Source organism: Ixodes scapularis, unplaced genomic scaffold (genome assembly GCF_016920785.2).
Source record: "Ixodes scapularis isolate PalLabHiFi unplaced genomic scaffold, ASM1692078v2 PGA_scaffold12__126_contigs__length_90152505, whole genome shotgun sequence".
NCBI classification, from domain to species: Eukaryota; Metazoa; Arthropoda; class Arachnida; order Ixodida; family Ixodidae; genus Ixodes; species Ixodes scapularis.
In genome coordinates this window covers 44,832,606-44,904,694 of record NW_024609838.1, presented here as the reverse complement: position 1 = coordinate 44,904,694, position 72,089 = coordinate 44,832,606, and the positions used below count along the sequence as shown (strand labels likewise).

Genomic DNA, 72,089 nt, shown 5'->3' with positions numbered 1-72,089 from the left:
GAGGTTTGCTACCAGGAATGGAACTGAATCATCGGCGAAAAGTTTCACAGATGAACTTATTAGTGACGGAAGATACTTTATGCAGACGAGAAACAAAAGTGCTCCCAAAACGCTGATCTGGGAGCTCCGGATTTCATTGCAATGAGGCTTGGTTAAGATGTCATTGGTGGGAACAAACTGCTTGCAATTAGTAAGAAATTATGAAATCCTAATAGTAACATGGCTCATTGCTTATTTGAGAAATTTTCAGCAGTAAACGTTGGTGGGGGACAGAAACAAATGCTCTAGCGAAATCAAAAAAAAAAAGCCGTTTACAACTCCCTGTAACGCCGAATTAGAGCGCAGCTCTTGAGGAGGAGGGAAGGGTACTGAGGTTCACGTGTTTTCGGGGTGGGGGGGGAGGTCAAGTGACCTCGGGGGGGGGGGGGGGGGGGTGTCACGTAACCTTGGTGTGGTCACATGACCCCCTCCCCAAGGTCACGTGACCTCAGGGTGTCACGTGACCCCCATAGAAATTTTTACGCTAGATTTAGCGTGGAAATTTTTCCGCTAGATTTAGCGTGGAAATTTTTCCGCTAGATTTAGCAGGGAAATTTTTCCGCCAGATCTAGCGGGCAAATTTTTTCGCTAAATTTAGCGGGGAAAATTTTCCGCTAGATTTAGCGGGCCAATTTTTCCGCTAGATTTTGTGGGGAAATTTTTCCGATAGATCTAGCGGGCAAATTTTTCAGCCAGATTTAGCGGGGAAATTCTTCCCCTAAATTTAGCGGGGAAGTTTACCCATAATGCGCCGCGCGGTTACGCCGACGGCGACGCCGACGCCGCTCAAGCCGGAAACGGGCGCCTAAGAGCTGCGCTCTAAAATGAAATCCACAGTACTATAGTCACTAATTCACTGTTCACATCTGTTACAAATTCAAGCAAAGTTTCACGAGAAAGGGTTTTAGAAAAGCCGCGTCGTTAATGGTGAAGAGAGCTGAATGTATTAGGGTAGTTCAAGATTTGCGAGTAGAATCATGGGATGATTCTAAGAGACGGGAAATTAATTATATATATGATTGCGGTCTCCAGATTGATACACGTTGACGACTTAAGTGAATTTCGAATTGTGGGATAAATTAGATGAATCGAATTATTCGTTGAAAAAGCGGCAGAAAGGAATATATATTACTGCGATAGCTGTTAGTGGGACACTTCGCAGTTTCCCGCCGTCAACCGCGCTTTCTATCGACGTGGGTATATTCGGCACTCCGCCAAAACATTCGAACTGCCTGCTGATAACAGTATAACAAGCAACCAAGATGGCATGCATGGTCATAGGTAGTAGCAACATAACATGCACAGTCAGTAACACCGTCCCCGCCGAGCAACCTGGCCGTGCCCCTGGATTGGTGCCCATGTGACCCAAAATAAGCACAAACAACGATTCTCGGAAGATACGCAGATATAACTGCCTTAAAATTTTACGATGCATTGTGTATCACGAATGAAAGGGGAAAGGAAGTGCACTAGTGCCCCCCGTCTATGTACATGACAGAGGCAGATTTTTATGTTTTAAACGAATAGCCAGAAAGATGCTATTAATAGTTGGTGTGTATTTCAATGAACCTTGGTTTGAGAGTGTATTTCGTCTTGTCTACAGGCTCGTTCCTCTTTATTCGGCGCTTTTAGATTAACACGTGCGACTATTTGTGCCGAAGTGAGGTACGAAAACTCGCTCCCCACCGCAGACAGCTGAAATGCTAATACACCTTCATGGGTTCCAAAACGCTATGGAATTTTGTTCCGGTGTGCTTCTCGATCCAAATACGAAACCCGTATGCGGTCTTTACGGTGCGCGCTCGCACCCGTACCATTCAGTCAGTCCAGCTGCTCCGAAATGACAACATAGCGGCTCCGACGTCCCACCCCAGTTGTCGCGGTGTTTCCGGCTTCGGGTTGCGTAAGCCTTTAAAATAAAATAGGTCAAAATTTTTCCTCTTCGTTTAACGTTAGGCACGATCGATGCCGAGTCTACGACTACATGTAGCCAGTAAAGCGGCAACGAGAGCGCATCGCAATGGCGATCGTCTTTATGGACTTGCTATTGGCGGCGAGGTATTTTGGTGGCGCCCGCCTATGGTTACCTCTCGCGACATCACTACCTAGCGAACAACAAGTTCGATGGCGTTTGTAATGAGCACGGTGGAAGATTGAAATCATTGCGCTCTGAAATCAACACTGCCAACAGCGTCAAAACTGAAGTTCTCTCATTACTCTTATTTCCGTCGATGAGAAATCCTTTGCTAAGGTCATGTCACCATTCAACCAATGATGACTGTCTGATCGCAGCGACGCTTTCAATCTCGCATGACCCCGATAGACCTTTGATTCTTTGAATAAATCGTCGTTCTTGCGCAGCCATCTTTTTCTGCCGGGCTGTGGAACGCCTCCTGAGCATCCGCTGTTGCCCTGCTTCGCGGTATGTCAGACGCTGCGCATACGTCCACAGCTCAATGACTCAGCATTTTTTGCACGGGTGATGAACATTTTATAGCGTTTTTTGAAGCGGAGAGGGTGTAAAGGAAGCATTTTGTCAACCTGTTGAAACAATTTTAGTGTATGCGAACAAGGACTGCCTTGCGGTAATTGAAGAACACTTCGAAAATCGCGCGACCAAGTTTGAAATCCAGGGAACGACGAAACTACACGTATTTCTGGGTAAGCGTTGTGAAAGTAGAAAAAGGGGGGAGGAGAGGACCAATAGTGTTCACGCACAGGGCGCATTGGTCGTCGATGGTGCTGTCTGTCGGTGCTCCTGCCTGAACATTTTATGCAATTTTAACGGAACTACATACATACATACATACATACATGAATACATACATACATACATACATACATATATACATGCATGCATGCATGCATACATACATGCATACATACATACATACGTTTATTGAAAATAAACTAGTACACAATTATCCAGACCCGTAAAACAAGCGTGCGCGTGTGGGTGAAAAACTGCTGCATTGGGTAGGGAAATTTTGTTACGACTCATACAAAGCACATCGCACCGGAATTGTTGCCAAACATGAAATTCAAACTTATAAATGTTAACCAAAATCCAAGTCACATGTTACAAAGCCCGACAAGTTACAAACCCAGTAATTTTGAACTTGAACACACCAAGTTGCAAAACGTACAGAAAACGAAGTACCAACTTAATTCCGCGGAAAAAAAAAAAGAACTAGAACAAAGAGATGTTACACATTTGGCTATGCATCAAGGTTATTGCACCGCTCTCGCAACTCTCTCGTAACAATCCTAAGTGACTGCACATTCAAAAAGGTATCTGGCAACACGTGTTAATATAGCGGAACATAAAATAGCTGTACCCTTTTGCCGTAGTTTGTAAAAACTCTAGGCAAAGCGAAACGTTCTAATTTCCTCAAGACCCCTTGCTTCTTTAGTGGCTGCTTAAGCGCGTAATTGTTGTAAATGTGCCCTAGTGTAATAGAGATATACAACTTGACATTTGGCAAGATCCGTAGCGACCGCACCTTAAGGTCAGTTTCGAGTTCAGGAAATTAATTTTCATGAGCAAAGTTTCTTGCGTTGTTTCGCAGAGTAATCTTTTTTATGCTACCAGAAAGGACGATAAACCGTTACCCCGTATTCTAGTATATACACCCCCAGTGCCTGATACATCTTACGTCTAGTACGCGCATCGGTCACAAAATGAAGGCGGTAGAAATAAGCAGATACCATTCGAAGGCCCCTCGCCAGGTAGCCAACATGTGCTCCCCATGAAAGATGTTCATCGACAAGCACGTCTCGATACCTTGTAGATGGTACGTTCTCAAGGGTTGCGCCCAGCAGTTTTCACACGTGGGTATGTGAAAGGCTAAGGAGGCCGAAAATTTAATAATTTTGTGCGGGTTGTTAACGCACTTTAGTTTTGTGTTATTGACGTTTAAAAAGAAGTTTGGCTGCTAGTGAAGGACGCTATGGTCGTTCATTGACTTTGAGATATTTTTATGGTCGTCCATAGCGAGAATGTTTTGTTTGTTTTTCCTGTCTGAAACCCCGAGCAATGCTGCACGGGCAAAAAAAAATATATTTCTCTCGTGTCTTCTTCGCAGTACGAGCTCAGCACAAGCCTTGAGCGGAACTTCATCGATCCACTGGAACGCGAGCTGCTCCGGGTCCAGCAACACGAGTGCGTTGACGGGTTCCTGCTCCAGTCCAAGCAGTGGCGGATCCTGGCGCGGCAGATGGACAGCGAACGAGGCTTGAATGGCGCCGCCACCCATGTGACTGCATCTTGATCCACATATAGGAGCCGTGCCAACTGCGACTAATGTGTTTTGCCTCCTATTCCCCCCGTGCATTGAAAGTGGTCTCGAAGTGGTCACAAATAACGTCACCAAAGCCAGAAGATTACGCTGTCGGATGTCGCGATCCTGGCGGTTGGTGTACAATTGCTGGAAACAAAAGCAGGAGAGAATGCGAGCGTCGCTGTCGTTGAAGCATCCCAACACTTGACTGCCGAAGTTTACATGGACTGCCAAGCTCGAGAGCAACCTGCAGCAGAACAGGAGTCTGCCACATTTACCACTGCTGTTCTAGCCTCGTTCCACTAGAGCGACAAACACCGATTTTTGTTCGGCGACACCACAAAGTTCCGTGTGGCTGATGCAGTCCCACTGTAACGACAAACACCCCCGAGAAACGCCACCAAGTGCCGACAAACCATTGACGACGGAGAAGTTTTTGTTTGTCATTATACATGAAGCGCCACAAGCATCTCTCGGAGACGAACGTATCCTCCTCACTCGCTTGTACCCACTGTTTCCTCTCTTCTCACCCTTCTAACCTTCCTCCCGTTTCTCCCGTGGCTCGCTCCGCCGCTCGACCTTCAGAGAAGGACTTGGCGGCCATTGATCGTTTCTTCATTTCCCGTTCCTCGACTGCTCGGAGTGGTCGTGGCTTGCTTGCTGGCGGTCTTGTTGCGAAGGAGAATTCGCTCTGGCTGATTTTTCTCGCAAAAATCTCATGCGGGAGGTGATGCTTCAAGTCGCCGAGGTCTATGACCCTGCATCAGGATGGATAGGCCGACGTTAAAGGACTGACCAAAGCAAGACCGCTCACCATGAAGTAGGACAGAACTTTTCGGCAAGCCATTCCGGCAGACGAAGATTCTAATCACGTTCTGTCGTAATCGGGGTGCCGTAAGTCCCCCAAAAAAGGTCAATCCTCGATCATTTGGATATAAAGTAATACACATCCTCAAAATAGGCATGAAATTCTCTGGCACTCACCTAGAATACCTCGAACGACCCAAAAAAGGAACGATTCGGCAATTCTAGTTCGGAGAAAAGTTTGGTGTCGATTACTACGACTGTTCGTAGAACGTCGCCAGCAGTTAATGAAGACTAGCGGACGTTTTAATCAAGAAATAATGTAATCGTCTCCAGTTTCACCGTGTTTGTCGGCGCGTTTTACGACCAAAGAGAACACCACAAATACCACGTCGCCAGACTCTGTCTGTGTATTTTGAAGCGTTTTGTTTACATCTCCACTTTCTCTAGGAAACACGTTTTCTTGTTCCCGTGTACTGCGTCTTCTCCGCCCTGGCGGGACGGCGGACTCCAACAAACAGGCTATCTGTCCATATCGTTTGTCGCTCATTGCCGTGTGTCGCTGTCGTTTGGGGCTGCTTGTCGCTCTAGTAGTACGCGGCTCTTTTGACTTCCCAACTAGCTTGTTTGCCTTCCCGGGTGTCTCGCACACAGGAAGGGAAAAGTAGGGATTTTTGATTGTCGCCAGTGGAGAATCGACTCCTAGAACTCTCGCGGCCGCGTAATTTAAAAATTTTATAGCTCCACGGAAGCATTTAATTCTTATAAACTATGTTAAGGGAATTATTTACATACATATATATGCAGACATACGTTTATTGCACAATAAAATAGTACAAAATTATCAAGGCCCGTAAAACAAGTGTGCGCTTGTGGGCGGGAAACTGCTGCATTGGGTAGGAATATTGTTACGACTCATACATAGCACATAACACCGGAATTGCTGCCCAAAAAAAAAGTTTCAAACATTTAAATGTTAACGGAAGTCCAGTTACATGTCACAAAACCCGACAAGTTACAGACTGTAAATTTAAACTTGAAAACCCCAAGATGCAAAAACTTCTACAGAACGACTTAACAACTCAATCCCGCGTAAAAAAAAAAGATTAGAACAAACACATGTTTAAAATTGGCTATGCATTAAGGTTATTGCACCGTTCTCGCAACTCTCTCTTAACACTCCTAAGTGACTGCATATCCAATAAGGTATCTGGCAACACGTTATTATATAGCGGAACATAAAATAGCCCTACGCTTTTGCCGTTGTTTGTAAAAACTCTGGGCAAAGCGAAACGTTCTATTTTCCTCAAGACCCTTTGCTTCTTTAGTGGCTGTTTAAGAGCGTATTTGTTGTAAATGTGCCCTAATATAATAGAGATATACAACTTGACACCTGGCAAGATCCGTAGCAACCGCACCTTAAGGTTATTTTCGAGTTGAGCAAATTTATTTCCGTGCGCAAAGTTTCTTGCGTTGTTACGCAGAGTAATCTTTTTTTTATGACACCAGAAGCGAGGATAAACTGATAGGCCGTATCGTAGTATATACACACCCAGTGCCGGATATGTCTTACATCTAGTACGTAGGTCGGTCAGAAAATGAAGGCGGTACATGCAAGCACATAGCGTTCGTAGGCGCCTCGCCAGGTAGCAAACATGCTCTCCCTATGAAAGATGTTCCTCGACAAGCACGCCCAGATACCTTGTAGATGGCAGGTATTCAAGTGATGCGCCCCTGCAGTTTTCACAAGTCTGTAAATGAAAGTCTAAAAGGGCCGAAATTTTAAAATTTTGTGTGGGTTGTAAATGCACATTAGTTTCGTTTTATTGACGTTTACAAAACACGTTTGGTTGCTAGTGAACTACGCCATTAGGCGAAATATGCCATCTTGATAAAAAGATGTAGCTTCGAATTTCTCATTACCAGATAAAACCATAGCGGTATCATTCGCCTTCTGTAATAGCGGCGAGCAAAAGTAAAGCTTCCCAATTTCATTAACTTATAGGTTGAAAAGGAGAAGTCCCAAAATGGATATCTGCGAAACACCGTACCTAAGTCTCACAAACTTACTCTTAGCATCACGAATATTTACCAGCTGTTGACGCCATGAAAAGTATTGAGTCGGTGAGTCAATAAACGGGACTCTAAAACCCATGTGCTCTACTTTATGTACAAGACACCCGTGGCCAATTGTATCAAAGCCTGTTTGAGGTCTAAAAAAAGCGTTATCACAGCATTGTTACGCTCAATATATACGTGGATTTGATCGAACAGGTCTTCGAGTAGTGAGTGTGTGCCTGTGGTTCGGTGAAAGCCGTACTGGGATCTATGCAGTGAAGAATACTTCTCACAGTAAAACGTCATTGGTTTAAAGACAAACTTAGCCACGATTATAGATACCACGGATAAAATAGAAATGGGCCTGTAGTTCAACATGCACTTTTTAATTCCTGTTTTAAAGATGTGCCTTACAACGGCAGCTTCTAGGCCACTGGGGGTTTCAGTCGTTGAAAAACCTATAGTTAATGATTTTCAGCAGCTCGTATTTAAGTTTGTTAAAGTGAGCCAAGATATCTCTTAAGCGAATACCGTCAATCCCAGGGGCCTTGGCCGCAGACATATTATTTACAATCATTCTTAGATCCCCTTCCGTCATCTGCTCCGAATAGGCTGATTTGACGCAAACCCCCCCAGGACCGGTGGAAATATTGATGGAACTAAACGCCGTCCACGAAGATCCGCAACACTTCGAACTAATATTTCACTTAACTTCGCGCATAAATACCGTATATCCCGGTCTCCGAAAAGCTTCTTGATTGATTGTTCAATATTTTTTCACTATCTTACCACCTAGTTCACGCATAATATCCATGTTTTCCAGGGGTTTCTACTGTGACGCTCCAAACGTTTTTTTTTTTTTTTTTTCTTCACAAGTTTTAGCTTGGCGGTAACCTTGTTCCGTAGGCTTCTGGACACCTCTTTTTTAAGTGCACTATCCTCAACATTGCTTGCATCTATTACAAAGTGCACCTTTTTCATGACGCAACTTCATTATTTTAGTCAAAGAACACTTGAAAAATAGCGCATACATGTTTTAAGCGTGTAGCTCCACATAATATCACGCCCACGGTTTTGCCGGCGTAACACCCATTTAGCTTTATTGCCTTTACCACCCAAACTCCTTTCCGACATAAATAGCGAAAACTTATTTGTAGTTTCCATTATCGTCACGTGACGTCTGCATTTCACCATAACGTCACGTGCTCACATTACGTGACTCACGGCGTCACTTGACGTCATTAAGATGAACGGAGTATAGAACCCGTGTATCAGTCTGTCCTATACTCCGTTTCTTTGGTCTTGCCTAGGGTGACCACCCGTCCCGCGACTCACGGGACTCTTCCGCATTGAGGACTCGTGTCCCGCGTCCCGCAAGAAATTCCCAAATCTTCAAAATGTCCCGCATTTCACATTGTCATAGCATTCACTACGCAAATTATGGCGCTTCCAAAGAACAGGCCACGGGGTAGCGCGAAGGTCACTGATAAACGTGTAACTCTCGATGGTATGCCATTTTCTATACAAGCACTGCGGGAAGCGACCGTCGTTCTTGCAGGAAACACGACGCGCATGCGCCGTTGTGCCTCTCCCCTTGGGGGCAAAATATTGTAAGAGAAAATCGCTCGCCAGAAGTTTAAACATAAATTAATGTAATTATTTCCTATGGCTGTGTCAATGCGAAAAGGTTGCTGTGGATTTTGTTTTAATTTTTTTTAGCGAAGTCCAGCCACACAAGGCAAAAAGACTGCAACTCACAATGTTCACGAAAGAGCATAATGTTAAAAAGGTGTGTAGGACTATGTTGATAAAAGTAATCGTTGACAGGAAACCATAACCCGTAAAAGATTTACTGTTTCTTAATTTCATTTGATGCATAGTCGTCTGCTTCAGTTGATTTTTATGCTTTCAACTTCGACAGGTTAACGTATTTGGCATAAAAATATATCAGTGGGAGTGAAAATCATTCGAGCTTAATTGCTGCAATACAATTGGCAGGGGTATAAAGAGCACAGGATAAAATGTGTTAAGAGAGGCTGGGTTCGTGCTGTGCGTGTTCATAAATTTACCCCCCCCCCCCCCCCCTTGCCCCGCGTGTCCCGCATTTCGCTAGTTGGTAGGTGGTCACCCTATTCTTGCCCCACCTCTACCATCCACGCAACCGTATCACGGGGCAATTGTTTGAGCAATACACACAAAACGGAAGTTGGCCGCGTACCCGACTGAGCCGTTTAATGGCAACGCCAAGCGCAGCCGCATGTGTTCAGCGGACTATTTTGGTAACTTCCGGATCCAGTGAAATGCGCACGAAGCAGGTGTGCTGTTTTCCAGTTGCATGCTCGTGAATTGAATATCAGGTGCTTCGCTGGTAGAGTGCTGTACTTGCGCGTAGTCCCTGACGCTCGGAGTGTTTTCAGGTCTGCGTCGGTTTTGTGAAGCCAAATATCTCACTGAAATCAGTGCGGTGTTCATGCCACTGGTTCACTTGGTGAGTGTGAGTTCCACGTACTCTCCGATTATCGCGGATACCTAAAAGGAACCGAGCAGCTTCAAGCGTCGCGCTACGTTTTCGCACAACTTATGCGCATGTGCAGTAAGATGTCCCAAGCTGCCCGGGGAGCCCAAAGCTTTGGGGCCCTTATTCCGAAACTTTATATCGAGTTAGAATGTTTCTCACTTTGCAGAAGCTTACTGGCATTTCGAGTTACTTTATTTTACGCCAAAATAATGTCTTTTCTTTTTACTTGCCCTACACGTGCCCAAGTATACGGCGAGCAAGTGTTTTCTAAAATGCGTCTTTGGCGGATTGGAAGGCCAAGAGGGACCCGTTCATCAAAAGGCAACGCAGAAAACGCGTAGAGAACGCGCCATGACGAAGCAGCCGAGCTTACGCCGTCGGTGATCGAGGTCGGGGGTAAACAAACGCACGAGGCACGCGAAAAACAGACAAACTTGCACGCCGGTATACACCACCTCCCTTCTCTGACATCAAGCTACTGCCGTGCCGCTGCTATCGGCACTGAGCATGTGCAGACGCTTTACCTCGTGTGAATCTCGTTTGTGCGCTTCGCGGTGCCCACACTTTCCGTGGGAAAACGCTGGCTTGTCTGTGAACAGCGGGTTGGCGCATATTTTCACGAAACGCCAATGACCAAAACACGATTGTGTCGCGGAGTAATTTTATGATGAAATCTGTCCTTTTCTTTCAGTTTCAATCGCGAAACCTGACGGCGTATCATAGTGGTCGCAGTGATCACGCGTAGTGATCGAGGGGATTAACTGGATTCACGCAGAGCGACGCTATTTGAATAGAGCTCATAGATTGAAGACGGGAGCTCCGTGAGCTGTTCATTTGTGCATGACATAATCAATGCCACAACGAGCCTTCGCGTAGTGGCTAGTGTCCAATCTGTGCAATTACCGAAATCGACCCTTATGCATATGTACTTCAGCACGTGCTCTGCTCTTTGGCAGCTCTGCAGCACCAGCGCGTGGCTACAATATACATTGCCGGCGCCAACTCATGTGGCCGCTTGTTCTGGCTGTGGCTTGAGGGAGTGGATTCTGCTCGTTTGTGGCAAATTTTTTTTGCAGCTATACTCTGTTTCATACTTAGCGTACAACGCTGTCAAAGCTACTGGCGCTAGCGCGTGGCTTCATCTGTGGTTTTGTTTGTGCGAGAACGCGTGCAAATGAGCAACGACATAAAGCCCCACGCTCACGCCAGTAGCTTTGACAGCGTTGCACGCTAAATATGAAACAGAGTAATTGTCCTAGATATAAAAAAAAAAACTTATAATGCAGCAGATGACGCGCACTTGCGCCATCTTTTGAAAAGTGATTGAAATTCGAGGTTGAGATGTTCAGGAAAAGTGGCGCTTATTCTGTCGCTGACGCAGTGGATTCTTCTCTCAAATATTTGCTCGCGCTTCTTCTTTGTTTCTTCAATGAGTCAGAGTGAGTCTTGCAATAAATAACCAGCCAAAGGCGCGTCACACGGGCCACGAGCAAGTTCTCGAAAACACCTTGTGCCTATAAATAAGCTACTGAATTCTGCCCGCCATGTTCCGACACCACGTAAAGAGAAAAAACTGAACTGTATCTGATAGCGACAACGCAGCAGAATTCATTCTTCTTTACTCTAAGATAAACAAACATAAGTTTTCTTTAAGGTTCCAGCTTTCCAACCTTGCCGATTCTGTTTTTTTTTTTTTTTTTTTTTTTTCACCATCGTGTAGAGATCTGGGATTTTTACTTTTAACTTTACACGTAGACAACTTACGGAGAGTGTTATGTCCAAAGCGCACTGACTGGGCCTCATGGTAAAGAAGAGCAACATATTTGTAAGAGATCTGGGGAAATAAGCATGAGTGGTAAGCTTATTCCATTTACACTGCCAAATATGTTCATATCGGACGAAGAACGCTTTCAGTACGATGATGTTTCATAGCGATGCTTGGTGCCACTGCTTTAAATGACCCTTTCAGAGCTTCGAACCTTTCAAAGGGTTCAGAATGGCGATCACCATGGGAACCGACAGCTATGAGCATCACCTTGAGAGATTTCGCCGTTTGTGTGTTGGTGTTTGTTTGCGTCCGGCTAGCAGGCGGAAAGGCATAAGGAAGGCAATCTCCCCACTTGCCCAAATCCATTGACTTTAGTTCACACACTTGCGACCCCTTAAGGCCCGTTCACATTCTTGCGACCTCTTAGAACTGAGTGCCGTGAAACCTCTCACAACGAGAAAACCCACTGGCGTCAGCTATTGGGTTGCAGTGTAAACTTGGCGGTCCGGCATATTTTTTATTTCTCTCAAACATTATCATTTTTTTCCTCGCTCGAAAACTTTTGTCAACGTTATAAACGAGCCTTTCCTACAGGTATTACCCACAATTGACCTCGCAAATCCCGTAAACCTTTTTGCTTTTTTGAAATGGAGTTCCAGGGTCACCGCATAGGTGGCGCCAGAGTGACAGTGTATTCCCTCGTCCTAAGAAATTGTAAGAGGTCTCAATAGGTATCGTCTCCCTCGGTCGTACTTGGCTGCAAGAGTGTGAACGGGCCTTTAGAACAGAGTGCCTTAAAAACTCTTCAAATCTCTTACTACCAGAGAACACTTCACATGCTGGCGCTATATCTGTGGTGAGTCTGGATTTTCATTTCACTAGAGTGAAGTTTCGGTGGAATTTTGGAGGTAAGATGGGCGTACAACTTTATGAGAAATGGTCGTTCATACTATTGACAAAAGTTTGTTTGAGCCAAGAAAGAAGAGATGATAATCGAACGAGCTAGGAAATGTACGGCACTTCCAAGTGTTCCACTTCTTCTTGATAGGTGGCGCCTTCTCTCGTCGTAAGGAGTTTAAGAAGTTTCAAGGCACTCGGTCCGAAAAACGTTGCAAGTGTGTGAACAGGCCTTTACGTGTCATCAGAAACAAGAATGTAATGATTCGAAATCGTTGGACATGTTTCTTCTCATTTCTGCAGCTTCTTCACAAGACAAGAGTTGGATGCTGGTGTCTCGATGACGCACGATGCAATGAGCTTAGACAGCAAGTGAGGTACGAGTTCCCCTGCGTAACTTAAGGAGACATGCGTGCTGCACGATTCTGGCTTCGACGCTCCTTGGCCGCACTCCTCTTCTTCTGGAGTCTGGTTCTACTCGCAAGTCTGTGGTACAACGAGGTGCCTGGTACCGGATGCAGGTGCTCTCACGACAAGAGTCCAACCGCTCTACCTCAGGGTGATGGCTCAACAGACAAAAGGTAGGAGCAACCGTTAGAAATTAAAACCCGTAAATGAGCGTGTACAGAAAATGTGTATGCCGCATCAGTTTGGTGGATCCACACTGTTAAACACACGCACGTACCCACTTCGACATCGACGCAGGGTATCCCCGACGATAGTGGCGGTGACCTGTGCGAGCGGCTTGGAACTCACCATGGCCAGTCTCAAGTCAGCCGTAGCATTTTCAAGGGTTCCACTGAGGCTGATTCTGTACGCCGATGTTGAAAACATCAAGCGTCTTCAAGACAGGGTAACTACGGCGTCGCACAGTGTGGTTTTCTGCATCATAAATCCGCAATTCACTGCTAATTCAACTCAGGGAAGACACTAAAGAATTTTAGGAAACTGTTTCTGCACATCCGATAGGGTACGATGGGTCCTTTGGTACGCACTGCGCATGTGCGAGTCTCCTGCGGCAGCACATGCGCAGTTTGTACCGGAGGGTCCATTGTACCGTATTGGATGCGCAAACACGGTTCCCTTAAACTCTCTACTGTCACGGTATTTGTGGAGAATAACATAGAGGACGAAAACCGGACGACCCGTTTCTCCAACTGACAGCATACATTCATTTTGACACCCGTCACCAAACACGACAGTCACCGCGCAGAGTTGGAAGGTTAGGAGGACAGGGAAGGAAGGGAGGGTGGGGGTGGAGAGAAAGTGGAGATGGAGGGAAAGAGAAACGTGTTTTTTAGCCGGCTACGCGCGCCGAAGTCAAAGAGGGGGAGATAATAAGGGGAGTGACCTTGAGGAGGGAAGGGCGAGCCTACTTCAAAGGCGCCTACGTTGGTCGCATTTTCGGACGCAGAAAGGAAACGTCGGCGTCGGAGAGACAAAGCAATGGGGACCCGATGTTTCGCGGTGAATGGCCCATAGCGAAGGCTTCGATTATCTGGCGGCCGTATCTTGACCTATGTGTTCCCACAGTCGTGGTGGCCGAGAACTCTGGTTCGCAGGAGGGGCAGGAGCCGACGTGCTGGGCAATTGGATGAAGGGAGTGGAGGGATGGGTTGGAAGCCGCCTGTTTTACCTCGTTGGCGTGCTCCCTCAGGCGGTCGTTTAGACATCGGCCTGTCTGGCCGATGTATTGCGAGCCGCACTTGAGCGGGATCGAGTAGACGCTGGCCTGTCTACAAGGAACGAACTTGGTAGCGTGTTTTTTGGGGCACGGCTTTGGGGCACTTGGTTTGTTAACTTTCCTGCAGAGCGAGGAGAGCCGGAGGCGACAAGGAAAGAACACCTGCGTGTCATGTCGGAGTGCTAACGATTTGATTCTGTGGCAGACGTTGTGCACGTATGGAATGCACGCGAAGCGGGAATGCACGCGAAGCGGGATGCGCGTGGCCTGCCCTTAGGTTGTGTGCTGGTGGCCTGGGCTGTTATAATACGTTTTTTATCGGGTCTCGAGTAAATCTTTTGGGTAGCCCGCTTTGATGAGGCGGGTGTGCTGTAGGGAGCAGCTCGTCGAGATTAGGTGAGGGCATGACTTGGATTGGGATGAGGTCAGGAGGTTTTGAACGATTCCGCTTTTGACGTTTTTTGAATGGTTGCTGTGGAAGGGAAGCACTGGTTTGCATGATCTTTGCTGGTAGGACCAGCAAATACCGGAATCCGAGGGGTGAAGGCGAAGATCCAAGAACGGTAGTCCGTTCTGTGTGGGGGCTTCGCTGGTATATTTTAGACCGAACGAATTATCTGAGAATATCTGCTCAATATTTTTAGGGTCAGAGGTGGCTTGGTGAACGATAAGGTAGTCATCTACATATCGCAATACGGATGTGCCCTGGGCGAGAGTTGTGAGGGCTTCGGAAACCTGCCTATCCACAAAGAACAGGGAGATCTCACTCAAGACGGGGGCGAGGCACAAGCCGATGCAAACCCCCGTCTTCTGGTCGAAGACCTTTCCCTCGTGCTCCACTAGGGTTGAACGTAGGTAAAGGTCGATTAGGTTCAGAAACCTCGACACAGAGATCCCCGCTGAGTTCTGGAACCTGACCGCGCCGTGGAGGTGTATAGCCACGCTGATGAAACTCTGCGCGGTGACTGTCGAGTTTGGTTACGGGTGTCAAAATAAATGTATGCTGCCAGTTGGAGAAACGTGTCGTCCGGTTTTTGTCCTCTATGTTATTCTCCACAAACACCGTAACTTAACCAGCACGATTCATTTCCACGAGTCTCTACTCTCGGAGGCGTGTTTGTTCTTTGCACGAGGGCCCTGATACCTTGGTCACAAAAGACTGCCTAAAGACATGTTCGAAGTATATATGCGTATGAAACAAACATGTCTCCAGCGAACACCATGTCTTTTGGATTGCCATGACATATCTGCGGTTAAAAAAAAAGGAAAAAAAGAACACCGGCTGCCTTTGTTGCTGCAAATTACCCATAACCCGAATCTGGAGTAGTTATCAGGCTAACGTGTGACCAGATTTAAATGATACTTAGATTAAACACGTCAATTTTCAGTGGAGAAACGACTCTTGTGACTGTTTAATTTCAGCATTTTTGTGAGTGTGCTTCTAGTAGAAAATGCGGAGAACGAATATTTCAAAAGTCATACTTTATCGTTGTCAATAAAGAGTTGGAGAGAAACTTCAGGTTCATATAGATACATATTTTGTGTGTGGTCAGAATATTTGGATAATTATCTGGTTATTTGTAAACCAGGGTAAAGGCTGAACTCCATGGAGTGAATTATGCGACGAATAACTGACGAACGCCATCCGATGACACGCACGCTTTGCGCGCGACGTAGCAGCCACTGTGGTGATTCCACGCGCAGACCAAAAACCGCCGCGCAAAATTCGTCCCATACAATTCAGCCTTTAGGCTTTCGTTTCCCGTATCAAGATGACTGCGTTAATTCTTCAATCAATAAATGTACAAAATATTTCTTTTCTTTTTTGACACTCAACAGCTGCAATACTGTCATTCAAACAAATATATTGAAATAGTTCTTCTACATGACTTTTTCGTTCATATATCGGCTGTGGACAGTCTGTATCACGGTAGAAGAAAGTTGTTTATAAACGGCGGCACCTCGCCACGAAGCAGGTGCGGCAAAGGTTTGCTCCCAATTATGGCAAACGCCGTGAGATGGCGCGGCGTGACAGGAGCTCGAGAAACCATCCTTATTTACGCACACGCTTTGAAAGCAAGCAGCGTGCGAGGGCGCCTGCGTGCGGAGCCCCAACCCGACAGCGCACCTGCCGGGAGATGCGCGAAGTCCGAGTAGAATTTCGGCCCTCTTTTACTCTTTGTTCCAACACCGCTTCCTTTTTTTTTTTTTTCCACCGTGGTCTCCATATAGGTCAACACGCCGCTCTGACGTCGTGTAACTGCGGTGGTGCTGCTGCTGATGTGACGCCTGCGGAGACGCTTTACTTCAATTTATTGCACACAGACAGCGCTTCTACTCTGGGCACTTCTTTATTTTCCCTGTGTTTTTGCGCGCTGTTTCCGCTTTACTTCACACACACCTGTTTTCTGCGCACGCGCGATGCCCACACCTAGTGTAGGGAATGCATGGGTTTGTTTGTAAACAACGCTTTGTCCTATACATGTCGTAATCTTGCGTCAATATAATCGTCCAGATCATGCAGTGGCCAGCGAGTGCCTTGAACCGGATTACCTACGATCTACGCTTGGTGATGTTCCCGAAGGAGAACTTTGAAACGTGGAAGAAACAGTTCAAGCCCTGCTCTTCGCAGCGACTCTTCCTCCCAGTGGGTGTTTCCTTTGTATCCCAGGACATTACCGTGACGAGGTTCCGATGCACCATACCTCAAAGGACGGTGTTCTTCTTTACGCGGCTATATCCCTTAGGGGCAGTCTAATATCAGACATCATCATCTTCACCGTTTTTTGTTTTTGGTGGGTGGGTGGGTCAGCGGAAATATAAGCTGACCCACTTTAGGGCTAACTGAAAGGGGCAAATGCCGCATCGGGTTCCCCCGGCATGCCGTCATGAAACCGAGGAAAGGGGGCAGTCCCTTACTTGGGCTTCCCCGCCTGACCTTTAAGCCGAACCGTCATGAACGCCCAGCTCATATTGCCGGACTCTGTATCAGTGTCTGAGGAAAGTATATTTTTTTCTGTCACATTGGTAAGGCAACGACTGTCCGCCGTATGTTCAGAAACAAAAAACAAAAAAAAACATGCGTAATACTTTTGTCACTACTGATGTATGATGACATGAATGGATTTTCTCCCTCTCGTGAAAGTCAGAGTGGAGAATACTTTCCACTATCTTGACCATAATGCGCAGAGCAACATCAGTTTATACCTACAAGCGCTTTAGGTTTGAAGGCTCAAGTGCTCAAGTAGACTTCCCAGTCACAAAGTGTAAATATAATGAATATTACTCAGCAGATCTCCTGCACTTTTTTTCATTTCTTCGCCTGGACGACTTTTTCGTTATTTTCGCAGCAATCAACCGACGCATAGTATCACGTCGTTGAGGAAGCTTAATTATTATGCGTGCAGCGCGTTTTCAAATGCCGTGTTTACCGCATTCTCGGAAGTGGCCCCCCGAATCCCGACTGATGACGTCATAGAAGTGTTTGGTTGTTGCGTGTCGCGATCCTGGCGGTGGCAGAGCAGTGGAGCTGGATGTGGCAGACGCCTGGTCGTCTGCAGGTCACTCTACAGCCAGACAGTCGACAGAAACCAAACCGAACACGAGATGGGACGTCGCGACGATAGCGATCCTTGCTTCCCCTCCTCGTTTTCGCCAGCATTTTTACGACCATCTGACAGCAGGGTTCGTCTCAGACCGCGGCGAGCGTTTCCAATTTAATGCGGAGGCCTCCTGCATAAATTGGTAGGAACTACGCGCGCGGTGCATTTTCGCGTGCCCAGAAGGAAAGCACCGAGAAAAGCGGAGAGGTTTGGGGGCGATCAACGCTTTCGGTCCCTCCTTGCTTCTCATAATACAAACGCCGCCCATAAGCGCTGTCTCCGATCAAACACTTGGGAACTCTCTGCAATGTAGGCTCAAGTCATGTCGCGGGAGCTGACACGACAGCTACCGCAACGTGCCTTTGTGTTGCTAGTCGTTGATGCGTGTACGGTATAAGAAGGTATAAACCCTGCAAATGAAGACGCGTTCCAAGCTCCATAGCTGATGTCAACCACCCGGATGTTTTTTTTTGTTTTTTTTTTTTCTTTTTTGTCCACTGTAACCAATACTACATAGACGGTAAGGCCTCGCGATGACGTCATCATTGGTACATCCTCGATCTTCCCCCTAGAAAGACTATCCTATCCAAAAGGAAGGACACGTGCAATGTGATATTTGATGACAACTTTTGCGCGGCGTTACCTGCAGGACATGCTACCAAACGAGGATGCAGTCTTGTACGTGGACGCCGACACCCTCTTTTTGAACCCTGTCGAAGAACACTGGAACGTCTTCGAGAAGATGAACGAGAGCCATCTGATGGCCCTAGGTTACGAGGGTGAAGACGTAGCTCACAACGTTTACCACCAGCTTGCCAAGCACCCTTACCCTCCCCCTTTCGGTACGTATGTACATAGACTGCTCTACACTGTTGGAACAATCACGATATTCGCGCTTTTTCTCATCTTGCACCAAAGAAGGCATAACTTCTGTTAGTGAACTAGACGAGTGCTTTCGACCACACTAGAAGTTTTTATTGGCCACAGCCCTTAAACCCAAAGTAGCACTGCCTATATATCATGGATAAGATACGGTGTGTGCAGCAGACATGACGACTGAATGATCTCCGGTCACCTCTCAAGCATGTGTGAAGTATGTGCTTCATACATCCATACATCGATTGTTCGATCTAACAATGTCAGGCAATGCGCACACTTGTTCCTTAAAAAAATGCTTTCTCTTCGATTGTATTTTTTTCGATTCTCAGAAAAACAGACAATTAATGCCGTTTTTGAACAGGCTAACATGTCGAAGAGATGGCCAAAAAATCAAAATAAACGTTCGTGTTTAGACAACGCAAGGTAGGTCTGCCTCTGAGATATGGCGACAGTGGTTTACGTTGTAGATAAGACATTTAGCCGGTGCAGTACGGCTGCTAGCCTCGGGCGTTGAAGATGCATCACCTAGAAGTGGTACTCGGCCACACGCTAAAACGATGCTCGTCGTCATCGAAACGGGCAGAGATGGGGATTGGACCAAGGATGGCAGGGTTCCGCTTGTGCGAGCCTTCGCTCCACGTGCTCCTAGCTCCAGTGCAATGTTTTCGCTAAATGTAGCGGGAACAATTTTCCTCTCAATATTGCGGGACTATTTCTCCGCTAAACGTCACGCTGCCGTGCGACATCACGCAGTATCATGATGTGATTATGTTAGCTTACGTGACTCCATTATGTCACGAGACTGTGAGACGTCATATGACATCGTGGATTTTGTGGCTGTGTTTGGTCTGTGCTTAGCAGAGCGCGCAGGTGCAAGACACGGCGAGTAACCGGGATTTTTTTACTGTCACAGGAGCGAACGCCGGCGTTATGGCCATGAACCTCACGCGCATGCGCAGCTTTGACTGGGCGTCGCGCCTGGCGCCCCTGAGGGAAGAGTACGCTGGCCGGTTACTCTGGGGTGACCAGGACTTAATCAACATCCTCTTCAGCTTTCACCCGGACAAGCTGTTCATGTTGACGTGCAGATGGAACTACCGCCAGGATAACTGCAGGTTCCACGATTCGTGCTCGGGAGAAACGCCCGCCTTGTTGCACGGTACCGCGAAGTGCTTCGCCGCCCCGTTCAGGGCACCTGCCTTCTCCACCATCTACCGGGTCATGGGGAAGGTACGTGAGCCATCCTGTTTTCAAACAGACAAATAGAGAAAGAAAAAAGAAACAAACATGACACGCAATATGTTGAGTTTTCGTACGTCTGAAGTGTGTCGATTGGCCATCTCTCTGTGTGTGAGGGGGGTTGCAGCTTATCTTTGCGAAGCTAGCGCAACAACACACGGGATGTGCATAACATAGTCGGTGACAGCCTAAGAACCTGAGCATATTATCTTCGTTTGCTGTGCTACTCGATGATAACGCCGAAGGCGAATCACGAAGGATGAAGCGGTAATATAAATAGCGACGCGGTTTTTTCAGCCCCACCCCCCCCCCCCCCCTCCGTCAGTTACTCAACAGATTCCTAGTCCCCCAGTCATTGTCAACGGTAATTTTCCTGGTGTAAATTATTGACGTTATAAGCAAACCTTTAGCTTTATCTGGTTGGGAATCACTTAGTCTCAAGTTTACCGCCATTGGGGATCATTCTTGAGTTTGCGTTTTAATACTGGTCCCTACGGACTTCACATAACTTTAACCTACCGTAAAATACAGGCAAGCGCCCACTCAAAATTTATAGATAATCACGAAAAAGTGGGGATGGGCGCTTGTCCGGTTATCAGTTTTATATATCAATGTACTGTGCATATTTTCTCGGATCATACAAATTTGGCCATGGGCGCTTAGTGTGGAATGGGCGGATGCGCGATATTCTACAGTACGTGTAGCGATTGACTATTACAGTTTGTGATGCAAATGACTTTTCTAAATAGATTCTCTTACAATATTAATCTCGTATTAGCGAATGAGATTCAACACGAATGTAATTTGCGAGCATGCCGGTCACATCTTATGACGTCCGCTTATAACGACTCCTATATTGGCTTCCATAATAATTTCGGGGAAACATAATCATAATTTCTTTTGGCACGACTGAAACACCGCATAGAAGAGGAATATATTCAAAAAATGAAAGACGCTTACAATCCCCTGTTACGCCGAATTAGAGCACAGCTCTTAAGGAGGAGGAGGGGAAGGTATAGAGAGGAGGGTATGCACCTCCTCCTCCTGTGTACTCTCCCCTTCTCCTCTCCTGCTCACCTCCCATTTAGAGGGAAATTTACCCATAGTGACATCTGGAGTGACTTCACAGGTGACCCTCGTTACATCACACGTGACGCCACGTGTGACATCATCATGGGAGATCTCCCATATTGTCCCGCGCCGTTACGCCGTCGGCGACGCCGACGCCGATGTATATTCCGCTCACCCGTTAACGGGCAACTAAGGCCACATTCACACAGCAGGCGTCTCGCCCCGTCCCGGCGAAAGCGCCGTGCCGAAATTGGGGCGGTGCGAGGACGTTAGAGTGATCGAACCATCGGCGACGGATCTGCCGACGGTGGCTACGTGAATGGATAAATGTTGTCGGCCTTGTCCCCTTAGATGGGGGGTAGCTCTCTCCATGTAGCTGAGAAACCTTGCGGCACCTTTGAAATTCCGCGTCGAACTTTTGTATACAGTAAGACTGTGTGACCGGCATAACGTATTAATTTCTGGCACAATTTCACACATCCCTTGATATCTACTACCAACCTTCTAATCCTGTATTTGCGGTCGCTTTGTGGCGGCGTCGACTACCAAAAGTAGCGGACGATCGGCGTCGATGGGCGCAGCCACAACTGATTTGTTTCTTGAAGCTGGAGTTCGGGTTGCCGATAGCGATTTTGCATGTTTCGAAACATTTTATTTGTCTCCACGTTTCGAAACGAAAACGACAAGATCCACCGCGAGAGAGTTTCATATCAGTCACTCCTCACGCCACATTTCATCCCCAATGATTGACGGCCGTATTTTCTTTCTTCGGCTGTTCTTCCTTAAAATCGCAGTTACGTCTACCGCAAAGGAACCGATAGGGTCTCACCGTTTGGAGCAGCAGCTCAGCGGTAAATCCAAATCTCTCTATGCCCGTTGTTCAACTACGTAAACATCAGACAATGCGCCCGTCGTCTCGCTGGCCTCGCTCCTTCCCGAAAAGAGCTTTCATGGCGTCGTCTTTAAAGCGTTAGGGCACAGTACGGTCTGTTCCACTTACACCGCCCGCGGCCGTGGCCATGGTCACCCAACTTTGAAGAATCCGCGAAATTCAGTCAAAGTTTTCTTTTTTTTGTGATTGGCCGCCCCTCGATGGGGCGGGGCGCCAGCTTACCCGGTCTCCCGCCGGCGCCGGAGACAGAACATCGACCTTCTACTCATTTCGGCTTCGGCGGCGCGATTTCGGTCGGAAACCGGTCCCAAACCTCCTCCTATGGCGGAAAGGAGGGTCAGCGCAATCATCGGACGGGGAGAAAACGGCTGTGTGAATGAGGCCTAAGAGCTGCGCCTTAAAAAGTTTGAGGACACCTAAGAGCGTTTTTTTTAGCTGTGAATTCGAAAACATTAGTGTCGTTCTTTCGCTCTCTTGGTTCTCATGTTGTGTACTGACGTCGACGGCCATGTTTCCACACTGCCGAGGTTACAGCCGCCAACGAGGTAGATGCGTCAGGCGCCGCCATGTTCCTCGGCGCCAAGAGGAGCAGAAGCGGCCGCAGCGCCGGCAGGGAGTGCGGCGGTTGGCTGCGGAGACCGTCTTGGCTCCATGGTGACTGCTGCGCCCCTGTGTGAGGCAGCGGCGGGAGCGCTCAGCCCGGCCCGGCGCTTGAGAAAATCACGTGTCCTTGATCATCTTCGTCGCGCTCATAACGTAACGTTAGTCCTAACGTTTCGCCTAACTTTTGACCCGCGTATACCCGTGTCCCCCCCCTTCACGTCAAATAGCTGCGCGTACCGGTTTACGACCTTAGACCTCAAAGCGTAACGATAGGCCTAACGTTAGGCCCAACGTCAGGCCAGCGGGTACCCGCGTCTCCCAATCCCGCTGCGCCCCCAGCAGTTCGGCTGGCTCCTTAATAACGATGAATCCGTTTCTATAGAGCCAGATGACGCGTCGCACCCACTTGAAATTTAGGTGTCGTTTTGATCAGCCAATGGGAATTTACGTGCCGTTTTTCGCTGCCAGACAACGCCGACTTCGCTCCATCAGACAGTTAATGCTTTCACATTAAAAAATAATTGTTGTTTGTGCTTGGCCAGCGGAAGGTTAGTCAGCGAAAGTGGGCGTCTCAGCAACACCACCCAAGCTTTAAAAATATGGTGAACCGAAATTTGGATTTCCGAAAACAATGCAGGAGCTGTAGGCGGGACGCTACAATCCTTAGAACACTACTTGTAAGGCGATATCTCGAATAGACGGCCGTAGTTTTGGAAAAAGAGGTCGAGTTTGAATGAGGCCGACGAGGCCCGTGACGTGAAGATATCTCATTGCCTCCTCTATCGCTTCGCCCCCTCAAGGCGGCGAGGCGGAGAAGACCCGAGGCCGTTCCCTCTCCTTCTTGAAGAAGACTTAAACATATCTGTCAAATGCGCTAGCTTCTTTTTTTTTTTTCTTCTTTAAATACTGTTATCCATTTAAGATATTGCTGTATGAGTGATGTTTTGGTGTTTGTAGCATCCCGTTGCACGCTTTTGTCACCGTGTTTTGTGGAATCCAGATTTCGGTTCAGCATCCCTTTAGGCCTCTCCGCTCTTCCTATGACGTCGCGCTACACTTTCAAAAAAGAAAGTACTGTAGTACCCTCCTTAGAATCCCGGAGAAAAGCTCACCGGAGAAAAGCTCACCGGAGATAAGCTCACCGGAGAAAAGCTCACCGCAAGACCTGCGGATGCGGAGAAAAGCTCACCGATTTTTTTTTCCTTCTTGTTATATAGAGGCTGTTGGATCATACGTAACGTATATCAATTTATTATCATTAAAGTTCGTCAGCTTTGTCAAAAAGAAAATGTCCTTTTTCTATTATTTGCCAAGCTTATTAAGTATATCGCTCCCAGATTAATAATGGCGGACCAGTTTTTCCTGCGGCTTACTCTCTAGGCAACTAAAGCCTAATATCAATTTATTATCATTAAAGTTCGTCAGCTTTGTCAAAAAGAAAATGTCCTTTTTCTATTATTTGCCAAGCTTATTAAGTATATCGCTCCCAGATTAATAATGGCGGACCAGTTTTTCCTGCGGCTTACTCTCTAGGCTACTAAAGCCTAACTGAAAATTTTATAAACTTGAATAACATGAAAAAGTTCGAAAACTTATGTCTCCCTAAAACCTAAAAATCAAAACTGTAAACACCGAAAATCTGAAAGTGCATGCGCAACAACGCGGTGCCTGAAATTCTCTTTGAAGCTTTTATTAACCTTTGAAAACAGGATAAAACGGTCAGTAGGATATTGAGGCTTCTTTCTTCCACGGACATGCATGTTTTCTAGCCGTTCGTGCTGGTGTTTCCGCGCGTTGCCTTTGTGTGATAGTGCCCTTCTGAGGTGAGCCACTCATGACTTTCAGAGCTACACACTGGGACCGTTGTTGCTCGTGACCTATATAAGAAATAGTCTTTTGTAAGGTAGCGAATAGGGCGAGTTGGTAAACGTTATACAAGATGAAAACCGATCAAACGACGACGAACGAGTGAAGACAACAAACACGACAAGACGAAGCTGTTCTCGCAACTAAAGTTTTCTTAGTGAAATTAACAGAAAGAAAACAGCGTAGCCTACACTGATTGCATCAACAAATACCTACTTAGCTATTAGGCACTACAGAATATTTGGAGCTGAAACGGTTCACCACACCGCTATTCATATTAGCTCACAAAGAACAAACCTCTTTATTTGACAAAGCTACCGACGGCGCACCCTCAGTTGTCAATAGATTGTTGTCTTTTTTACCGGTGTACGATGTTTTGATAACATTTTTGCGGCTTCACTATTATACACAATGGGTGATTACTAATTTCTGAGGAATTAGTAAATATGCCCAATGACCTTCAAGAATATTACAAGAAAGAGGACACATTTTTTTTTTTTTAAATGAAGTGGCGAATGCAAATTGTGTTAAATTGCCTCTTAACGCAGAATCCGCTAAGATAAAAAAAAAGAAATCGGTCAGCTTTCCTCCGCATCTGCCGGTTTTGCGGTGAGCTTTTCTCCGGTGAGCTTATCTCCGGTGAGCTTTTCTCCGGTGAGCTTTTCTCCGGTGAGCTTTTCTCCGATACTTCAACGAAATTTGAAATATTCCCGTCGTGTTCAAAAATAGGTTGAATATGATACACAATATCCGTAAATGACAATCGCACGTTCGTATTTTAAGCCTGGTGGCTGTATTTTTTGTTATAAACGGCCCACTCTGGCAAGCGCTCGGAGAAGGCCCAGCTTAGAGCACTTGACATCCAACGCAATCGTGACGTAGGTCGTCTCAAGACGAGCAAAGCTACGGCGAGGCTGACGTCGAGAGGATGGCCTGGTCGTTCCAGCCACCGAATTGGCTGCTTTTGTACGAATTTTGAGTGGCGGGTTAATCTTCTATAATCTTCTAGGGGGACAATAGCGACTTCTGCTACACACAAAAGGGATTCTCAGGAAAAGCGGAGTTCCTCCTTCCCCCCTTCTCTCGTCGTGGCCGGAGATGAGACAACCTCCGTCACTACCTGTCAAGGTTCCTAGACGAGCATTACAAACGAGGCGTTTGCGACATCCACCAGGTGCTCTTTGCTAATCGTTTAGTTCGTTTTAAAATTCCTTTTCGAGACTTGTTTAACAATATATTGGTATGTTCCATGTGATACTGCTCTTTTGAACACATATAGACCAAAAAATGAGCGCCGAAATTTCGTTGTAGTATCCCTTTAAGGGGGTAACCGACTTGCACACAGGGCAACCCCTTTTGGAGGTAACGTTACATTTACAACAAGGGTGCAAACTTAACCGCTGGGTTTAGGGTGCAACACTGCTTTCTTTTGGATTGAACCTTGGTTCCTTTTGGGGTTAAAACTGCATCGTTTTGAGGTAACTTTTTACCCTTTTTAGGGGGAAACTTCAGCTTTCTTGAGAGGTAAGACGACATATTTGAGGGGGCTGCTTTTACCACCTTTGGAGGCAACAGCAGCTGATATTCGCGTCTTCAGTACGTTGCTCGCTCTCCCGCGGCGGAAACGGGAAGCGCTCCAGTGAGGGTTCCCCGATTCTCCTGCTCAGCGAGGACTGCTGAGCTGCGCGCGATCATGGCTCGCGAAATGTCATCTCTGAATGCAAACAAACCTCTTCAGTGTCCGAAAGTAGCGTTGCAGCCGGTATGGGAATGTTCCTCAAATCAAATCAAAGTTTATTTAGACAACCGCCGAGGAATACAGCTGTCTAGGGGGCCGCCACAGAAGGCATCGACATGCCTGACAAGGCGACAGCCCCCCGCCCTCTCCACGGCCAGACAAAATGAAAGACATAGATAACGGAAACTACTTGATCATGAAAGATCAAACATAAAATCCCATAACCGGTACGAAACACTGTATACAAAGAGAAAAACAATGAACTAAAACCAGACTCTCCGCCACGTAAGACAAACAACAACGAGGCACATCAATTTTTATGCCTGCACAAACATGCCAAACAAAGGGGCCACAAACAACAACATAGCGCAGCCATCCAGCCATCTCTACAAAGATTTTTCTTTAAGCCCGCAGAGACGCTGCACAAAAAACAACATACGCGCACAAAAAAATAAGATACTGAAAAAACAACATGTTACTTTTGAAGGAACAATAGATAGACATTTATGTTTTTCTTTAAAGATTGTATAGACATACCTCCCAGAATAATGGTCATGAGATCAGGGTGGTCATTCAGAAGTACAGGTATTTGATAATCTAAATTTTGTATGCCATAGTTTGTGCGTATTTTTTGCCTTCTGTAGCTGGTGTGCCGAAAATTGTAGGGATGATCTGTCCAAAGATACGTACTGAAAAAGACAGTTGGTTCTAATTTGATTTGATTATGAATTAATAGAGATATTTTTTTATTTATAACATTTTGAATAGTTAATATTCGGTGCTTTCTAAAGAGCGGAGCAGAGTGACTTCGGTAGGGGGCATTTTCGACCAAGCGCAGGGCCTTTTTCTGTAATATGTGCAGGGTTTCTATATTTGTTTTTACTGCGGTCCCCCATACAAGGAGACAGTAGTGAATTCGTGAACAACTAAGGTATAATATAGTTGTTTTTTTACCCAGTGAGGCAGCACATTTTTAAGTCTATAGATAATCCCGATAGAGCGTGAGATTTCCGTCCTTATTCTCTGCACATGGAAAGACCAATTTAGAGTTTCATGAAACAGAACACCTAAGAACCTATGTGATATAACACGTTCGATGATTTCGCTTTGAAATTGAATTTGAATCTCCTTCTGATTACATATATTTCGTGGTCGAAATATAATATACTTTGTTTTTTTCGTGTTTAATTGAATTTGGTTTACTCTAAGCCACGAGGATAAATATTCAAGCCATCCGTTCGTTTCGTGCTCAAGTACTTCTAGGCTTCTTCCAGAAAAAAGTATGTTTGTGTCATCAGCATATAAAATTATATCTGTTGTTTGAGGTATTCTTATAATGTCATTTATGTAGATTAAAAATAAGAGAGGGCCAAGAATAAACCCCTGCGGGACACCGTATTCTATTTGACCCATATTTGACCTCGCGTGATTTATGTCTGTAAATAGACCCTTTCCGAAATTCACTGCCATCTGGGGGTTCGTATAGGAGTTTAGCTTCTGCCATACCAATGGCGGTAATGAACTTGTATTTCATCGGATACCGTTGCTTTCGCAAGTCAAGGGCACGCGAGGAATTGTTCAATGCGAGTTCTTTCTCGATCACTTTCAGTTCGATGGTGACCAAGAACCTGCATTCAGAACAAAGCTCCGACCCACACAGATGCCTCGATAAATTTGTATGCACCAAAGGCGTTTAAAGCCGATTGTGTGCCGCTCAGAAACTGACTGAATCTAAGTCAGAAATGAACGCTTACGTAGCTCTTGTGTTCCATACCTAGGTCGTGTTGTACTAACCCCCCGAATGTACAGGCCTCGCATCATCTGCTTAGGAGCATCTTCAACGTCTTCCTTTATCAGTCATTATAAGGCCGCCATTGATAGGACACCGATGCCGTTCCACAGGTGATGATAGTGCTCAAAGTGGCCAGACTGAATTTCGGAAAGGGTCTATTGTGAACGATTCGATAAATAGCTTTTTATTAAACCAAGTGAGATTCCCCTAATTCCATATTTGGACAATTTTCCGAAAAGAATATGATGCCTGATTGAATCAAACGCTTTTTTTGAAGTCAAGAAACACTCCTACTGTATATAACTTCTGCCCGAAATTGTCAATTATTCTATTTTTGATGTTTAGCAGCGCCAATTCAGACGATTTTTGCTTCTGAAAGCCGTACTGTTACTCAGCTATAACATTATTTTGTTTAAAAAAATTTATTAGTCGTGCATTAATAGCTCCTTCTACGAGTTTGGAAAAAATGGGAAGAACGGAGATTGGTCTGTAGTTATTTAGGTCATTTTTATCACCTCCTTTGTGAATCACCGACACTCTTGCTATCTTTAATTTATCGGGAAATATGCCCGTACTCAAAATTAGATTACATATATGTGAGATTGGCCCACTAATTAAGTGAGCAACTGATTTTATAGGCTGGGATTTTATACCATATTCACCTCAAGCACTGTTATTCTTAAGTTTGTGTATTATGCTGTATACTTTGGTTTCAGTAGTAGGAAACAAAAATATTGAACTCTCAATACCCGGTGAGATGTAAGATTCGGAATCACAACTACTAAAGACATTTCCAGGGTAAGCACCGGACAGCAAAAAGTGGGTGTACAGGACATGCCTTCAAATATAAGCTCAGAAACATTTTTTATTTCGTTTTAACAAAAGTAGGTCGTTTACATATTTCCACACTTTTCTGGGGTTATTATATATATCTGCGAATTTCTTTTCATGATACACATTTCGTGCTCGTTTAATATCAGCGCCTAATTTATTTCTGCTCTTTTTAAATTCAGCTAGATAATCTGGATGTTTTGTTTTTATAAAAAGGGCGAAGAGCTGATCTCGTTTTTTTATCCTCCTAAGAAGTGCGGCATCAATCCAGGGCTCTCTAGACTTCCTGTTCCTTTGAAATGGAACCATTGGAAACGCTTGATCATATAGTATCTTAATTCTTGTAGAAAAAAAGTCGTATGCTGCAATGGGATCATCCAACCGAACAACGAAGCTCCAGTTTTCCTCCTCGACTAAACTTTGAAACAACGTAATATTTTTATCGTTAATGACCCTATACATAATGGGTTCATGACTTGTGGGTTCTTTACGTTGTGCTGAATAAGGGGGTAAAAAAATAAAAATAGGCAAATGGTCACTTAGATCCGATAGCAGAACACCCGCCTCTAGCTCATTCACCTGATAGTTTGTAAAGCACAGGTCAAGCAAGGTCTGAGACATTTCCGTCACCCTGGTTGGGACATGAATTACATTTTCATGACCAAAAGAATGAAAAACATCAAGCCTTTGTTTCGCTGGATCTGCTGATAATACATCTATATTAAAGTCACCACAAGTAATAGCATGTTCACCGATTTGGGCGCACCATTCCAGCATATTTTCCAGGAATTCTAAAAACATGGCTACTGTACCCGAAGGAGGTCTATACACAACGACAACTATGGTACCTACACACACAGTCGCAGGAAAGGTAAGACAGACGCAGACGACGTTGCAAAGGAGCAGACAACACTCAGATAGGGGGTCGCGATCAGCCAATCAGGGCTCGGCGGTCTGACGTCACCGCTACCCCCTGCGCAAGGAGCAGACGAACTTGCCCTCCGCATTAACGTTGTTGATACCGTGACGTCACATGACATCACAACTTCGCACTGAGAGTCACGTGACACCATGATGTACCCGATTGTCATGATCCCGAGTTGAATGCTCTGGTTCATGACCACCAGCATCGCCAAACATTCGGGTAACGGCTCGTGTTCTACTCAAAGATTATGATGGGCCCGAGTCCCACTAGAGCTAGAAACAGAAACAAACTACAGCGACAAGCCTCAGACACATGCAGCATGTTCGCGATGGTACCTTTATACGGCTTTGAGTTGTTCGGTGCTCGCGAAGTTAGCACGAGCGTTTACAAGCCCGCAAATGGTACCATCGTGTGCATGATACTCGTGTTTGAGCATAGCCTTCTTTATTCTACAAAGCCTGTCAAATCGCGAAATACTCTGGTTTAAGGCTAGCCGCTGTCGTTTTTTTCTGTTTGTCCCTTTAGTGGAGCTCGGGCATTATAGCCCAACTAAAATTATATCTGAAGATCAGCCGATGCTCTCTGCTTTGCCAAACCTGCGTATGACTATGATAAACACTGACGGTGTATATATTAGGATCAGATCACGTGGCTGATAGTTCTAATTGCGAGTTGAGGAGGGAAAAGCTGTTTCGTTTCTTTCTTTCGACTGTCTGCCATTTCGCGGAGGGGCAAACTAATGGATGCTTTTGCAAGTTATCAACGTCAGGGATTATATCTTAGCGGTATTTATTGAACTTAAGTAAAAAAAAAATGCTTCACGACCCATTTTACATGTATGAACACCATTGAGGCTCCCAAACATGTTTTTGTTATTGCTAAACTGCCTCAGAAAGTTGTCCCGAGAATAGAAGTTTTAAAGGGTCTAAATGTGACGTATTAGTCCGACTTTACACGGAACTATTAGTGTGTACGGGAGGGATACCTGAGAACAAAGATCCTAGTGGCCTCACGGGGATAGCCGAACGTTGGCAGCCGCTCTAAGTCTCACAGGAATGTCGTTCACAAGTTCTCCGTTTCGACCGCCCTGTGCTTTGTTTAAACTTGTGGTGCAAAGTAAAAGGAAGGAAGAATTACTGTTAACAAGTGACACAGATATAATTGTCGAGTGAACACCACTCAATACGGAGCAGGCAATCCGTGAGGAATAAAAAGTATCTTGAGGAGCAACTAAAAAAAAAGGGGAGTGGGAGGGGGGTTAGTTTTAAAGCATACAGTGTCGTAAAGATCCCTCTGCCCCGCATTTTCGGCGCAGACTAGAAAGCGTGGACTGGAAAGGATAGTGACAGATGGGTAGTTGGTACAACTTTTATTTGTAAAAACACTCTTGCCAGAAAGCACGTTTTCGTCGTGCCAGATACTCGCGCCGTGCCTAACGAAGATGCACCAACAAGAAAAATGTGCGCCTCTCAAATACATAGCTTGCACCGAGCGCGAAATTTTTGCAGCGTGCATTTTGCCCCACCGGATTTGATTTTTTCAGCAAGAACAACTCGCAATGACAACCAGTATCTAGTGCGATTACGTCACGTGCAAACCATGTTAAATACTTCAGCTTTCTGGTCAAGTGCGACGTTCGCTACACCAGCAGTAGACGTCCAAGGTGTAAAGTTGTGTAGTATTTATAGCAGTCTCGCGATGATATACGGCAGCCTAATGAAATGTTGGAGCACATGACTGATAAAGAACTGAGCCGTGAAGTAAGGTCCCGAAACAAGTGCAGGTAAAACCTAAGATAACATTTGCCTCCCGAGGTAGTATCTCGCGACGTTTCTCGCTGAGGAAAGCTGATGCCCAAAAGTGATTTATATTAGGATTCTAAAAATCTTCGTTTGCCCTGCGCGGAATCTATGTTTAATTAGGAATATCATTTTCTGCATTTCTGTGCATCTCTTTTTGCAGTAAAGCGTTGTGTAAGGGATTATTTAGAAAAAGAATGCGTGTCATCTCCTTATTTCTGCCCATTTCGTGTATTTGCCGTCCGATATATCATGTGACCACAGTGTTTTTTGGCATACCCTGCAACCCAGTATTTTACACTGCAAAACAGCTAACAAAAGCACGTTGCCGAAGACTCAACAGCTGGCGTATTTTCGAGTATCGCCCTTCCGCGTCGGTCTCAGGTGGCTATGCGAACTTCATAAAGTCAAATTTATCGATGATAATAAAAATATTCTTAATTCCTGTTTAAAGATTTGGCAGCATAAATAGAAGATCCTCACCTGAAAGATATATAAGTAAATGCACCTTTAAATTATCTGAAAGATGTTCTGCAAATCTTTTTCGGCGCTTTTGTCCTCTATAGACACGTTATAGGTGATTTGAAAAAGCTTTAAATATATTTTTTTTTTAAATTTTGAAGCTAATTTAAATAACTATGTGTTCCTCACGCATATATAACTTCTCAAATATATAGAAGTTGATTATCGCGTTTTGTATGTGTTTTTATTATCGCGTGTTTTTACTGGAACGAATGGTGGAACTATGACGATTGCACACTTAAACTCTCAGAAAGTGTCCGATTAAGTAGCTTCCGAATTGAGTAGAGCATGAAATACCACTTTGTTCTATTTAACAAAAATCATCAATTAGCGAGGGCGATGCTTATTTGCAAATTAAATTGACCGGAATTTTGTCAAGAGCAAACCTCAACATCCAGGCTATGCCAGTTTATCCAACATAAGAAAATGTTCACATGGGTAAGCACTGTTTTAGGTCAGATTTGATCTCAGTACGAAGGTGCTCATAGATTAGAGTGAACAATTTCAGCCACTCCTTATCGCATTATTCGTCGCCCGCATCATGGTGCTGAGAGCAAACAATGCTAGTTAGAAAAACAAGCATTGCGATTGTCGCTTAGTGTTTCTATAAAATATAGACTGGAAGGACTTGCCCCGTGACTTTCATGACATTTTGAAAATTGTATTGCCTTAAGCTCAGTCGTCTCCTCATCATATATATATTGTGAAACGTATTCCGTAAAACCCATTTTATGGTATATATTTCGACGAGGTGCCCATTTCATGATTTTATTCACTGTAATTATAATTCCTTAGTTCAAGGGCAAAACCACGATTCAACATCTAATACTGCGATACAAAGTTGTACCAATCACGGGTATTTTAGGCAACCTACTTCACTTCGCGAAAACATTTCGATTCAGGTACAATGTATGTGACTCTGGTAAACGAAGGGATGTTGAATCGTATAAACACCACGTTTTGTATGTTAATGTAGATTTTCTTTTCTTCTTGTGTAGGAATAAATAACAGAATTTTATAATTTTGGTACCTGAAAATAAAACTGGATATAACAAACGATTAAAAAAAAAGAAAACTATATACTGTAAACGACTTATTTTTCGTGGGCTCAATATTTCGCGATTTAGGTCAAAGCTGAAGTTTTGGAATGATTCGCGGGTTGTAATTTTCTCGACGTGGTGGAATCTCAATAAAAATTTCAATGTGTTTACATTTTACCGAAATTATTCGCGGGACCAATTTTTCGCGAATTGTAGGCGATTCGCGAAATTTTCAGAAATGGGTCCGCGCAAAAATCAGATCGTTTACAGCAGTTAGTTTCACGGCCTAAACAGTGCCTATTGAGAGAACAACGCGAAAAATATATTCTCAATTTAGCGGTTCAAACCGGTTCGAACCGGTTCGAACCGTTATTTTTTGCGCCCTGGAATTGAACCCGAACCGAACCGATAAAAATATCGGTTCGACACTCTGCTGCTGAGGCTACGCATCGTCTGCTACGGGCCGACTTCTTTTTCGCCTGAATAAAAGTTTGTGGCCATACGCCGAAAAATCTTCCTTTATTAGCTTTTTAACCCACCGAGGAATAACAGTATGTCGTTTTCTTGCCAGAGCTAGCGATATAAAAGGAAATAGTCGAGATTTAGATGCCGATCCCACGCATTCCGCCGGGAGAATGAACGAAAATGGCGGCCCTCCCCACTCAGCTGGGAGCAGCCGGGAGTTCACGCGCATGCGCTCATGCCTCTCACTCTGCGCCGCATGTTGATTGGCTCACTCGGGAGGACAGCGTGACGGCGTTGATATCATAGACTGACCAAACTCTCCCCATATACGGCTCTGCTGCGTCTGAGGAGGTAACAAGCGAAGCGCTTCCCCCCTAGCCGGGAGGAGGGTGGTGAAGGCGGTCTGTTACCTCCTTTTGGTACCCTTTTTTCTAAAAGTGTATGGGCCCGGCCACCAAATGGTGTTGAGCCGCATGACATCTTCTCTATTTTTCAGTCGTTCGGAAATGACGGCGGAGACTCTGGCATAGTGCGTTTCGTCAGATTAATGTTTTCACTTTGAAGCGATTTCTCACCGAACTCGGGATGATTCGTACGTGACAGTGTGTGCTGTAATGTGTACTGTGATATAAAAAAAAATGCAAGAAACCTGGGCTCGTGGATACTTTCACGGAAAAGAATTTGAGGGATAACTAGGAAACGGTTTAAATTAGGCATTGTTGTGTTTGACTTGCAGGCGACCAGTTTAGGGGCGAAGCTCCTTAGGGGATAGCCGTGTCCGTAGGTTCGTCCGATGTCCAGCGTCGGGAGCTCGTGCTCACGAGCACGTGAGCACGTGCCCTTGTGCTCATGTAGGGCAAAAAAAAAACGCATCTCCACGTGATGAATGATGCTGATTGGGGCGAAGCTCTGGTGGTGCTTGTCTGCGTAGACGGTGAGCCGCAGCATGCCGAGCCTTTCGTTCGTTCTCATCCATGTCAGAAAGAGAATGGGTCGTATGGAACGTGGTCGTATACGCATTCGAGCATTTGACCACAGCGTTAAGGATATTCATCTTTGCTTGGTACGCCTGTACCCTTTCCTGCAGGTCGCGCTGGACAATGTGCCGAGGTAGAGGTGGATCCGGAGTTGCTCGTCCTTGGATGTGTAGGCGAGTCCGATGATTTCTTGCATGCAGCAGAAACGCCGTGGTTTCACCTGTGGCCGCATGCCGAGTGCTTCGATAAACTCCAAGGTATTCAGTGATGGCCTCTCGAAGCGGGAAAGTTTTACGAGTCCATGATTGACAAGGGACGCGTAGATGGGATGTGAATTGTGGACCGTTATCTGTTGTTATCTCGAGAGGCAGGCCCTCTTGAGAAAAAATCGATTTCAAAAAGTCAACGACTGACGCTGTCGCGACGTTGTGGGACGAAGCCACTTCCGGCCACTTGCTGTGGTAGTCCACCAAAGTAATGAAGTAACGTTCTTTTGGTGGGGCTTGCTCAAACGGCCCAACGATGTCGATGGCAAGCTTGGTCCACGAACGGGAAGGAAATGCTACCGGCTGTAGGGGCGCCGGGGAAGCCTTAGCGGGCTTGTCGGTGGAGTGACAAACAGTGCAATGCTGGATTACGTTCTTGGTGTTTTCTGCGATATGTGGCCACCAATAAAGTTCCTTTATAAAACTCGTCGTCTTCGATATTCCTTGATGGGTCTCATGGCCGACCTGGATAACCTTGTCGCGCAGACTCGGCGGCACGATGATCTTCTCCCCTTGGAAAAGGAGTCCGTCGACCACGGAAAGCTGATCTCTAAGAACGAAATATGACCTGAGTTCTGGAGATAGCTTGCCTTCCTCTGGCCATGATGATGAAGTATATTTCATGACTTCACGCAACGCAGGGTCTCGTGAAGTTGCCTCCTGGAAATCCTTCTCTGTGAGGGAAGCGCAGACGATGGAAACAATTTCTTTTCTAAAAGTCATACCATCTTCAGTATCGTGAACTGGAAGGCGAGAAAGGGCATCAGCAACGACATTGTCGGTTCCTTTGCGGTACTCCATTACAAAGTTGTAATTGAAGAGCCTGGCAACCCAGCGGCTGATGCGCAATGGGCGAACGCCAGCTCCTTGCGTAGACATCAGGGTGGCCAATGCTTGGTGGTCGGTCCGGATGGTGAACTGTCGACCCCAGAGGTAGATGTGCCCTTTTCTCGCAGTCCCAGAGGATTGCGAGAGCCTCTTTCTCCCCAGTTGAGTATTTTCGCTCTGCTTCCGTGAGAGAACGGGAGGCGAAAGCAACAGTCCTCAGCTGGGATCCATGCTGTTGCTGTAGAACAGCTCCCAGCCCGTAGTTTGAGGCGTCCGTGGACACAACAACTGGGAGGCAAGGGTCGAGCATAGTCAAAATGGGTGCCTGCTGAATGCAGGCCTTGATCTGCTGGAAGCTGGTGTCGGCTTCGGACGACCAGACGAAAGTCACACCCTTGCGTAGAAGACGACGAAGGGGCTCCACAATGGTGGCACAGTGCTGGATAAACTTACTGTAATATTCGACAAGGCCCAAGAATGCCTTCAACTGAGAAGGGTCACATGGCGCCGGAAAATTCAGAACGACGTCTATCTTTGACGGAAGGGGCGCTAAGCCTCCCGCCGACAGACGATGTCCGAGAAAAGTAAGCTCTTGGACACTAAAAACGGCCTTCTTATTGAGTTTCATCCCAGCTTGGGAAATTTTCTGGAGAACAGTATGCAAATTTTCATCGTGTTCTTGCTGAGACGAACCGTACACAATGACGTCGTCCAAGTAAAACTGTACGCCCTTGCAGTCTTTAAGGATATTAGACATGATCTTCTGGAACGCTGCAGGCGCGGAAGCCAGGCCAAAACAAACTCGTGTGAAACGAAAAAGGCCTTCATGAGTGATGAACGCTGTAAGGTCACGGCTTTTAGGATCAAGCCGGACCTGATAGTATGCTGATGCGAGATCCAACTTGGAAAAATGGGATGCTCCACTTAAGGAGTTCAACACCTCGTCAATGTGTGGGAGCGGAAAAGAGTCGACAACGACGGCCTTATTCGGCGCTCGGAGATCCACACACATACGGATGCCGCCCTCTTTCTTCTTAACAACCACGATGGGCGAAACCCACTCCGAAGCACTCACGCGCTCGATAACTCCCTGCTGCTCGAGCTTCAGGATCTCCGCCGTGACTACGTCACGCAGGATGATCGGCAGTCGACGGAGCTTGGCTTGAACTGGCGGCACATTTCGACGGACGGTGATCGTATGGGTTTGGTTTTTTACCAGACCTAGACCAGGTGAAAACAGATCTTCGAAATGTTCGAAGCCAGCAGGAAGCTTGGAAACGCCCCTTGACGTAGCTGTGCTTGGTGTCCTCGGTGGAGATACACCTGGCACAGATGGCTCATGTGGGATACTTGAAAAACGATTTAGAGGACTGGGCATGTTCAATGGATCTGAAGATACTTTCGAAGGTCTCTGAGACTCGTCTGAAGAACCTGATGGACTGGGACTCGTTGGCTGTGAAACACCAGACGGTGTCACATGTCCCGGGATGGTTGAACGGGAGCCACCTGTATGAACGATACGACACGTCAGAGACGCGCCCGAAAGGATAAGTTTCAGATCGCGCACGGCATCGGTGCCAAGGAGCGATCGGCCGTCACGAACAACATAAAAAAGAATAGTCGCCGACCGATCCTGAAATTTGACAAGTCCGTAAAAACAACCCAGAACGGGGATCTGCCCTCGCAGATAATGGACGAGGGTCCGTGGCGGTTTTCCTAACTGTAGTTCTTTAGAGGTCGTGAGCCGTGAAAACGTCGCTTCAGAGAGAATTAAGACTTCGGACCCAGTGTCAATCAGAAGGGACATGGGAAAATTGTTCACCTCCACGTCGACTACGAAGTTGAGGCTACGGTGACGGTCATGCTGCGAAGGACTTCTGGCCGGTCTGACGGTGTAGGCAGTGGACAGGATCTCCTCGTCCTCGTCCTCCTCGGGGAAGTTCACGATGCCATGAATGGGGGCCCGCGCTCGGTTGCCTCCGTTTGGCGGAAGTCGGCGACCGGATCCTCGGCCGCGCCCAGCGGGAAAGGCCAGCTGGCGCCGATCGCAGGCGGATGGAGGTGGACGACTCCGATACACGTTGGCGAAGTGTCCGGCTTTGCCACATGAAAAACACGTAGCCCCCGACGCGGGGCATCGGTACCGAGGGTGGGGTTGACGGCCACAAAAGTCGCATAATGGTGCACCGTAACGGAGAGCACGCGCTCCCGGAGGGGCGTCACGTGCTGGTCGTCGCTCGCAAACACAAGCCGATGGGCGCGGTTGGTGGCGCGGAGATAAATTGAAACCTTCAGCTCGGGATGAGGAGGCAACGAATTGCTGGCGCTCGCCCTCTTGGACACGGCCTGATGACGGTGACGGTCGAGCGGCGTTGTCTTGCGTCCGCGGCGCGAAGACCCGCTCAACACAAGACTGTACTTGCGAGTTTAAATTTGTTGATAGCTGGCGGTACTGATCGCAATCGCGAGAGGACTGCTCGAACTGCTGAGCAAGGAGTACAGCACGTTCGAGGCTTGGTGGCTGAGCCCCCGCAGCCTCTCGGATTAAGCGATCTTGTACCTCTGATGATCGTAGTCCAGCCAGAAAAATCTCGGCGATCCGATCTTCTAAAGTCGCTCCGAAATTGCAAAAGGAGCCCAGGTGACGCAAAGCACCAAGGAATTCCAATACGCTTTCTCCTGGGGCCTGAACTCGAGTTAAGAATTTCTTGCGTTCGAGAACTACGTTGGTAGTAAAGCCGAAGTGTCGATCTAATGACTGGAGCAGTACGTCGAATTCAGTAAGCTCGGCGCTAACGGCAGCTCCTGCTAGGTTGAAGGTGGACACGATCCGTTGACCCTCCTGGCCAAGCATTCCAATTAGCAGGGCCCGTTTCCGTCTCGTGGTGAATGCGTCGGCATCGATAGCATCTAAGTGGTTTAAAAAAATAATTTCCACATCGCCCAGGGTAGCGCGGGCGCACCCGGCATTGACATGAATGGCGGAGGAGCTGTGCTCGCGAACGCCGACATCTTGAAATCTGTCGAGGTAGCTCGATCTCAGTTATTCCATCCCAACCTCGTCGCCAGAATGTAGTGTTTGAGGGGCTATACTGCATTAGGATATATGCGCAGGAAGGCTTACGGTACGACGACGATGGCGTGGAGGGCAGCGGCGGCCCGCGGCCAAGCGGACACGCCGAAGGAAAAAGGACACGTCCAGCCCCGACGAACGCTGCTACACTTCTTCTTTATTCACGCGCACAAGGGCGATTAAAGGAAAAGGGGCACCCTGGTGGCGATTCATAAACTCAATTACAACAATGCGGTTGATTTTATTTACAATTACGCTACTCTTTAGTTCTTCGTCATTTTGTGTGTGACGCTATTTCTACGTGCCTTATATGAATGACTGAACCTTAACTGGTTAGGTCTATCTCAGAATCCTGCTGAGCACGAGAGCTCACTGAAGCCGGGGTCACATTGGTTATACATATTACAAAAGACGGCCTGCATGCCGATTCGACCACGAGTCACCTCGACATCCGCGCTTTGAATGCCGCATGTCAATGAGTCGATTAAGAAAAATTGGCACGCTGTATTCGAACCACGGGTATTGCGGTGACTCCTGTCTGCAGACTCTTTTGTATGATGTATAAACAGCGTGCCATGAATGAAAAAAAGATCGAGGTACACCTAAGCATTCCTTATGAGTTGTGAATGCGAAATCATGCAAGCCGCTCGACCACTCCCTTTTTCGTCTTCTGCGTACTTTTCGTCGCCGGTCTGCGCGTGTGCTCCCCTGGGTCACTAAACTCGTCAACAAGAATATTCTTTGTGTTATCACATAGTGGGGGGAGGAGCCGAAAGATTGCTGCGAAGTTTTCTTTTCTCACAAACCCGCAGATCCGTCTGTCTCCGTGACGTTTTTCGTTGAGGGGACGAAACATCCCTACGCCTTCCTATGCACCGAACAAGAGCAGCACTAGAGAGAGCGCGGAGACGACCGTGGCTCATACGTGTGACGTCACAACAAACATTATCGGCTGCGACCGTCATGTTTGATGATCTCTAAAAAGCACGATGGATGCTTGGGAATTGCATTTTAAAATCAACACCGTCGAAGTTGATAGTCTGGTATCGTTCTTATTTCCGCCGATAAAGCAGAATTTACTAAAAAGCGTCCCTGCCGTTCTTTTGATTTATCTCGGCGAATCTGGTCAAAGTGTAGCCCGACGTGGCTAGGTCACAACCAGCCGACTACCGTTGTCCACTTTTGGGGCAAATTTCGCCTCTGGGCAGTTGTGCCTTCATCGGCGGGATAAAATAATTTTATGGTAGACATCGAAGATCAGTCGGTTTGGGACTAAGTATGTTTATCAACGGAAATAAGGAAATAAAAGTAATGTCAGGTTGTCCGTATTGGCGGTGATGCTTCAAGAACGCAAGGACACTAAACTTGACATCGTCGATTTGAACACGCACCATCAAATTTGTCCTTCACAACTGATAATCCTGACTCCATCGTCAAAGGTATCAACAATGAAATGGCGTCACTGAACGCGCCCGCACACTATATACGTGCCCTGGCAGGAGTCTTTCGCTTGGAAATCTGTCATGGACACCCTTGAGTTCATGCAACGCGAGCCGTTTTAATTCCATAATCTCTTGAACCGTTATTTCGAAAATTGCAGGCTGTGCTGTTCCTCGTCATTGCTCCTTGGAACACCTCTAAGCAGGGTCGTCGAAACAGGAGGATGGGGAGGGTACCAGTTGCGACGAAAAAGGGGGCAAGGGGCATAAGGGTGGAAGGGGGGGGGGGGGGGGGTATTGCCCCAGCCTCGAACCACCATAGCCTTTCAGAGAGTTATAATAAAATATTAGGGGAAAGGAATATCCCCCTTCTTCACCATCATCACCTCCTCTCTCTCTCTCTCTCCCGAACGATTTCTACGGCCCTTCTTGAGACTCCTATTTGTTTGTGCGTGTCTGTGTGTGTGTGTGTTGGTCGTACCTTAATTCTTTCTTTAGAGCGCAGCTCTTCGGCGCCCGTTTCCGGGTTTCGCGGCGTGGGCGTTGCCGTCGGCGTAACCGGCCCGCTAAATTTAGCGCGAATTCGACGTCACATGACCTCAACACCAATTAAATTCCCAGCTACGTGACTTCAACGCCCATTCACTTTCCCGCTAGATTGTCATGTGATGTCCTCTTCCCTGCTAAATTTAGCGGAGAAACTGAATGGGAGGAGGAGGGGAGGAGAGGAAGAGGGGAGGAGGAGGAGCATACCCTCCTCTCCGTACCCTCCCTTATTCCTCCTCAAGAGTTGAGCTCTAATTTCGCATTGCAAAGATTTGTAAACGTCTTTAATTTTTTCTATTTCCCTTTCTTCGGCTTTTTTTTTTTTTTGTTATCCCCCGTTTTTCTTCATCTCTCAGACATTACCGACGTCTCTACACAAACCGTCTGTGGGTGACCCCGGTGGCGTTGTTTACAGTGGCGGAAGATGAGCTCTATAAAGCCGCCCGCGTACACCACGCACGGCTCCCCAACATCACAAAGTTCAATCTTCGCCTCGATTCCGAAGCGAAGTTTTTGGCCTCAAATAACTCCTTCCCGAAGTGGTGAAACGCCACTTTGTCGTCACCAATAACTTCCACAAACGACGATCTTGCGACGAGAAAGTTCTATTTACCGGCCGTTTAGGTACAATCTACGCATCATTGACTCTAACGCGGCGTTGGGATTTAGGGACACTCGGGCGATACGTCATCAGTGCAGCCGTTCAATCGGCTGGCACCACGGTGTTGCTCGCACGCGCTTCGATGGAGCTCGCTACGACTTTGTGTTTTACATTCTCGCTGGAATTTGAGCACCGAGAGAGCTTGGGTGATTGACACCTCGCTCGGCTTGACGTCAGCGTCGCGAGAGTCCAATTAGCGCGTTCCGCAACTTTCGGACACAAAGTTGTGCTCGACGAGTTTAGCTACCCTGGTGTCCTTGGACGCTCCGCGCTGATGGACACGCAGCGCCATGGGGTGAGCTAGGGTGCGTTCATGTCGCGCTTCGCCAAGGGTGGTGGTGACAACTGCCGGTTCCCCTCTCCCATATCCTCTTCCAACGCCATTTTGTAACCGCTACATTTCCACTAAAACATGCGAGCAACATTGACGTTGTACGAGTTGAGGCACAGACAACACTGGGTAGCCTTTTTCGCGAACGGACTGTAAACTTCGCTCGCTAGATGGCGCAACCTACAACCCATACGAAGAATAGACCCACTACTATTTCTCCACCCATCCTGGATCAGCGGATGTGAAAAGGGACGTTGTGGCCGTGGCTACCGTCGCTGATGTGCGTCGCGTTGTTTACATCGTTTACTTGATCGCTTCGCGCTTCAATTCGGCAAGAGTGGGAAGGCAAGGGTGGGTTGCTTCCGTTGCTTCTAACGAAACACAAGCACGTATTGGTGACTGGTCTGAACTTCTGCCTCTTGCACAGCAGTCAGCTACGAGCTCGCTTCGCCAACGCCTTTGGCTTCGCTCGCCCGGTGTTGTTCGACGTGCGTCCCTCAGTGTGGGTGCTTCGTCTTTTCTCATGCGTGCCACAACGCGTGCCTCCGGGTCTATGAAATACGTGCACCGTTAACGACCAGCAACGTTCGTCGGCTTTAGACTCATCTGATCGGCGACTTGCAATAGTTCGACGGGGATCGGCTCGTCCGATGTCGTTCGATGTGTGTTCCTCAATCTTGGTACTTCGTCTTCTCTCGTGCGTGCCCCAACATGTGCCTCAGTGTCCATCAATAGACCTCTCGCAAAATTACCCAAGCACCAAGGAGCATACAGGAATGTAGTTACACGTTATACAGGAACGTAGTTACAGCCACGTTTTAACGCAAAAATCTAAAATGGCACCTCGCACCTGCGTCCGAGAATGTCTTTTTATTGTGGTGCATTTTGAATCATGTGCCTTTAGTCCTCACAGTAAATAGGCACAGCCATGTTTCTTTTTGAGCGTTTTCTTTATTTTGTATATCACAAACCCATACATATAGTCAGAATCAGTGACAATCTAGTTGCTTACTGACTCGTAAGTAGTTCGCATCTGTTACAGAGGCTTTTTTGACATCATAGCGATTTCCAAAGCAAAAACAGTGCATCTTTAATTATTTACAGTGTTATTTACAGTTTATAACATAAGCAGACATCGAGTTAATCGAGTTGCCTTTCAGCAAGGGCTTTACTCGGCGGTGGGCTTTACGACAGATTGACTCCAGCGCAAGTGCTCGAGTGGCCACTTGCACGTTTATCGAGGCGAGCCTGTTTTAGGTGAACTTTCAGACGGAAGTGCAGGTACTTGTCAAGACGCCGCCTCTCCACGTTGCCTTTGCGTGCAGAGCACGCTTTGGACACAAGTGAGCTGTTTTTCTAAGAACAGCGGCAATGGTTTGAATGGGGAAGCAAGGCTGAAGATTTCTGTCGTGTCCGTGAGGCCCTTGAGCTGCTCTTCACATGCATTGAGAAACTGCATGACTGCATGGCTGGGGTAGGTCAAGTTCTCAATTCCTCACACATACTCATTCAGTCTGATGAGGGCACTGTATTCACCATTGGAGTCTGATGTGAGGGCTTTCTTGCAAGTGTCGCAGTTTATTGTTCTCATCACGGTACGGACGAGAAATCCGCCTACATATGCCAAGATATGACCTTCCCCCTATGACGACATGACGAGGAACTCGTCCATGATGTCCTCTTCGACAGCTGCAGGTTATTGCAGTGGAGCTCCTCCACTTGTTAAAACAGGTCTGCTAGATATTCTCCGTCATCTACTGTGTAGCCAGACGTTTTGGGAGTGCGAACGAACTGACTAACAAAGATCATATGAAGAGCGCACTTGAATTCCAATGCACTTGGCACATGTTTCTTCAGGCGAACGACAGAGAACACGTTCTCAAGGCAGTCCTGAGTCAGCCGACCCGTGAGCAGGTACGCATAGCCATGGTCGTTGAGCAGATCTTCTTGGAGGTGATAGACAACTGTTGTTGAAGATATGACCCTGGCTTGCGGAGGCTTCCAGTGGGCCGTGACACCCATCTTCATTTGCTTGAATGTCCGTGTGGTCAGATCAATCGTGCGAATGCAGTCTGATGCTGCTGGAGGTCAAGGTGACTGAGGGCCACGACAGGATGTCTTGACGACATCAAAGGGAACTATCTGGAAACCAGCTCACAGTACCAAGCAGTGCTTTCTGCCTCGGGTGGGAACTGGCCTTGGTCCACCCTGTGCCGAATGGCAGCTGGCGCGTCTAGAAAAAACTGGACAGCCATATTTACCTTCATTTTGGTGAAGTGCCTCTGCCTTAGATGAACATCTAATAAACCAGGGGCAACTTTAAGGTCGTTCTCCTGGTTCATATCCAGCGACGTTTCTACGTACTTGAGCTTGGTGGTGTCGCATGAAAAGGCCGTTTTCTTTGACGATTTCCTCGCTAAGAACAAAAAGACTAGAGCGCTAAAACTAGCATCGAATGTTCTTCAGTAAGTGAGCCACATCCGCCATAAAATAAAGGAAGCGTCTTTGAAGGGACAGGTGGGGAATGCTGACCATTGTATTCGCGTCCCTTGTGCTCAAAAGATTTGGCTCTCGCTACATAGCCCGGTTCGCCGCACCCATGTCACGTGTCACCACAAGAATGTTCAACCCCGCTTCAGAAGCCAACTGCACGAGCTTTAGGACAAAGACTTTGAGAAGCTCGCCATCAAGCGACCGCCCCGTGAAATGGTAGGCCACCACCTGCTTCCACAGACTTGTTACTCCTCCCAACATAAACACAAATGCGCGATTTGCGGCATCATTTTTTGGTGGAAGTGTTATGGACCCGAGGAAACAGTCCTGAGCTTGGTCGTGTTGAATGCCTTCGTCAATCTTCATTTCATCTAGGAACAAGACGGAGTCTCATTCACTATTGTGCATTGTGTCGGCCTTCTTCTTCAAAACATTAAAAAATTTGGAGAATCCCAGGCAGAAAGACAAAACTCTGCGTTCTTCTCATGGTAGTTCTGATGCTGGGAAGTGGATAGCCGATGGTTCGGAGCAGTTCGTAGCCCGTCGTGCCACAGGCAAGCTTAACTTGGAGAGCTTGCTTCACGGTTGAGATAGACCATGGCATTAACCTGCTGTTTTTTCTGGCGAGTACCTTTTTCTGGTCATCAGCCAGGAACTGCGGATCCTGACCAAGCATGCGAAGTTGGTGCACTGCGCTCTTTAGTTCCTTCTTCAAGGCGCGGATTTCTTTTTTCTTTCTTGCAGTTTCATGATGTCTTGGAGGTTCTTGTACTTCTTGGTAATATCACTTATGGTTTTCTTTAGCTGAAGGCAACAGAGGTTTTTTGCTCGTACTGACATGCTCTCTGGTGTGTATTTCATGTCGGGTGGTAAATCAATGTCAGGTGGTGACATAGTTTCGACTGCACCTTTTGGTGCCAGATCCATGCGGTCATCTTCAGAGACCCCGTCATCCTCAGAAATTCAGTCATCTTCAGAAATACAGTCATCCTCAGAAATGCGGTCACCCTCAGAGGTGCGGTCATCCTTTGAGGTGCGGTCATCCTCTGAGGTGCGGTCATCTTGCAGGAACGTTGCCGAAGTTGTTGCTCGCGTTTGAAGTTGACTTCTTGCAGGCAAGCTTGAGGAGTGTGTCGCTGGATCTTTGAGTGGTTTGTGAATTGATTAAGTAGCCAAACCTTTTGGCACCAGATCTACAGAATCATCTTCAGGGATGAGGTCATTTTGCACAAACGCTGCTGAAGGAGCTTGTGACATATGATGTCCCGTGGAGCTCTAATCATTTGAAGTGTTAGTCAAGATCCTTTTAGGAAAGGTCTCGTCAGTCGAAGCCTAGGTATGTGATTCATGAGAGGTTCCGAGCAGTCCATCGGTGTAACCTTTCTTGGAGGTAGTGCTTGGATTTAAGGTGCTGAAGAAAAGTGTGTTGCTCGCAGTTGGGCTATCCTGATGTGGCTCCGTTGCTCCCGGCCCTCCAGGCAAATTTGATGAGTCCCCGGCTGGCTCGTGGGGTTGTCGCTCTGCAGCTTTCTTGGGGCTCGCAAGTTTGTACATTTTTAGAGAAGCTAGATGAAATTGAATGGGAACGTGGTAATTACAATGACTGTCATGAAAAGTAAAACCTTCACAATAAAATCCACATGAAAAGTCAAGTGAGGAAGAGGTGGAATATTGGTGGCCCTAAATATTGTTGAGAGTTCAGATAAGAATAAAATTGTATAAAGAGCTGGAACCTTTTCGTTTGTCATTGTTTTATTTTGTATGCATACCAAGGGACACTAAATAACACCGATTTGCTTTACTTAATTTCTCACCAGAACGGGAGTGTTTGGGATATTCTGAAAACTTGCAAACTGCAGCACATGGGGAGATGATATATACCTGTTGTCTTTCCGCACACCGGTCTTGATTGTTTTACTGGGTTGAGATTGTCATTTTACTGACCTTGGGAGGAGAACAATGTTGGCACGGCAGTCAGTTTAAGATGCTGCCACCCGTCTGCTCGCCTGTCCTCAAAACAGGACTTTTCGAAATGCGCCTGAAAAGGTATGCCAGGTTTCTAAACATAGCACAGCATGAAAGACTTCCTACGTCTGCCTAGACCCCATAGGGATGGGTTTTATCTACAACATACTGGATCATATAGCAATTCGACATTTCAGACGAATTCTGTGTTTGCATAGAACTTAGTAAAACAGGCAAGTGGTTGCACTTTTTTGACAGTACTTTTATGATATGGCCTCACGTGAGCTGCGTATTTTTAATATATATTTCTCTGCAAGACAAGACAGTGAATACTTGTTCTCATGAGGCCGGTCCACTCTTATTAACGGTACATGTATCAGAGGGAAGCCCTTTTCCATTCCAGGTGGCAAATTTTCTGTACATCGCTCCTGGGCTGCGATTCAGAAGCGATGTACAAAACACGCAGGCGGTTTTTTGGGACAGTTAAAGGACGGCGAATATTGCACGTCCATCGCTTTCGCAAAGTAGCGCTTATGAATGCGAGCGCAGGGGCGTCTCGCCCGCAGAAAGTGGTCCCCGAGTCTAGTCACTGCCTCGACCGCCAAGATCTGAGCCGCCTTGTTTGATCTAGGGACATTAAAGGACCCTATACTTCGTCTCACCTCAGCATGGACTAACCGCCAAAGCTGTGCCTGCGAGAGACGCCACCTTTGACAGCCCTAACTGGCGCTCGCGTCGCACGAGTGCTCGCGCAACCCCCGGAACGCCGTCCAGGATTCGCTCGCGATTTTCGCGACACTGCGCGCACTCGAAACCGACAATCTTTGTACACGGTGTCACAAAAGAAAATTTACACGGTCTTTTTGACCGCAAAAATAAACTAGGCATCGCCGAACTTCCATTCTCCGCCCAAAGGTAGAGCTAGAGGTCACAACCAGATGCCAAAGTTTCAGCCCGATCGGATAACTTAATCAAAAGTTATAAGTGATTTTTTGAAAAGTTCAATGGGAAAATGGAGCCCATTTTTGCCTGTTGTCGGTTTCTGGTGCCATAGAGCCACATGTGTTTGAAAACTCCGTCGGCCGCCATTTTCCCATTGAAATTTTCAGAAAATTACTCATAACTTTTGATTAAGTTATCGGATCAGGCTGAAACTTTGGCATCTGGTTGTGACCTCTAGCGCTACCTTTGGGCGGAGAATGAGCCTTCGACGATGCCTACTTTATTTTTGTGGTAAAAAAGACCGTGTAAATTTTCTTCTGTGACACCCTGTACTTACATTGCAGACAAGCGAGTTACTCGTCAGTTTCCAGATAGGCCTCCTACTCCTGATATGAGACATCCACGCCGTCCTCCGTTCCGGTTTCGTTGGGATTCGGTGCAACTTCGCACTATGTCTCGAACTTCCGCGACGAAACGGAATACAGCACCCTGGCATCGCGTCTATAAATCGCGCTCAAGTGAGGATCGCGTTTTGCTAACCAAGAAGATAGCCCGAACGGGGATTAGCCCGGTTACAAAATGGCTGACGAAAACAGCGAGCTAACCAGTCTCACAACATTGGTTTGTCGGCAAGTGGTATTACAAACGATGGCACCACTCTAGGCAAAGCGAACATGAAGGCACTCTAGGGTGGGTCGTGGAAACTGACGAACGCAGCGGCCAATCGGAGCATCGTGGACGCGCGCCACCCAGTGGAACCGAAGGAAACTATCTCCCGTTTTCGCGCTTTAGACCGAAGATGTCAGCTCCCTCCAAGACACAGTTAATGTTTCTCCATTAAAATAAGACGACGAAGAACCCCCGCGAAACACCCGACTAGAGTGTTCGAGAGAGTTGTAGTGGTAAGAGCGGCGGCCTCCGCGTCAAGATTTTGCGGGTAGACGACACCGTAGCTCTGCTGTCCTGAGCCTTAAGGGGTATCCACACGAAGGAGAAATCCGCCCCTTTCCTCCGCGGAGCGCGCATCACGTGAGACATACGTCATCCCTTTTTGATGCCTCGTGGCGCCGTTCTCTTCCGTGGCGGAGGCGCGGAGGCTTCGTATTTTAGCATGAGAGCTCCGCAGGTGCACGTGGCGGAGCCGGGGACGGAGTTTCCCGGGTTGTTGACGTCACAACATCCGTCCGCGGAGTTCTCCTTCGTGTGGATACCCCTTTAGGAACGTGCCCCCATCAGCCTCGTCGTCGGCGCTGCTCGGCGTGTACTACTGAGGTTCAACTGGAGCTTTTCGCGACGCAGAACAATTGCTAATGTGAAAAATTGAAGGTTTTCTCTTCGACAAATACCTCTAGAGCGTGTGCTATCCTCTACTTTTATTATTCGCGTATTTTTGATGGAGATCATTTGAGTAATATCGACTCCCCCCCCCCCCCCCCCCCTCCCCTCCCTTCCCCGTACTGTCAGGTCGTTCAGCAACGCTATCACTTGGGCTGCACGCTTAATAGCTGCGAAAAAAACCGCGCGACACTGATATAACAAGGAAAACTAGGTTAATAAATCTCAATCAATCTCTCACTTTTTTAATGGTGAGAAGAATAATAAACTGGTCTACTGTTTTTTGTCATCTTGTTGCTGATGCGGGGACCAGCGCTGTGTAAGGTGCAAGGCCAAGGTGCCACTGCAATTGGCGAACATATAGCAAATTGTCGTTTCTGGAAGGTGTAGCGTTGCAAGTGTGCTGAACAAACAGAGCGCTACCGCGGCGGGCAGAATAAGAATAGGGCAGCCATTCCCATTCACTGGCTTTATTCTCCTTCCTCATCTTCGTCCCCGCCGCTATATACGGTGGTCACGCGCAAACATAAAATTTTCATCACTACATCACTTCCCCCGAGAAGCGAAGAAATGAACAGAGCGAAACGCTTTTCAGGACCAGACGTAGTCCCTGAGTCTTGTAGGAGGGTACCTTGTACGGACCGGTCGTGCTGTTCCTGATAGATCAGGGCCAGGGGCTTCAACGAATCGCTGGTTCCTTTCGTCCTCCTCCACGTCGAGCTGTTGTTCAACTTCCGGAGTCGGACGTCGTCCTCACTGGATCTTTGGGCTTCATTGGGTTGCAGGTCTCGTCTCTCCCCGAAATCGATGAGTTGTTCACCTTCCTGGTGAGGGTGAGTATGACGCGTATTCATGGCGTTTTCTTCCTCAGCATCATCCGCATTGATCAATTCATTATGTGCTCTGAGCTTCGCACTCGTGGGGAGAAGTTTAAAAAGCTTGAGTTTCTTGTGATCATTTTCTGATCTCTCTGAGCAGTTCTGTGTCCCTTTGATTTCAATCACTTTGTATGGCTGCGGGTCATTAGGAGGAGTGAGCTTGTTGGACGGTGGCTGTCTACACACTACCCGATCTCCGACTTCGAAGTTGTGGGGTCTCGCATGTCTGTGCTCACCTGCGTAAATCTTGTGTTTCTTTCGATTTTCGTAATCCTTGTGTTTCCATGCCTGTGGCACGTCGTTACTGTCTGCGGAATCGGGAAGGAGGTAGCCCATAGGTCTTCCAAAGAGTAGTTCGAAGGGCGTTTTCCCTGTCGTTGAGTGAGGTGTCGCCGTATAGGTCATTAGAAATTTGCTCAATCCGGAAGTCCACGTAGAGTTTTGCAACGCTGTCGTCTGTAGAAACCGTTTAAGTGTGCGCATGAATCGTTCGACCTCACCGTTCGCTTGCGGCCAGCAAGGCGTGATGCGCTGATGGCAAAATCCTAGCCAGTCAGTGAAGTTTTTGAAGTCAAGGCTTTGAAATGGAGGCCCGTTATCTGTTTTGACGACCCTAGAAATCCTGAAAGTACTGAAAATCTTCATAAGGTTCGTGATGATAGTTGGGGCCGCTAACGATGATAATACCGCCACGAGGGGGTAGCGTGCCGTATCATCCATTAGGACCATTATGTATTTGCCGTTAGGGAAAGGCTCCGCGAAGTCAGGTGAGAGCGCCTCCCAAGGTTGATTTGGCTTCGATGGAATCGCGACAGGGTCCGAGTTTTGATGTTGGATGGTTGCCTGACACGCCATACAGTTTTTTAAGAGTAGTTTGTACCTTGGGCTGTCTAGGTGGGGAAACCATACTTTTTGCTTCATGAGGGCTTTCGTTTTGGAGATGCCCTGGTGCCCAATGTGAGCGAGACATATCGCCTGTTTCTGGAGAGCAGCCGGCAGAACGAGGCAATTTCCTTTCAGTAGTAGGCCGCTGTCCATCAGGGAGAGCTCGTGCTGTACGGATATAAACACTCTGATCGCTGGGTCGTTCCACCTGGCAGGATTTCTTAGGGCAGCGATCACCTTTTGTATATGAGGGTCATTTAGAGTGGCGGCAGTTACTTCTGCACGAGTCATGGCTTTGGGAATGTTGTGGTGGGCAATGAAGTTGACATATGCATTAGTGGTATGAGCCAGGCGGGCATCAGCAGGAGCGCTCGGCATGGGGTAGCAAGACAGGTAATCCGAGCGGTTGTTGATTCCACACGTGTGCTCCACTCTGAAGTTGTACTGTTGGATTCTCAACACGAGGCGTTCGATTCGTGCAGACGGACACGCCCGTGGGTTGGTGAGGATGGAGACAATGGGTTTGTGGTCTGTGCGAATGAGAAAGTTGTTACCGTAAAGATACAGATGAAAATGCTCTGTCCCCCAGACAACTGCAAGCAATTCACGTTCAATCTGAGAGTACAGTGCTTCAGTGGGGGTCAAAGCCCGACTAGCATATGCGACAATCTCGGTGTTGTTGCCTTCCTTCTGTGCTAGAATGGCACCAAGGCCAACAGGCGACGTGTCCACCGTGAGAAATATTTCTTTTGTACCATCAAAAAAGACAAGGTTGTGGATCTCAGACAGCTTTTCTTTCAGCGTATCCAAAGCGCCTTGTTCTTCTGGTCCCCACACCCACTTGGTGTTCTTTTTTGTGGGAAGCCGAAGAGGGTATGTCATGTCAGCAAGGTTAGGTAGGAAGCGTCCGCTGTAATTTACTGTACCAAGCAGACTTCGAACTTCATGAGCGTTGGCAGGGGCTGGCATTTTTTTTTTAATGCTGCAATCTTCTGGGGGTCTGTTCTGATTGCAGAAGCAGAGAAAGTGTGACCGAAAAAACATAGTTCTTTTTGTGCGAAGAGACATTGTTTTGGATTAACTGTGAGGCCGTTCTCTGTCAACCTTTCGAGAGTTGCCTAGAGAGCCTGATCATGCTCACCCTTCGTCTTGCCACACACAAGTATATGATCACTGATGTTGAGGACGTGAGGTTTGCCGTTGAGTACTTGACGGATGGTTTCCTGGAAAACCTCGTCAGCTACATTAATTTCAAACATAAGTCGTTTGTAGCGGTACAGTTTGTTGTGTTTTGCAAATGTTGTGATTGTTCATGATTCATTACCAAGTTCTAGTTGGTGGTACCCATCTTTTAGATCAAACTTGGTGAAGAGTGTTGATCCGTTCAGCACTGTGATCACGTCGTCGATGGTAGGGCAGACGTGCCACTCGCGAAGAATGTCCCTATTCGCACATTTCATGTCGATGCATAGGCGAATGTCTTCTGGATTGTGCGGCTTTGGCACAATTACGACTGGAGATACCGATGAAGTAGGTCCGGTTGCTTCTTCGATGATGTCAAGGGCCAAGAGCTGGCTTACCTTTTCTTCTACTTTGCTTCGGACTGCAAAAGGGATTCCGCGATGGGGCTGAGCAACCCGGGCAATGGCTTTATCAATCTGGAGGTGTACTTGGAGGTTTTTTAGTTTGCCTACACCCGCACACAACTCAGGAAAAGCAGCGAGTTGGGTCTCGAGCAAGTTTGAAGGCACTTCTTCATTCCAGCGTGCATCTTTTTGTGAGTGTCCTTGGATGGCGTAAGTAATTTGGATGAGGCCCAGTCTATTTGCAGCAGCGAAGCTCAGCAGTGACTTCACAGTTCTCTTTATTATGAATAAGTCTTCTGTTGTGTCGCTGTCCCTGAACTTCAGCGTGACACGGAGCTTTCCTATGATTGGTAGCGGAGCATCCGATCCATACGCGTAAATACGCGCGCCTGCTTGTTGGAGTTTTGTCAGTGCCCCAAGCTTGTCAAGGGTGGAGGTTCCATTGACCAATACTGAAGCACCTGTGTCAATAAGGAATGTTACAGGGGTGTTGTTAACCTGCAGATGAACCTCCCGGAGGTTTTGGTGAGATATTTGTGATATAGTTCCGACAGCATAAACGCTCTCGTCGGAGTCATAGTCATAAGAAATCTGGAAGATAGGCTTGTGTGCTGATTGGCACATCTTGCCATAGTGTCCTTTTCTGCCACATGCCTTACAAGAGGCAGATTTGGCGGGGCAGTTTACTTGTCCTCCCTCGTGGGGCCAGTGAGCACCACAACAAAAACACTGGGGAGGCGAGACGTGGGTGTGTTGTTGTGCGCGGGCTCCATATTTAAGATGGGAAGAGAACTAGCGAGGTTGTTGGGCAATTTTGGATGTGTCTGCATGGCTGTAGCGAGGCTGTTCAGAGATTGCTTGAAACGTGGTGGTTGTTGACGATCCTTTCATGGCAGTCGTTGCTCGGTTGACATCTTCGAGGAGTCGAGCCTGATTCAAAAGTGATGGAAGGTTAAGGTCTTGCCTTAGGGCTACTCGTCGTAGGCGTGAAGATGTCGTTGCAAATATGATCTGGTTCTTGATTTCCTCGTCGGCGCTCGCGAAACCGCAATTGCGGACAAGCAGTCGAGGCCGGATCAAGAATGGGCCGACAGATTCGCCCTCGAGTTGCTTTGCCTGACGGAATTGAAAGACCTCGAATGTGGTGTTCATGCGAGGATTGAAATATGCGTCAAATTTGTCTTTGAAATATTGGTATGTGTTTCTGGCCATTACTGAAGGTGTATCAGCATCTGGCGTCGTACTTGATGTGGGACTACTCAAGCTGGTCAGGAAGGGTCTCGGAGAGTTCATGGACATGTTCCCCCGCATAGTAGAGCACGAGAGAACGCTTGCGTGCGTCATTCTTCACATCGAAGGCGATGAGAAAGTTTGCAAAGCGAGTGATCCACTTTCACCATTCGGTGCCGGTACTAGTTGGGTCAGTGGCATCCGAGTCAAAAGGGGGCAGTGAGGTTGGAATCAGGGTCATCGTTAGTGGAGAACAATAGGCTTGGCTGTGAAGCTAGTGCCTTGTCATACAGCGGCGGCGCGCTGCGAGGTCGTGGAGGGTGGACACTTGCCTGAACAGTAGCTCAAGACTGCCTAACATCCTCGTCGCCAATGTAGCGTTGCAAGTGTGCTGAACAAACAGAGCGCTACCGCGGCGGACAGAATAAGAATAGGGCAGCCATACCCATTCACTGGCTTAATTCTCCTTCCTCTTCTTCGTCCACGCCGCTATATACGGTGGTTACGCGCAAACATAAAATCTACATCACTACAGAAGCCATACCTTGAAGAAGAAATGCCTCGATTGGGAGTACATGAAGCGGGGGCCGAGAGCTCGTCAACCCGTTTCGTGCGGCTTTTTTTTTTCTCGGCCTCCACCATTGTAAATGGAAAATAAATATATTATTATTATTATTGTTATTAAAATACAATATGAACACAAACTTCAACAACCCCTGATATAAAAAAAATTGATTCTTAACTCACTGTTTTATGACTTGTCAAAAGGGGTAATCACTTCATCGACATAGAAAGCAAGCACATGACAGATATCCACCAACATGCTACGCAAAACGACAACAAAATAGTCATAATATATTGCGACAGTCTCTCGCACACAACTGATGTCTCGGCGAGGCGTTTATCTTCTCGATTAAGATTTTTTTTCCACTGTAGTCTGCGCGACTCCTCCTTTGGCGTACGAAATAGCGACGGCTTACGGTTGCGGGTGCTCCGGCTGCCCTTGTTGACTGGGTAGCCCGACTTGCATTCAGGCGCGAAGCAGTGTGTGTGTCCGCCTTTTTTCTTGCATTTACAACCGAGACAGCAACGGAACGGTGAAGACTCCACTCACGCCAGGATAGCTAGGTTCGACATTGTACATGTACCTTTTTTTAGTACACGGAAGTGACGTCATCACGTCTGATTGGTTGGAAACAAAAGTGACCTAATTTCCCTAGAAAAATGTGGGCGCAGTCGGCAAAACTGGGCGGAGTCGGCTACCGGACGTGACAACAAAATGACGTTTCGTTTTGTACCGAGTACGTTTCAAAAGGTACTTGCTCGGAACTAGGTGTCATTGACAGCATGTGTTCGGCGGCGAGGCGTCGCCGTCTGGTCAATTCGTCTTTTTCTTTAATAGAGCTTTTTTTTTTTTTCGCCAGAAAGGCTGTATCGGGAACCCCGCGATGCATTCGAGCTCCCGGAGGAGATCTTTTGGAAGCAATACCGCCTGCCCAAGATCGTGGTGCGGCGGTTGTGCGACGAACTTCGCGAGGAACCGGAGGTGGGGAGAGTGCGTACCTCGTGGACGGTCATGACTGTGGAGCTTCAAGTGTTGTGTGCACTGCGCTTCTACGGCACGGGGAGCTTCCAAGGCATGGTGGCGAGCGACGAACACGTAGCGCGGGACCAAAAGACAGTCAATGTTGCGGTCCGCGCCGTGTCCGTCGCTATCGTGCGTCGTCTCGGGGTCCGTCGCTATCGTGCGTCGTCTCGGGGTCCAGCGTGGCTGGATCCACTTCCCCGAGACGCCGAGCGAGAGGTTCGACGCGGAGAAGGGCTTCAGGCTGTTCGGCAGGATACCCGGCGTCATCAGTTGCGTGGACGGGACCATGGTCTCCATCGTCGGCCCGTCCAAGAACGACCCCACCGTCACGAAGGCGGCGTACTGGTGCCGCAAGTACTTCTACGCCCTCAACGTGATGGTGGTAAGTACACTCATGGTACGTTGTCGAAACGCGCCCCAAATCTGTAGAAAAAAAAAACGTATTGCCGATACGGTTTAAGTATGTTGTTTTATGACTGCGGGCTGTGGGGTCTCACGACTGCGCGAGCGTGTGCTCTACGTAGCATGTGAGCCGTGAGACTCTTCTCCCAAAAATAATACTTGTCTGTTAAAACGTGCAAGCTTCCGTAAAAAAACAAACAAAAAAAAAACATTATTTTTGTTTCAAGGTAGTTAGTTGTACCTTGCATCCAGGAAGGTGTGTTGACATGCATCTGTCAGACAAAATAACTTAAAAGGTTCTGAAATTGCGACTGCTTTGTGAACCATAAGTACAATCTACTACTTGTAGATTCAGGTAATTACATGTCAATATCTCTCGCACTTTCAGGTGTGTGACGCCGACTGCCGGATAATGTGCATCGACCCACGGTATCCCGGGTCGGTCCACGACTCTTTCGTGTGGCAATTTTCCTGGCTCCGAAACCAACTCGAGCAAGGGCAGCTGCCACGCGACGGCCGGTTCCTGCTTGGTGAGCATACTAAATTCATTCCTTACGCACACGGTGGCTTCCACTGCTTGAAAGCCACAGTACCACACGTACTGTGCTTGTTGTGAGGCACACAGACACAGTTGCTGGAACTCCTTGAAATGAGACAACACCCAAAGTTTGGCCATTATTCTCTGTTTATGTCCACATAACTCTCACACTCTGCAGGCTACGAAAGTCACACTACACCAATCTCACGACAGTGATAGACTACGCAAGGCATGCGACCGCAGTGCGAGTCGCTGTCCGGTTCGGCCCACTCACTGTTACTGTCTGCCTGTACCCTCTTGCTGGTTGGTTTTTGCATGAAGTTGCAGCTCTTTCGCTGATCCCTGGGGGCTCGCCTGGTCGCTTTGACGGTCGTCAGTTTGTACGGAATGGGATCAATTCCTCCTTGGCCACTTGGGGCTCGCCAAATCTGTCCTCGGGTCGTCCCTGTCCCACACACTGGATTCTTTTCCCTGACCCTTCTTCTTCGGTCTGCCTATATAGCTCCTCCTATTAGACCCTCCGTGTCCCAACAGGACCTGACTCCTTTCCAATCTAACCACCCCCTCTCTTTTCCCCATCTCCAACTCCACCGAGAATTAGGAAAGAGGTTCGTCGAACTGGCGCCTTATCCCCTTGCTTGCCAAAGACAAGGCCAGCGTGTTCTGCTCTGCCCGTGCCTAAGGTCACGGCCACACTCCCAAAAGCAACAGAGCTTTTATCTGTCGGATGCAAGGGCCTAATAATGCACTTGCATACAACACAGCACCCCTAAGGAATCGTGCACACATCCCATACAAACCACCAGGAAAACACAGAGTTACATGAAATAACAGGGAGTTTGCAGGCAAGCTGGTGCTAATTAATCATAATGTAAACTGATACTGTAGTGCAGAAATATTAACACACTTTTAAGTCACACTTACATTATAATTGACATAGTTGCACGCAGCTGTTTTCTTGCCTTTTATTTTAAGAAGTAAAGAATGTAATATGTTCCATCCTCTACGTGTGCAGGTGACAGCGGCTACCCCTTGGAGCCTTGGCTCATCACCCCTGTCCCCGGGATCCACGCGACCTCCACCGCTTGCGGCCGGTTTAATAAGGCGCATTCCTCGACCAGGCCTGTTGTGGAGCGCTTCATCGGGCTGTTGAAAAACAGATTCCGGTGTGTGCAAAGGCACCGGGCTCTGTATTACCACCCTTCAACAGCCACCGCCATTATTTCGGCATGTGCAGTGCTCCACAACATCTGCCTTGCATCGAGCGAGCCAGAACCGGAGTCAGACCCCGACCCTGAACAGTCAGAGTTGGAGTCTGAGCCGAGCTCGGACGGTTCTGAGCCGAGCTCGGAGAGGTCAGCGTCGGCTCCCGAGAGGCTGGCTCCTGCCAACCCTCCGGTCGGCCTTCCGGTCGGTCTCTCGGACAGGGGGAAGGCTCTGAGGCAGCGCCTTGTCGCCCGGTTCGGAACCCGCCGCAGACGTGCCCGTGCGGAGCGCCACACGCAAGGGGTCCGCCGCCACGACGGTAGTCCCGACCACCAGGGACACCGTCGGGAAGCCCCTCAGCGCCCTCGCTGCGGTGGTGCCCAGCACAGACGCCGCCAGCGACAGGGAACCTCTCGCCACCACGACTGAGGTCCTGACCACCAAGGACCCCGTCACATCCTTGCCCTCAGTGAAGCCCTCCCCGTGGAAGCCGTAAAGTGCACACTTCGCTTCCTGCTCCACAGTCATGGCCGTCCACAAGCTGCATACTCTCTTCAGCTCCTACACCTTGTGAAGTTCGTCGCACAGCCAGCGTGCTGCCTCCGGATATGTGTCGAGTGCATCGCGGTGAAATCGATACAGCCTTTTTTTTAATTTTTATGAGCAGAAGGCACGAGACGCAGTCGACAGTGACAGAAACGGTCCGGAGGTTTAGTTGCCAGACCAACAGGTCATCTGGATTGCCCCTGCAAAGAACTCAGAAGTAATTTAGACTACCTCTAGAAAGAAATGCTTGCTTTTGCAGAGATTGCTTTCTTAGTTGCTGATTGAACCAGGGATAGTGTTGTCATGGACATTGTTTCATTTTACAAATGCTTCAAAGCGTCTTGCCTTCTGCTCCATTTTATTATCTCTTTTATGGTACTTCATCAAAGTTAGGTGATTGTGTTATCTCAAGACAGTGCACATGTAGTTTGTTTTGAAAATTGCTTTATTTCTTAAAGAAAAACCTGTGACTTCATGAATAAAAGTGTGATAACATGGAATGTAATATTTCATTCTTGGAAGTAAAACTGAGCATCGACTGGAACCATGTAAGCAATTGGGCAATCTTAAGTATATATCACAGATATCTTGTTGAACACTCTGGTCTTATTTGAGCACAATAGTTAAATTTCAAAAGGAAAAAAAATATATATATATATATTCTCTGACTAGCATACCACCATATAAACACTGGACCACTTTGAAAGAATTATCACAGATGTTGCGCCAAACATTCTTATTTGAGCACAGAAATAGCAAGTTCTCGATAGATAAAAAAATTGTTTCTGACTAAAGCAGCCGTCACTCGCGCGCTCCCCGTTGGTTCCGCCGACCCCTCCGCTGCCCCCGGCACACCCGGCTCCTCGTGGTTCGACATTTTGGTTTGAAGAAGGCGCGTAGCGCACATCCCGCATAATATTGGAACAACTTTCTCTCCAATTAATTCTTAAGTGTATTGCAAAAGGGTACAAAAAAGCGGTTTGTTTTAACAACGCCCAAAAGGTTTTGATTGTTTTTCAATACTTTTACCTGTACTAGAACAGATGCGACGGCCAGCGACGCACAGGATTGGTTGCCGTTCCTTCGCTAAACGCAGGAACTGCTCCCCGCGTCGTAGTAAATCCTACCCCGTATCCCGCGCGTAGGGACGCCTCAGGGAATGCGTAGCTACTTCCGCTCGTCGGTGGTTGGCTCCGGACGTCGCTGAAACGGGTGACGGGTGTCAAGTTTGCGATGACGTAGCGGCGTCAAAGTGGGCAGAGCCGCCACGTGAGTGTTGCTAGGATACGCTCCTCCTTTGCATTACGTCACTTCCATGTACCTTTTCTCAAATGTCCAACCTAGCGATCCAGTACTACCACAAAGAAAAGTGCTACGGTGCCACGTTCGGGAGAAGCATCCCGAATCAGCTTCGTCTTCTCCGCTCACGGCACATCTTCCATCTGCCACGAATTCTCCTAGGGCTTGGAACCACAGCGCCACTCGCAGCCATTTGCGTTGACCACCTTCACGCGGCCCATTGTAAGCGGGCGCCGCTCTTGCCACTAAGTCCTCTACAACACTGTAACGCAACGATCTGGACGTTCTAAGCTCTGTGTATGGCTTAAATACTTTCGACTTTTTACGACTGCGTATACGACAAATTTGGCGATGTATTTGACGACAGGAGAACAGCGTGCGCAAACCGGATAGAACTTGCGGGGGGGGGGGGGGGGGGGAGGGGGAGTGCTTTTCACGGCTGTGACGAGTCGTGATGACTGGAAAAGCCGGGCAAATCGGTTGACGTCACGCAATGTTTAGCTGTTGTTGGTCTGAGTGTCTACCCGGTCGGTGAAACATTCAGCCAGTGCGCTGCCAGTGCTAGCCTGAGGTATCCAGCCTGCTTCACGTTGTGGTGGTACAAGATCGCACGGAGGTACGATATATGCTTATCCAAATGGAAACGGGTATGGCCACCCTAATTCCGAATATTCTACCCAGGATTTCTTGGGTTTGAAGCAGGAGCATACGCTCGAAGTACTCTCAGCAGATGTCCATTAACAAGACAGGCTATTGAACTCCCCAGGAATACCAAATTGTAATATTTGCATGAGTTTCTACATATTAATTTGTTTTCGTCCCACCTAAAGCTGTTTTATGATAGGATTAGACAAAAACAACAAATAACAGTAATAGTAAGTCAAGGGCACTCTACTACCTACCGGGTTTTTATTCAGATATGATAGCATAGTAAATGACGTAGATGGCATTTTACATGGAATTCTGCGCGTGGAATCTGGCGAAGACGGCTCTAATATACTGCGCTCGCCTCTAAGCTCACAGCGCGTTGGGAGCGCGATGCACGTTTGACCGGTCGTACGCGTATCTTTCGTCACGTGATCACATACCCAAGCAGCAGAGGACATATTCAAGTGATGAGAGGGAGGCGGTTGATTGCTCTGGGGTCAACGGAGTATAGAAGCAGCCACTGCCATCCAACATCCGCGTCTCTTGACGTTCAAATACAATTTAAGACTCTTTTAGCTCGAAGACTAGGTTTTTTTTTTTTCTTTCGAATACGGTACGAAAATAGCGAATAAGCATGATCATCATCATGGCGTTTAATGTCGATAAACATTGCGTGTGGTACGGCGTTGTTGAAAAATATCATTCGTAATCGAAGCGACGTTCGCTAAAAATGAGAGTAGCACCAAAGCTTTAGGTTCCCCTAAACAGCTTGGAGTGTTGTACTGCAATCACGTACCTTCTCCGCATGCGCATTACGACAGCCCAAGCTGGTTCGGTGACCCATATTGCTGGTACCCCTATTATGAAACCCATTATTAAATTTCCCGCGAAAGGGGCATCAGTCTCTGTCACTTAAAGGGATGCTGAACCAAAGATTTTAGAAACTAAAATGCTTGGTCCAGCATTTCTTCAATGCTCGTGTGTTCGTTCTATCAGGAAGGCGCAACACCTCGAACCCGAAAACATTGCAGGATCAACAACTATCAAATTCGAAACAGAAGGTTGTATTATGGACGCGCAGAATTAAGTGTCGTTTGTTCAACTCTAAAACTGTGGACCGTGTCCTACAGTCTGCAGACCATAAGACACGACCGTCCATAAAACATATAGAACACCTCTGGTCGTTCATATATCATCATATAATTTTCGTTCATAGGCCGTAAGTCACGCATGCCAGTCCGTAGACCTTAAGCCACATGTGCTTGTCCTTAGACCTTAAACCACTGTGGTCCTTCATGGACTCTAAACAGTTGTGGTTGTCCATAGCGAGAAGTGTTCTGTTGGTGTTCTTCCTATGCGACCCCCGAGCAATGCTGCACGGACAACAGGCAAACACGTCTCTCGTGTCTTCTTCGCAGTACGAGCTGGGCACAAGCCTGGAGCGGAACTTCATCGATCCACTGGAACGCGAGCTGCGCCGCGTACGGCAACACGAGTGCGTCGACGCCTTTCTGCTCCACTCCAAGCAGTGGCGGATCCTGGCGCGACAGCTGGACAACGAACGAGGCTTAAATGACGACGCCACCAATGCGACGGCATATTGATAAACATATAGGAACCGCACCTAGAAGGCGTTATCGACTGGTGTGTTTAGCCTTTTATTCCGCCCGTGCATAGAAATTGTGATTTTGAAGTGGCTACAAATGACGCCACGAAAAAGGAACATTATGCTGTGTTATCTCGCGATCCTGGCGGTTAGGCGTAGACATTCTTGGGAGGAAATTGTTTGTTTTCCCCCGTGGAGTCATGATGTTAGGTGCCTCCCTTGTCCGGTTGCCGTGACGCCCCAGTCACCACTGCTAGATTCCGTCGTTTAGCTAGTTTAGCTGTGCCCCGACACGCTGCGTCGAAAACACTTGCGCACTACTGGGCCCGGTTGGTAGGCCGAACGGTTCGTTAAGCGCTTCGGAGGGTGGGCTTCTTGATCTCCCCCATGATCGCGGCTCCGCACCGAACCCAAAGTGGTCGTAGCGGTCTCGTTATATCTAAACACCTTCTGAAAATATATCCGCCGCACTGCCACCTCTGCCCTGCTCACAAAAATAACATTTTTCCCCGGCGATTTGAAATCGCCGCCCCCGCACACGCCGCGACCAGATGGACACGAAGCGTCAACCCCGAGAGTGTCCGTCGGTGTTGCCTGACTGCGCTGGGCTGTGGGTTTTCGAGTCAGTGGGCTGTGGCAGCCTGTGTAGGCGCAATTCCGGACGCTGGAGGAAGCTAACCACTTGCCGTGTTCTGTTTTAGAGCGCAGCTCTTAGGCGCCCGTTTCCGGCTTGAGCGGCGTCGCCGTCGGCCTAACCGCGCGGTGCTTTATGGGTAAATTTCCCTGCTAAATATAGCGGAAAAATTTCCCCGCTAAATTTAGCGAAAAATTTCCCCGCTAAATCTAGCGGAAAAATTTCCCCACTACATCTAGCGGAAAAAATTTCCCCGGTAAATCTAGCGAAAAAATTTCCCCGCTAAATCTAGCGGAAAAATTTCCCGGCTAAATCTGACGCAAAAAATTTCCCCGCTAAATCTAGCGGAAAAATTTTCCCGCTAAATCTAGCGGGGAAATTTTGGTCACATGCCCGGGGGGGATCACGTGACCTGGGGAGTCACGTGACCGCACCCCCTAAGTCACGTGACACCCCGAGGTTACGTGACCCGCATCCGAGATCCCGTGACCCCCTCCCGAGGTTACGTGACCCTTTCCCCTATGTCACGTGACCCCCCCCCCCCGCGAAAACACGTGGCCCTCAGTACCCTTCCCTCCTCCTCCTCAAGAGCTGCGCTCCAAATTGGCGTTATAGGGAGTTGTAAACGGCTTTCACTTTTTAATGTTGTGTTCTATGGCAAATAAAATTTCGTCGGGTTTTTAAAAATGCATTCTACTATTTTTGGTAAAAAAAATGAAGAAATCAAAGCTGCTTTGGTAAGTCCGCGCTTGAAAGAACAAATGCAACTGGAATGTCTGTTTTATATTATGTTGATCATTTTACGGCATCAAACATTCAGTCGTGTCAAACTACAAAGCTCTTAACCGCCGAAAATATTTAACCACACAGGATATCCGAACTGCATGGATATTTCCCGCTCACAACATAGAATTCAACGAGTCTCATGAATCGAACAACATATATTGTACGTACCCCACGGTGCCGCGTTATACGAACAGGATTTGAAGATCTCAAATAACCCAGCATATTCAATATACTGTGTCGACGACAGTCACTTCACGACGATCGGATGGAATCCGGCGTGATTTAGGGCACATGTAGAAGAGAGCTGCTTTTTCCACAGCTTCAAAGCAAATCACCGAACATGTCTATTCCGCCGCCACACCCGCACCCGACCATATGAGCTATTTTTCGCGAAGACCCGGATCATAGCCAGGAAGGCCTTTTGGAGATTATCTCAACGGAAATAATCCTCAAAGAACGTCGAACTGCCCGCGTGGCGGGCTGCCTGACGTTCGCTCTCTTCGTTCGTTTCCTGCGAACGCCAAGCAGGCTAAGAGTCCTGGTATTCCCTGGCTCTCACTGTGGAAGATAACACTCAAAGGGTAAGTATGCTAACCAGGCAAATGAACTAAAAACGTCCAAGAAAAGCCGGCGAACGCCGAACGCACAATGTAGGTGAGGAGTCACGCTGACCGGGTTTCCACAGCTCAGGCGTGTTTTAGAATTTTCTGGCTGATAGGGTTCGCTCGTTTCGCAAAATGGCGGAGGCCAGGGAGATCTTTTTTCCAATGTCTATACCCGAATTGTGACGCAAGGGACAAAGGGTGAAACGTGCTTCTTGGAGCACTCGGACTTCGGTGATGGGTCGTTGTTGGTGTGGCGGCACATCGTGCCCAGCCTGAACGGACATGTGTACCCGACTTCGGTGTCGAAGCGTCCGGCGGCTGCTTTTAGGCAATGAGCGGTGTTGTGATAATACGGGATGGCTACGAATTTCGGCCGAGCAGAATCCTGGGTAGCGGGCCTTTCGGTTAATAACCTTTTCAGTGTGGCCGACAGCAGGTCGCGGGGATATCCGGCCTTTATCAATCGACCGATGTGGCCCCCCTGGCTAAAGGCCAAGAGGTGATGGCAGGACTTGGAGCGGGAGGACGAGATTAGATTTTTTACGATCCCCGCCTTGACTGTCATGGAGTGGTTGCTCGCAAATAGAAGCACAGGCTTCTGCGAACGTCGTTGGAAGCTCTAGCAGATGCCTTCCGCCGAGGAGATCAGGCGCAAATCCAGGAACAGGAGACCCTTTGCTGAGGCGTCTTCTCTACTGAAAGTTAGGCCCCGTGCATTGGCCCTACAAACCTGCTGCATGGTAGCTGCGGAAAAACCGGAGTCGGGAAGTACAGTGTAGTCATCGCATACCTCTATACTTGTGTTCCCGGGGCCATGCTGTCGAGTTGTGTTCTAGCGGCTTGGTCGACAAATGAGAGGTACACCTCGTTCAGCGCCGGCGCCGGGCAGGAGCCAGTCCAGATGCCGGAATGTTTGGGCATATATACTTCCGTCGTGTTATATGAGGGTGGAAGGGAAGTAGACGGCGATGAGCTGCAGGAATCCGTTGTGGGAGATTCCGGACGAGTCTGGAATTTGACACAGGTTTGTATTGTGAGCGCTTCTTCTACCGAATGAATGGGAATTTGGATGTCTAGACTGTAATACATGTCTGTGATGACGAGAGAAAAGACTGATGTCTTTTTCCCTGAAAATTGGAGAAGTTGTATAGCTGGGAGGACCTCCCGTGAGTTGTCGACACGGAAAGGTTGATCTAGAGGGATGGTCGTCAGATGTTTCTGCAGAAGAGCGCCGCGCAACATTTCGTCGCAGTTACTGCTTCTCTCGGAGAGAGGGATGACTCTCCTGGGGCCATAGCTGGTGACCTTGACAGCCCGGACTGGCGGGCGTTGACTCACACAGAGTTTTTGGGACGAGGTGCCTGTTCACGCCAAGCGGCAACTCTTCTCTCCCCCCCCCCCCCCCCCCAACCCAACCTTCCTTACTTCCATTCCCGCTTCTAGCTCTTTTCTTCGCTCTTCCCCTTCCACCTTCCTCATCCCACTCCCCCTCCCTTTCACTCTTCCTAGCCCCCTCTTTCTCGCTGTTTCCATCGTTCCCACTAACCCTTTCCCCGAATTTTCGGCAGCTCGTTCTTGTCGGCCTGGCAATACAAAACAGCAGCGTGTTAAAACTCGAAAGATGTTTGTTTTGTCCGGCCGCTTTGTCTAACTCTTTCGGATGTTGGACTGTAAATGCTTTCGCATTAAATGCCGGAAAGAATGCGAGCGTCGCTGTCGTCGAAGCACCCAACAGCTTCCAATGCTTACATGGCCAGCCAAGCTTGAGAGCAACCTGCAGCAGAACGGTTATCTGCCACATCTACCACTGCTGTTCTAGCCTCGTCCCACTAGAGCGACAAACGCCGGTTTTTGTACGGAGATACCACAAAGTTCCTTGTCGCTGATGCTGCCCCACTGTAACGACTAACACCTCCGACGAGCACCGAGGAGCGTAGACAAAAGATTGACGAAGGACAAGTTTTTGTTTGTCGTTGGACTTGAAGCGCCTCAATCAGTCCCACCAAGGAACATCTGTTGGAGACGAATTTATGATCCTCGTCCGCTTGTACCCTCTATCGCCAACCTTCCCACCCTTCTACCCCTCCTCCTGTTCTTCCTGTGACTCTGACCACCGCTCGACCTTCAGAGAAGGCCTTGGCGGCCACTAATCGTTCCCGCAGTTCCTTTTCATAGATTGCTGGTAGTTGTAGTTTGCTTGCTCGTGGTCGTGTTGCGAAATGGACCGTGCTGTGCCTAGTTGTGCTTGCAAAAACCTGGTGCCCGAGGTGATGCTTCAGGTCGCCGAGGTATACGCTCCTGTGTCAGGATGGATACACGGACGTTAGAGGACTGACAAAAGTAGGACCGCTCACCATGAAGTAGGACACGACGTTCGGCAAGCTATTCCGGTAGACCAAAGACTTGTCATCACGTTCTGTGATATTCGGGATGCCGTATGTCCCACAAAAAACGCCTGCCCTCGATCTAGGGGCTGCGGAGCCGGGGGAGCAGTGGGGTAGTCGCTCCCACAGGTTCTAAACCAGTGGGGGCATGCCCCCACAAAATAAAAGCTGCTCCGACTGCCCCACCCCCTCCTTTTCCCCTCCCATTGCCCATGAGGCTGTTGCATTTGAAGCTGTACTCCATAAATGACGAGGCGCCACACGCTAATATATATATATATATTGTCAGCACGTTTATTGCGGAACTCACGGGGCGAGCTGACGGGGCGAGCTGACGGGGCGACCGTTGGGGTGCTTGCTCTGGCGGAGTATCCCAGGCTAGCTCTGCCTGGCGCGAGTCTCCTGCGCTCGTGCCGCGTGCTGTGTCGACCAGCTCGCGTAGCCCGGCGCCTCTAACATATGCCCCCCCCCCTGTGGGGAAAGGCCATCCTGGCCATTTTCGTGGCGGTGGTAGGCTTTGATTCGTGTGACGTGGACGACGTCTGGATCGCGGGTTCGGGCGTCAGTTGGTGGATTCAGAAGCTGGACCAGGTAGTTGACGGGTGACGTCTGCCGGACGATGCGGTAGGGTCCCACGTAGCGCGGTAAAAACTTTTGGCATAAACCAGGCTTGCGCAGGGGAAAGCGACGAGGACCTCGTCTCCAGGGGAGTAGTTGACGTTGCGATGAACTTTGTCGTAGCGTATTTTTGATTGTAGCTGTTGGTCTGATATGCGAGAGCGGGCTAGTCGGCGGCATTCGTGAGTATGGGCAAGAGCGTCCGCGACAAATTCGTCTGAATAGTCGAGCTGTTCGGAGGGGAAGATGGAATCCAGGGTACAAGATGCTTCGTGTCCATAGAGAAGAAGGAAAGGGGAAAATGCCGTGGTACTCTGACGTGCGCTGTTGTATGCGAATGTTATGAAGGGTAGTATGCTATCCCAGTTGGTGTGAGTTTCTGATACGTACATTGAAATCATATCGGCTAATGTGTGATGAAATCGCTCGGTCAGCCCATTTGTCTGAGGGTGATACGCGGTTGTAGTACGGTGTGTGATGTTGAAGGCACTGAGTAACGCTTGGACGGTGGTAGACAAAAAAGACGCTCCGCGATCACTTTTGAGAGTACGTGGAGCTCCGTGCCGGAGAATCACCTGGTTAAGCAGGAATGCAGCAATTTAGGGTGCTGTGGCGTTGGGAAGGGCCGCCGTTTCGACGTACCGGGTGAGATGGTCGATTGCGACAATTATCCAGTTGTTCTGGGACATGGATGTCGGGAGGGGTCCGAAGAGGTCAACTCCCACAACGTCGAAGGGTAAATGAGGTGGAGCAATGGGTTGGAGCAGTCCGGGGGGAGACGACGTGGGACGCTTTCGATGCTGGCACAGGTGGCAACTCCGGACGTACTTGAATATGGTCGCATACATTCCGGGCCAGAAGAACCGATGTCGAACTCTTGTGTAGGTTTTTATGAATCCTAGATGGCAGGCAGTAGGGTCATCGTGTAGATGCTGTAATATTTCTTGTCGGAGGTTTTGAGGGATGACAAGAAGCCAACGCTTACCTTGTGGATCATAATTTCGACGAAACAACATTCCGTCAATAATAGAAAATTGTTTAGTTTTATTGAGAAAACGTCGATTATTGGACGGATTGGTGCCATTGAAGTGAGGGATTATCTGATTTATCCACGGATCTGCACGCTGCTCAGAGGGGAAAGTCTCACGGGAAATAAGAGCGATTGAGGCCGTGGTGTTTGTGTTAGGTGGAACTGCAGTAGTGCTAAGAGGAAGTGGACATTGAGAGAGGGCGTCGGCGTCTTGATGTTTTCGACCGCTTTTGTAGACGATATGAAAATCATACTCCTGGAGTTTTAGAGCCCATCGTCCAAGGCGGCCTGTTAGGTCCTTAAGAGATGTAAGCCAGCACAAAGAGTGGTGGTCGGTGACCACTTGAAAGTGTCTTCCATAGAGGTATGGTCGGAATTTGCCAATCGCCCAGACTACGGCAAGAGCTTCGCGCTCCGTGGTTGAATAGTTTTGCTCAGGTTTGGTCAAAGAGCGGCTGGCATACGAAATAACATGTTCATCCGGGGAATCTTCTGATCTTTGTAATAGAACAGCGCCAAGGCCTAAGCCGCTTGCATCAGTGTGAATAATTGTGGAAGCAGAGGGATCAAAGTGGCGTAAAATTGGCGGCGTTGTCAGGATTGACTGCAAGAGGGTAAAGGAATTCTGACATTGATCAGACCATTGAAACAACGTGGCTTTTTGTAGTAATTGATGAAGGGGGTTGGCAATTTTGGCGAAGTCGCGGACGAAACGGCGGAAGTATCAGCAAAGGCCAATAAAACTTTGAAGTTGTTTAATGTTGTGTGGTTTGCGGAAGTCGACTACTGCTCGAATTTGTCAGGATCGGGACTGATGCCAATTGCATTTACAATGTGACCGAGAACCTTTACGTGCTCAGCAGCAAATCGACATTTTTTGGTATTGAGCTTGAGACCGGCTTTTTGGAGGCATGAAAGGACTGCTGAAAGTCCGGTGAGGTGGTCGTTGAAGTTTTTGGAAAAAATTATAATGTCGTCCAAGTAGCATTAGCATGTTTTCCACTTGAGACCTCTTAGGACAAAGTCAATCATGCGTTCGAAGCTAGCCGGTGCGTTGCAGAGGCCGAAAGGCATTACGTTGAATTCATATAAACCATCTGGTGTTGTAAAAGCTGTTTTTGGTTTGTCCTGTTCGGCCACCGGTATCTGCCAATAACCAGATCGCAGATCCAAAGACGAAAAGAAAGAGGACCCGGCCAGTGTATCCAAAGCGTCATCTATGCGGGGCATGGGATAGACGTCTTTTTTCGTAATTTTGTTTAAACGCCGATAATCTACACAAAAGCGTAAGCTTCCGTCTTTCTTTTTGACTAGGACGACAGGTGATGACCAATCACTAGAAGAGGGTCGAATAACACCTTGTGACAGCATTTCTGCATCATGTCTTTCAATGGTCTTTCGTTCCGATAAGGAAACTCGATATGGTCTATGGTGAATAATATTTTCTGTGTCTGTGGAAATGCGATGTTCGGTTTGGGAGCACCGTTCAAATGTTGTAGGCGAGATATCGAAAACATTGCGGAAACTGCACAGCATAACGAAAAGCCGTTCCTGTTGATTTGGGTCCAGCGTGGAGGACATGGTCTCTACTAGCAACGAGTCTGATGAAGTAGTGGGTCTTTCCGCAGGTTGCGGAGGTGAAGGTTGTGCGTTATGAGGTATGGCTGGTAAAAACACTTTCTCTGCTAATCCGAGTGACTGTCCTTTTGGAAGAATTACGACGTGTGGGTTGGTATTATCAACAGCTACTCAACCAGCTCCATTTTGATAGTGGCTACGGCGTTAGGAAGAAGTAACCCCTTTTCCAGTAAGGGTAAACGTTTGGCCTCAAAAAGGACATCTCCAGCAATATGTGTTGACGGAAATACTTCAACGAAGGATGTCGCATTTGGGAGTAGTTCGACATCAGAAGTTAGACATAATTTAGCTGTATGACTAGTGTTTGGAGCCTCAAGAAATTCGCTCGAAAAGTGCAGTTCAGAAAGACCACAATCAATTAAGGCTTCGCTAGGCTGAAGAAAATCGCACCCAAGTATTATCTGAGCTATGCACTTCGATAAAACGACAAACTGGACGTGATAGAGGACGTCTGCGATAGAAACCCCAGCACTACACACCGAAGAAGGGTGGATGATGTCGGTGTCCGCTCCACGAAGTAGGCCCTGGGCTGGTGTGCGCACTTTACGGAGTTGTTTGCAGACGTCTTCTCTCATAATGGAGACAGATGCACCTGTGTCAATGAGGGCGAAAAATGGGTGATCGTCGATGAGAACGTTGATGTAGTTCCGTGCAACTGGAGGATTGTTTGGATGATCGACTACGGCAGTGTCACCTCCGGGAACTGCGTAATTTAGTTTTCCGTTTGTAGTCGCACTGGAAGGGAGGATGCAGGAAGCATTGGTGATGATGAACGGCGACGATACGGCGAAAGAGATTGTCGTCGGTTGTGGCGGGGTTCCGCAGCTCTGTCGTATCCGGGAGGCTGATCCGTGCGGTGATTCGGGGTATTGGAATAACGGCGTGGGGGCTCGTCATAGTTGTATCTTGATGCTCGGGGCCACTGTCGTTCCTCGTCGTTGCGACGTCGTCGGCAGTAGCGTGCGATGTGTCCTAACACACCACAGTAATAGCAGGTCGGTGGTGCGTTGCGCCACGAGTTGTTTTGCGATGGACCGAAACGCGAGTCAACGAAGGGTGCAACAGGCGCGGGTGTAGTCGTGGGCGGCAGTACAATTGCAGGTGTGCAAACAACTGGTGCTGGGGCTCTTGAAAGGACCTCCGCGTATGAGGGTCTGGGTGTTGACTGCTCAGAGAATGTTGGTGAGGGAATACCCATGAGTTGTAAGAGTTCATTCCGAATTACGTGCTAAATCGGCGCTTGGGGCGTTGGGGAAGCCGATGGTTGTGCTAAAAGTTGGTTCAGTTCCTCTCGCACTACCTCGCGAATTAGAGATCGCAGTCCGTCTTGAGTCGTTCGTTGAATGGCAGGGGAGGGTAGGTGCTCTGGGACAGGAGGGAGGTGTCCCGGCACACTTACTGCCGCTCCAAGAGACAGGACGCAGTGTTGGCGGGCCTCCGCGAGACGTGTGCAGCCGCTGACGACGGCGTTGACATCGGGAGGCGGCTGATTCAGGAACATCGCGAAAGCTTCCTCGGATATTCCCCTCAAGGGGTGGCCGACGCGCTCACCTTCTTGCATTTGTTCATTCGCTCGGCAACATAGACGGAGTACGTCCTCGATGTCGGCTGTGTAGCTCTCGCCTTCCTGCTGCACACGAAAGTTAAGGCGACGTTCTGCTGTGGCACGGCGATTTACAGGCCTACCGAATATTTCCTTTGCACGGGTTGTGAAGGCTTCCCATGTGTGCCACTCTGTCTCGTGATTTAGATACCAGGTTTTGGCCACATCGGTGAAGTAGAATATGATGTTGGCCAATTTATTGGCGTTATCCCAGCGGTTGTAGGTGGAAATCCGCTCATAGATGTCTAGCCACTCCTCGATTTCTTCGTCTCCTAGACCGGAGAATACCTTGGGATCCCGCTGGCGCGAGGATGGATGCCAGACGGGCCAAGGCTGTGGAGGTTTAATTGAATTGGAACCTACGGCTGTGGGTGTGGTGAGGGCGGGTGAGGGAGGTCGAGAGGTGCCGGCGGGTGGTGGCTGCGCGGCCGAGGTGCTGGGCTGAGGTAGGGTGCCACTATGAAGCTCCATAATCGTACCTGAGGGCAAGGAAGGGTGTTGCGGCCCGCACCTCCACCAAGATGTCAGCACGAGGGGGGAGGGGGGGGAAGGGGAACTGCAATTTACGGTTCGGAAAGCGCAGAGTGCGACTTTCGCCGGCGCCTCTAACAATATATATATATATATATATATATATATATATATATATATATATATATATATATATATATATATATGTATATATGTGGAGAGAGAGATAGAGAGAGGTAAACTACATGATGCGACATGAGGCCCAGACGTCTCCCCCATACATCAGATATACTTCCGGAGACCCTGCCTCGATAATTGTGATACAAACGCATAAACACCCTCAAAATCAACACGTGCCGTTGATCATTGTACACGGCACCTCCGGTTGATCATTGTACACTGCACGTCCTTCGATTATTGGTGGTTATTGTTGACAGTATAGGAGGTATTCACTGGACGCCATATTTGTGGGTGCTGTTTAGAGCGCATGCTCAGAACGAGCTCACATTAATAGCCTGCTAAGACCAGCAACCTAGATGGTGCTAAATGCACGCTCCAAAAGGACTGCAGAAGCTCGCCGTCAGCACGCGCTCAGCAGCCGGGCACACAGCTTTTGGCCGCCAGAGGCCGGTTCACACATACGGCGGAGCGCTAAGTTAGCGCTACATGAGCGCTCCAACGAGCGCTCATGTGGCGCTTCCTAGCCCGTGGTGTGGCGCTCTGTTAGCGCTTCAGAAGCGCTTTGTTAGCGCTCTGTTAGCGCCACAGAGGCGCTTTGATAGCGCTCTCAAGGCCGGTTCAGACACTTGCGTTTGAGTGCGTTTGACTGCGATGCGGCGAGAACCGAAAGCGAGTCACCGGCACATCTGTGCTTCGTATGAAGCGTGGAATCCAATTCAAGGAATCTTCTTGGCACGCGATATAAGCAGCAGGGATGTCCTGGTGTCTCGCTGCCGCAACGCAGTCAAACGCAGTCAAACGCAACTGTGTGAACCGGGCTTCACGCTCCTTGTGCCCTGCTTGCTGCTGCGGAACAGCCCGTGCACGGCGATTCCTTTGTTGTTTTTCTTTTGGCATTGAAAGAAGAGGAAGTAAAACAGCCGCTCTCCAAGCAAAGGGTCGGGCAGGCGATTCAGAGTCATGGACTGTGAGCGACTAATCGGTTAGGTACGACCTCATCGCTTCCTATTCGATATGCGTGACCATAGTTTCAAATACACGCAGTTAAAAATAATCGCCTTCGAAAGAGCTCTGCGTCTCGGTCCCTCAGCCTGGGAACAAGCTTCGCCGGGTACCCCTCGCCCACCCAGAAGGCTTTTCTGGGCGTTAAGCCGTCCACACACATATGCACTAATCACGTACCTAAGAGCATTTGTCGCATTTCTATTTCAGCATCCCACATGTTGTCCGCCATGGTGCTGCTGATGCACACCCAACCACAGGAACCGGTACCGCAGTGCACGCGCTAATCCGCAGCACCGCGGTACAAGAAGGGCTACTGAAGCGCTAACAAGGAGCTACTGGAGCGCTAACAAAGCGCTACTAGAACGCTAACAAAGCGCTACTGGAGCGCTAACAAGGCGCTACAGAAGCGCTAATCGCGAGCTATGTTAGAACTAAGTCACGCGCTAGGAAGTCACGCGCTACATTAGCGCTCCTTGGAGCGCTCACGTAGCGCTAACTTAGCGCTCCGCTGTATGTGTGAACAGGCCTTAATGGTATTTTTAGTTTTATGAGGAA

At 48.0% G+C, this 72,089-nt stretch overlaps 1 protein-coding gene across 1 annotated transcript; it reads left to right on the top strand.

The window, feature by feature from the left end:
- The first annotated feature begins 12,715 nt into the window (after nt 1–12,715).
- On the top strand, nt 12,716–60,799 carry LOC8031737 (glucoside xylosyltransferase 1). Its single transcript, XM_029989696.4, has 6 exons — nt 12,716–12,945; nt 13,070–13,217; nt 16,564–16,695; nt 18,300–18,492; nt 19,443–19,759; nt 60,393–60,799. Exons 1-6 carry the CDS (start codon nt 12,773–12,775, stop codon nt 60,576–60,578), a joined length of 1,149 nt encoding a protein of 382 aa, XP_029845556.2. The 5' UTR covers nt 12,716–12,772; the 3' UTR covers nt 60,579–60,799.
- The last annotated feature ends 11,290 nt before the right edge of the window (nt 60,800–72,089 follow it).

Excerpts from the sequence above, each read along its gene's own strand:
- LOC8031737 (XM_029989696.4), top strand. The coding sequence starts at position 12,773 with ATGCGTGCTGCACGATTCTGGCTTCGACGCTCCTTGGCCGCACTCCTC. Across the intron at positions 13,218-16,563 it reads TCAAGCGTCTTCAAGACAGG|ATCATGCAGTGGCCAGCGAG; the intron begins GTAACTACGGCG and ends ATAATCGTCCAG. Across the intron at positions 16,696-18,299 it reads CGCAGCGACTCTTCCTCCCA|GACATGCTACCAAACGAGGA; the intron begins GTGGGTGTTTCC and ends CGTTACCTGCAG.